Raw genomic sequence first — 72089 nt, forward strand, 5'->3', positions numbered from 1 at the left:
TGCTAATGCTATCATGCTAACATGCTAATGCTAACATGCTAATGTTAACATGCTAACATGCTAACATGCTAATGCTAACATGCTAATGTTAACATGCTATCATGCTAACATGCTATCATGCTAGCATGCTATCATGCTAACATGCTAATGCTAACATGCTAATGCTATCATGCTAATGCTATCATGCTAATGCTATCATGCTAACATGCTAATGCTAACATGCTAATGCTAACATGCTAGCATGCTAATATGCTAATGCTAACATGCTAATGCTATCATGCTATCATGCTAATGCTATCATGCTATCATGCTAACATGCTAATGCTAACATGCTAATGCTAATATGCTAACATGCTAATATGCTAACATGCTAACATGCTAATGCTAACATGCTAATCTTAACATGCTAATACTATCATGCTAACATGCTAATGCTAACATGCTAATGCTAACATGCTAATGTTATCATGCTAACATGCTAATGCTATCATGCTAACATGCTAACATGCTAATGCTAACATGCTAACATGCTAATGCTATCATGCTATCATGCTAACATGATAAAGCTAACATGCTAATGTTATCATGCTAACATGCTAATGCTAACATGCTAATGCTAACATGCTAATGCTAACATGATAATGCTAACATGATAATGCTATCATGCTAACATGCTAATGCTAACATGCTAATGCTAACATGCTAACATGCTAATGCTAACATGCTAATGCTAACATGCTGCTAACATGCTAACATGCTAATGCTATCATGCTAACATGCTAATGCTAACATGCTAACATGCTAATGCTAACATGCTAACATGTTAATGCTAACATGCTAATGCTATCATGCTAATCCTAACATGCTAATACTATCATGCTAACATGCTAATGCTAACATGCTGTTAACATGCTAACATGCTAATGCTAACATGCTATCATGCTAACATGCTAATGCTAACATGCTAATGCTAACATGCTAATGCTAACATGCTAATGCTAACATGATAATGCTAACATGCTAATGCTATCATGCTAACATGCTAATGCTAACATGCTAACATGCTAACATGCTAACATGCTATCATGCTAACATGCTAATGCTAACATATTCAAAGCTCACCGCGCTCGTATAGCGCATTGACTGTCTGTCTGTCTGTCTGTCTGTCGGCATCTGATCTACAAGCTCACGCATCGCAGCGGACAGCGGTTGATTATATCCCCTAATGTATCAGCGAATGAAAGCAAACGTGTGTGTGTGTGTGTGTGTGTGTGTGTGTGTGTGTGTGTGTCGCGTGTGCGTGCGTGCGAACTTCATGACAGTGGTGCAGCATTACATTGTATTTTGATTTGAAATAAATAATGATGAATAGATGTCTATACTGTTGCTTGTGTGTGTGTTATGCTATAGGGTTAGCTGGAATGTGTGCACATGTGTGCTTGTAATAAAAGTGGGTTGTTTGCTATAAATTGTAGCTATGTCAGAACCTGGACGGACCACAGACAAGGGATTTAAATATATAACAGAGCAATCTTTATTAAAGGTAATACTCAGGGGTTAAAGCCAAAAAAAATCCCAAGACTGAAAATTTTCAGACCACTTTTCAAACCATGTGGCGAACCCCCCACATTTGCACCGATCTACCCCTGTCCTAGACAGCGATAAAATAAATAAATACAAATGAATCATAAATTAATACCATGGCGCGTGCAGCGCACACCAAATTTTGGGGTTGTAAAATGATGTTTTCCCAAAGTTGCCTTTACCGAATGTGTGTCAATCCATGCTTCATTTTATAGAAGCAGCTTTTGAAGTTATGTTGTATTATATTGCTAGTCCGGCCAATCAATAAATACTCTGAAATGACTGTAGGGCTTGCCTTTACAGCCACATGGTGCATAGCAACAGTGTGTTAAAGTTAAAAAAAAAAACCCAGAGGAAGACACTTATAGGCATGTAGCCTTCAGTAGTCCATTATGCACCTGCATTATAAGGTTGCAAGTGAGAACAAAAGTCAATTACAAGAGAACCCATTGGTTTTGGCAACTAAAATGGGACAGTGGGATAGGTGGGCAGTGGGCACTATATGCAGCTCCATCTCACTGAATTAGAATATTTTGTATAAGTACATTTTCTTCTGTAATAAAATTCAAAAAGTGAAACTTTCATATATTCTCATTTCATTGTGCATAAAGTGTACTTCAAGTACTTCAAACATTTGTTTTAATCTTGATGATTCAGGTCAGGCCAGTTGGCTGGTCAGTTAAGCACAGTAATACCATGGTCAGTACACCAGTTACTAGTAGTTTTGGCTCTGTAGGCAGGTGCCAAATCTAGCTGGAATTTTGGAAAGGAAAATTAGCATCTCCATGAAGCTTGTCAACATACTGAAGCTAAAAAGATGTGTTGAAACCATTGTTAAGTTTTCACTATCAGTGGACCAACACCATGCAGATACCATGGCCTAAATCAGCACTGTGTTTTGTCATGTCCAGAGTCTCAACACAACCATCTATTATGATATTTTACAGCACTGTGTACCTCTGTACATTGACAAGCTTTATGTTGATGCTGATTTTCCTTTTCCAGCAGCACTTGGCACCTGCCCACAGTGCCAAAACTACTAGTAACTGGTGTAATGACCATGGTATTACTGTGCTTAACTGACCAGCCAACTGGCCTGACCTGAACCCCACATTGAATCTAGGTTGTATTGTCAAGAGGAAGGTGTGAGACATGAGACTGAACAATCCAAATTAATTTACGGCTGTTATCAAAGCAAACCTGGGCTTCCATAACACCTCAACAGTGCTACTGGCTGATCACCTCCATGCCACGCCCCATTGATGAAATAATTTGTTCAAAAGTAGCCCAGACCAAGTATTAACTGTATACTTTTCGACATTTCTCGTAAAATATTCTAATTCATTGAGATATTTTTATTATTTTTATGAGCTGTATGCCATAATCATCAAGATTAAAACAAAAAAAGGTTTTAAATACTTCACTTTATGCACAATGAATTGAGAATAATTATATGAAAGTTTCACTTTTTTAATTATATTACAGAAGAAAATCAACTTTTACAAAATATTCTAATTCAGTGAGATGGAGCTGTAGTTCCCAGCAACATCTGGGCACTTTGGCTATTTAGTAATAGTATATAGTAATTATATTTGAAAACGAATGTGCATGGTACATTTATGTCTACATTCATTAGCCTCTGTGTAGTTTATCACTGTCTTCCCTGTGAGTTCCATTCAATATTATAAAATCAGTATTCATATTCAGTAGAGTTGAGCAGGAGAATGTAGAGGCTGGCAGACAAGAGGACAAGGACCGATGCACGCAGCTAACGGCTACTAGGCTAGTAGCCACTAGCCAGCTAGAGAGTTCTGCTTGTTATACCAACAACGAGGCAAGCAATACACATTTGCGTTGAAAATAAATCCTCCACAGTATCACTGCACTAAGCTAATTTAAAGGAAACCCTCTGACTGTTCTGGCCTGGGTAGAGGGAAATATGAACGCATTTAGCCTCTCTCTGTCAGCAGCGCAGGAGCAGTCAGCAGTGGAGCACTGTGCTCTCTCTCTGAGCGCAGAGAGTGGGGAGTGGGAGGGGCGAGCGCGCACACTACTACACTAGCTTCTTAAAGAGACAGGCTGCATTTTCACGGATTTGGCCATCATATCGCTACACTATACACATACTCCCGTCTCCCCCTTAAATATTTTTTTTTGCAAATCTGCGCTGATCTCATAAAAGACCTATGAAATCCTCAGGACGGAAATCCGTCCCCAGGACGGAGAACTTTAAGCCCTGAATACTCAGTGGGTTATAGCACAACAATAATAGAATGAGGCAAAAAGGTAATAAACTATAACAGGACAGCACTTAATGATAAAACCACTCTATAAAATACCAGCCTATTTACAGGTACACATAGTGACATAATACAACAGTGTTTGGTCATGTACTTAACTAGCCGCCAGGGCGGGACCCCCCAGGGTCTGAGCTGTGACGCCGTCCAACTCCCCAGGGGATGCTTAGCTGGCCGGTGTGCCGCGCTGACAATACAGTCTTTTTAAACTTGGTCAGCTGTCATCGTAGGTCGCGGAGCGAGGCGGCCGATCACCCTGCTACTTGCCCAGCCCTGTCTATCTACAGGAGACCGTAAGTGTAGTCTCCCCTCCTGCTTCATTCAAAGCTAACTCCCCCTCGCTGTCTGTCTTCGCTGTCGGCTGGACTAAAACCAGCGAACGGCCCCTCCCGTCCCCAGAGTGCCGTGCCGCAAGACGTATGCTCCGACCTGTACAAACACCCAAGTGTCCCTTTTATACTGGCGTCCACCACCTGAATTCACTGCCGTCAATCAGTGCGTCTCTGCTCATCAATCACTGAGCTCCTCCTCTGCTGCACACATCACAATATGTTATAGCTCTAGAGACGCAGAGACAGAGACATATTTATTTAAAATAATCCTGTCTCGCACGGCCTATATAGAGCCAATGAACGGAGCACCCCCCCCCCCTCTCTCTCTCTCTCTCTCTCTCTCTCTCTCTCTCTCTCTCTCTCAGCACACGCTGTGCTGTGATATAAATCAGTCGGCAAATGATCATTGAGTAACGTTAGCTCTGCCTCTGACTCGCACATTATGTGAGATCACATATAAAAGGCCTTTAATATAGCCACAGATCATATAGGAATAGGCTTGGGCACTACCCTACCATCTCTCTATAGTGGGGCACCGACTATCTGCAAGCTCACAACGCTGCATGTGCATGGACGCAACACTTGGAGCTTGTAGATGCGCACCACAGATCATACAGGGCGTGTGTTCCAGCTAACCCTATAGCATAACACACACACAAGCAACAGTATAGACATCTATTCATCATTATTTATTTCAAATCAAAATACAATGTAATGCTGCACCACTGTCATGAAGTTCGCACGCACGCACGCACGCGTGCGACACACACACACACACACACACACACACACACACACACACACACACACACACACACACACACACACACACACACACACGAGATTCTGACAGAATGCGACGGCATGCTTAAAATAAACAGATATACAAGCTTATAGTGTACCATAGCGTATACATTAGAGCTGGGACTCGATTAAAAAAAATAATCTAATTAATCAGAGGCTTTGCGATTAATTAATCTAGATTAATCGCATTTTAATCGCATATCATTATTTTACCCGAGAACAGTGAGAAAGCAATTTTTTCAAATGGATTTTGGTATACTAGTGAATCAATGAATAGTGAATACATACGTTTAAGCAATAAAACATTGTTTTTGTAGTAATAGGGGTAATAATTCTTTATTGAATAATTGCACACAACTGTGCTGTAATCCACGCTATCATCAGATAGCCTTTTAAATCCTATTTCCAATCCACGGGGACAAGCAAAGTGATCTCAGCGGCTTCCCCCAGTCTGGTGAACTGTCTGCGGTTTCTGGTGGTGTTATTGTCTGAAGAGGACACGGACACTTGGTGCGCAGGTCTGAAAACTGTCCAGTGACAACGTTCCGCGGTGAAAAAAATAGTGCGATTAAAATGCGTTAATTTTTTTAATGCATAAATTTTTCTGTAGTTAATTAATCGTAATTAATCGCAATTAGTCCCGGCCCTAGTATACATACCAGCGTACTTACCGTTCAATAATAATTAGCATGCATTATTATTAACGAAAAACATAAATACTAGCCTACTATTTTATTGGTCTAGTTCAGTTGATTGAAACAAAAGTAATGGAATTAAATTGCCTACATTCATCTAGAGAAATATGTGTAAATTGATTTGGTACAATAATCCAACATTAATGGTCGATTTTTTTCCAGGCGAGACGAAGAAGTGGAAGAAGAGGTACAGTTATCTTTTACTATTCATGAACATATGAAAATAACAAACATGCTTGTGAGAATGTACAACGATTTAAGTAATGTAATTTATTTTGTTTATTCCACAGACTGACAGTGAGGACTAAAGGAAAAATAAATCTGTTTTTAGGCGGTGATTCCGGAGGAAAATCTGTGGGATTCTGCGGAGTGTATTATAATTTTTTCTTTTGATCCATGCATCAATGTGTTTAGAGAGCAAAAATAACTCTAAATATGCTAAATAAACATTAAAGTACAAACCTTTAAAAAAATTAAAAACATCTCCTTAATCCTTGGGAAGTACAAATATCTTACTGCCTTGACAACATCACTTTAAGGTATAAAATAACAGCAAATATAGCACATCTCGGGGAATTTAATGTTGTAATAACATATCCAACAGGCTGTGTACTGATAACAGGTACTTGTACGTGAATATGCAATGTACTTATATATGTGGAGCCGCGTCACGTTCCTATAACGGCGGTGGGTGCCAAAAAAATAATAATAAAAAAAGCCCAAACTGGTACACCCGATACTATTTAATATTTCCCTTATTTTTGATACATTTTCTTATCACATCTATGGTATGAAAACAATGCTAAGGAGTTGCTTCAATGAAATATAATTGCTTTAAGCTGAAAACGATATGTTTAATGATGTTTTTTAGCGTTGTTACATTTATCATGCATGCATGCCAATTAATCCGACATGCGCAGCAATTGTAACTGTCACAGTGCAGGGCAGAGAAGGTGTAGGACCCAAGTGCAGACAGACAGGCGGAGGCAGAGGATGTCAAATGCAACAGAGTTTATTGATAACTAGGAACTAGGAACAAAGGTACTAGGAACTTGGAACACGAGGAGAAAAACTAGGACGTACACTCATGACATACATTGAGGATCTGACAAAGGACTGAAACACACTGGGGCATATATATACACAAAGACTGACTAGACACAGGTGAACAACTAACAAAATCAACACAGGGATTGGCTGAGAGACAAACAAGACACAGGTGGAGAAAACTAAATAATCACAGGTGGTGAGACAACACAGGTAACAAAAGCAACAGAGGAAACCAAGGGACCAAAAATACTACAAAACAAAAGCACAACAGAAAACGTCACGGATCGTGACAGTGCCTCCCCCTCAAGGGATGGCTTCCAGACATCCCTCATCTATTGTCCATAACATTGTCCAAAACACTGAGCAGGGTGGGTGGTGGGGGTCCGGAGGAGGGAGACAGTCATGGGGCCAAGAAAAGGAAAAAAAAAGTCTGGGAACCTGGACCCCACATGGGCATGGTTGTCGTAGTGGGGTGACACCTGCAGGCAGAGGCACCAGGGGAATGGACTAGGGCTGAGCAGGTAATGTCTGGTGGGCGACCTGGAGGATGGGAGGGGGAAGAACAGGCGACCTCGGGGGCAGAGGCAGGGATGACCTCAGGGGGACGGCCGGGAGGCGGAGACGAAGCTGTGGTGTTGTCGTCTGGCGGGCGACCAGGGGGCCGCGACGAGGCACAGGAGGTGTCTGGAGGTCGGCCTGGGGGCCGCGACGAGGCAACAGAGGCGTTGTCTAGCGGAGCTGGAGTTGCAGACGGGACTGCAGGTGGAGAGCCGGGCAGCAGAGGGCCAGGCAGCGGAGGGCCGGGCAGAGGAGTGCCGGGCAGCGGAGTGCCAGGCAGCGGAGTGCCGGGCAGCGGAGTGCCGGGCAGCGGAGTGCCGGGCAGAGGAGTGCCGGGCAGCGGAGTGCCGGGCAGCGGAGTGCCGGGCAGCGGAGTGCCGGGCAGCGGAGTGCCGGGCAGCGGAGGGCCGGGCAGCGGAGTGCCGGGCAGCGGAGTGCCGGGCAGAGGAGTGCCGGGCAGCGGAGGGCCGGGCAGCGGAGGGCCGGGCAGCGGAGTGCCGGGCAGCGGAGGGCCGGGCAGCGGAGTGCCGGGCAGCGGAGTGCCGGGCAGCGGAGTGCCGGGCAGCGGAGGGCCGGGCAGCGGAGTGCCGGGCAGCGGAGTGCCGGGCAGCGGAGGGCCGGGCAGCGGAGGGCCGGGCAGAGGAGTGCCGGGCAGAGGAGTGCCGGGCAGAGGGGTGCCGGGCAGCGGAGGGCCGGGTAGCGGAGTGCCGGGCAGCGGAGTGCCAGGCAGCGGAGGGCCGGGCAGCGGAGTGCCGGGCAGCGGAGTGCCGGGCAGCGGAGTGCCGGGCAGCGGAGTGCCGGGCAGCGGAGGGCCGGGCAGCGGAGGGCCGGGCAGCGGAGTGCCGGGCAGCGGAGTGCCAGGCAGCGGAGTGCCAGACAGCGGAGGGCCAGGCAGGCTGGGTGGCGGAGAGCTGGGCTGGAGAACAGGCTGGAGAACTGGAGGGGTAGTGGGCTGAAGAGCAGGGGAGGCCGGTGGGACTACCTCTTGAGGCAGCTGGGGAAAAATGGCTCCCTGCCTCTCCCATTTGAAAAACCCCATATACTGGGCAAACACTGGATCCCGCCTCCAATAAATAGCCAGTTGGTGAAGGAACTGAGGATCTTCATTAAAGGTGTCCTTAGCAATACCAAAGTCCTTGGCAGAAAAAGGCAGCTCAGCCATGGTGGACAGCCAAAGCAGCTTGGCAAAAATCAAAAAAACAAACCTCTGTCCGCTGGGTCCAATATGGTCAGATCCTTCTGTCACAGTGCAGGGCAGAGAAGGTGTAGGACCCAAGTGCAGACAGACAGGCGGAGGCAGAGGATGTCAAATGCAACAGAGTTTATTGATAACTAGGAACTAGGAACAAAGGTACTAGGAACTTGGAACACGAGGAGAAAAACTAGGACGTACACTCATGACATACATTGAGGATCTGACAAAGGACTGAAACACACTGGGGCATATATATACACAAAGACTGACTAGACACAGGTGAACAACTAACAAAATCAACACAGGGATTGGCTGAGAGACAAACAAGACACAGGTGGAGAAAACTAAATAATCACAGGTGGTGAGACAACACAGGTAACAAAAGCAACAGAGGAAACCAAGGGACCAAAAATACTACAAAACAAAAGCACAACAGAAAACGTCACGGATCGTGACAGTAACACTGGAACAGCGTCCACGTTCGGTTTAATAACTCCCGACCTGTTTTATAAAAAAAATAACTTGAAGTGGTTTATGGTAGCTGACATGTGTAGGTCCGTTGCCTGAAAATATTACATGTGTAGATAAACGGATCTCTGAGTAAAAAAATGAAACGTGCAAAGTGTTACATCGTTGGCGGCTGTCCGAACCATGGAAATGTCAACCGGGTCGTCACACACCAGAACCAGACGAGGGTCCGAGTACTTAGATAAGAATCATAAAGTGTTTATCATAACATTTAATACAACAGTAAATTGAATGAAAGAATGAATGAATGCATTGATGAATGAACGAATAGTTTATTTCGGTGCTAAGACAATGTAAGTGAATGTTAGTCAATAAAATGAGAAAGACAGGCTGTTATAGAAGTAAGAAAACAATCACTATATATTTAGCGTGCTCTGCGCTGGCTGGCTGGCTGGCTGGCTGGCTGACTGACTGACTGACTGACTGACTGACTGACTGACTGACTGACTGACAGAAATGACGCTATGAGCGTGGTGAGCTTTGATGATCGGCTAAAGTATAGGCTAATATAGCCTTGTATAGAAATGCATATGACCCCCCCCCCCCCCGGCCCCCTCAAAGGGTCCACATGGGGTGGGGGGGGGGCACGGATAGGAGCACAAGCGCTCAAACTATAGGTGCATGCGAGAATAGGCCCTATAGTATTTGCACATGGCTATGTGCACAAGCCACGCATTATCACAGTTTCTCTGTAAAGGTTGCTCACACACACACACACACCCTCACACACCCACACCCCCACACCACACACACACACACACACACACACACACACACACACACACACACACACACACACACGTTTGCTTTCATTCGCTGATACATTAGGGGATATAATCAACCGCTGTCCGCTGCGATGCGTGAGCTTGTAGATCAGATGCCGACAGACAGACAGACAGACAGACAGACTAGATCAAATGGAGCATAAGTTCTATAGTGAAATATAAATATTTGAAATGGTTTCTGACATATAGAAACGGCGTTGCGCACACACACACACACACACACACACACACACACACACACACACACACACACACACACACACACACACACGTTTGCTTTCATTCGCTGATACATTAGGGGATATAATCAACCGCTGTCCGCTGCGATGCGTGAGCTTGTAGATCAGATGCCGACAGACAGACAGACAGACAGACAGACAGACAGACAGACAGACAGACAGACAGTCAATGCGCTATACGAGCGCGGTGAGCTTTGAATATAGCCGTTGCGCTGTGCGTAAAATACTATTTTTTTCCAGTATGAGGCTATATACGCAGCAAGTGCAAAGGACACACACACACACACACACACACACACACACACACACACACACACACACACACACACACACACACACACACACACACACACACACACACACACACGGACCCCCGTGGACTACCGTGATCCCCAGGGGTCCACAGACGCGGGTCGGGCCATCCCGTATAGGAGCTGGTAGATCTGCTATTTTCGGTGGGCAAAAAAAGGTGACAGCTCTGGAACGCAGGGTCGCCTGGGGACGGAGAAGGGCTCCATGGACAAGGTGCACGCGCAGGCCCAGCGCATGGGCCGTTCCCCGGGAACGATGCGCGCGGAAAAAGGCCTGCTGGAACCCCAGAGAACCACTCAGGCTCGCTTGGAGACGGCGGAGAGAGAGCCGGGCACCGGGCATATAACAAAGTCAACCTTTTACGTCGAGAAGGGTAGATATAGCCGCGACGAGTTCCGTTCTGTTGCGACGTAAAAGAATAGTCAACCTACTACGTCGCAAACGGGTAGATATAGCCGCGACGAGTCCGTTCTGACGGGACGAATTGATATTATACGTTGCGACTGAAAATAATAGGTCGCGACGCAAAATAAATCAGTCACAACGTCCGTCGTACGTCGGGTCGGGATTTCGCTCCACCTGGGCAAATGACAGAAAACAGAACAAATACAAAAATCATTAATTGTGTCCCAATTAGGGAACAGAAAACAAATAAATAATGAACCTTATCTTAGAAGAAAGGCTTTATATCAAATTCCTCATTTAGACAATCAGGAGACATGGTATTGAGGAAATGTATATCCAATGGCTTGGAAAAGTAACCTTTCAAGATCGCCACCTCTGGGTGGTTTTTCAACCTGATATTTTCAACCTCAATACCAACATTATGACAAAACAAATCACGGAACGTAGTGAATCAAGCTGGAAACCAGGCTAATCTACCAGAGTAATGTGCGGTTGATGCGGTGCACAAAATCATCAAAACTACATTGTTTTCGCACAACCTTGCCAGGCTATATGATGTAGCCTACATAAATGTAGACCTGCCAAATATATGTCGCACACCTGGATTTTGGTAGACTCGGTGCGATTGAGGGGTGAAGTTGCGTCATTGCTGCATTTTATAATTTTCTATGTTTATCATAGAGGAGCGCTACAACTTTACCAACTTGTTTTGTAAAGTAGCGTCTAGCCTATACGTACATACATAAACCTGGTAGGTCAATGGGAGTAGTCTACAAACAAACCTACCACTTTTATCATTGTGCAAAAGTGTGATGGAATCCAATCGCCTCACCCACCACCAACCCTGCTACCACCTGTTGTTTATATGGGGGAGTCCCTATGGTTGGGACTGATGCCCTTGATCAGAGTATACTAAAAGGTTTTTTGGTAGGTAGGTTTAGAATTGGATCTGCTTTTTAGTGAAAAGCAGATCCAATTCATTGCCAAACCATAATACTTATATTGCTCATTTTATATTCAATAAATATATATTCCATCCATTGATGAACGGAATTACGAGCGGATCCCATATAGTCCTCACCCTTTTCCCCCTCGCCTTGGGGTCATCCCGGAGGGTTAAGACCGAGCCGCAGACCGAGATCTCCCTCCACGGGCCGGGGGTGAAGCCAGGGAGCGGTTGCATCACCAGCACGCCGTTGGTGGTCAGTCCGTCCATCTGTCCATTCGACTCCCATTTTACTGCATCCGGCTACAGGGAGAGGAAGGGAGAGGTGAAATAATCCTAATATTATAGCAGCAATCCCACAAAATACTCTGTTACAAGTACATGCCCCATATTAAAAGTTATACTTAAGTTGGTACTGGCATCAAAATATGTATAATGTAATGACAATGTACCAAATCTTTACAAAAGTAGCAGATCTAAAAGCTCACACATCACATCACACTGTGACATGCTGAGAACGCCGGATGCATGCTTTTGGTTAGACATACCATTGGTCCGATATCTCAAACCCTAACCCTAACCTCCCATGGCGCAGCACACCTAAACCTAACCCTCCCAACCCTTAACGCACCCCTCACCAACCTTAATCCAGTCGGACCAATGCCATGTCTAACCAATGCTATGTTATGCCTCCCGAGAACGCCAACCCCTGTGCGGGGTGCATACTTAGTTTAGACTAGTCATTGGTTAGACATGGGTTAAGGTTAGGTTTAGGTGTGCTGCCCCGGGGGAGGTTAGGTTTAGGGTGAGGGTTTGAGATAGGTTGTAGTTTTAGGACTAATGACTGGACTAACCAATGACTAGTCTAAACCAAAAACTGTCTAAACTAAGTACTGCACCCCCACTGTGCTGCACTAAATGGAACAGAGCCTTCATTAGAATCAATGGTGATTTTCATTTTTTCTTTTTCTTTTACTCTTGACTCTTTTGAAACACTATCGCCTGCCGCGGGTGTTCCATGGCTGGTGCCGCTGCCGGAAAATGCACTCACTCTCCCTTGTCGCTTCTCGCCCTCAGGGCGTCTTACTGGTAGTTAAAGACACACTTTAATTTCACATTTCATAACTTACACCCAGGAAGATGTTCTTGTCGGAGTCGAAGCCGGCAGCGTAGATGTGTGCCGTGTAAGGCGGGCTCCTCTGGCAGATGATGCGGCAGGCGAACCGTGAGACCGTATCGGACACCGCGTCAGCCTGAGCCAACACATAGTCAATTTCTCTCCCCGCGGACCTCCCTATCTGTTATAGACAAACGACACAATGCATTTCACTGTATAATATAAACCACTTTCACCCTAATGTTCCTCAGAATATAGCATTTTTTGCATTTTCACATCAGAGTATGTATATTTTAATGATCAATCAATCAATTGTGTTCCACCTTGGATCAACTATGTATTATGCTTTATTTATTGGCATATGTATTGGTACATTTATGTTCATTCATTGGTTATAATTATTATCAATAATATCTTAGCATTTTGGTAATTATTTGGGGAACCCAGTTGCAATACAGTCACGAATTGCTGATGTTATGCATAATGGATTGTACCGACCTGAAACATGTCCGTATTGCTGTCCTCTGCGTATTCCACTATGACCGTGGTGACTGGGGTGACGAAAGTCATGCTGCTCTGGCCTGACGGGCCACAATTGTTGACGGACTATATGAAACACAGAGAGGTTCACTGTTAGAAAAAAAGTGAAATAAGTCCCAAATCTGAGTACTTATTCCTCCACCCCTGATTGTACCTTATTGCTGCCCTTGTGTACAGTGCTTGCTTTCACACCGTTGGCTTTGGGTCTCTTGTACAAAGTGAAGTGGCTTTTGGTGCTGAAGTCACTGTGCCTGTGAAGAGAAGAGGGAAGTGATGGAAGTGCTGTTTTGGTTCAGATCTTTGGAACAGCAAGTATTCATGCATGGGCACCATGGAGTCGTTCTTATGTGCAATGGTGTATTAACTTTGTATTTAGGGTTTCTTCCTGGAGGCTGAACATTCAAACGGGCCAATGAAATACACAGTAATATAGTGACAACACACTATCACCCCCTCCCCTAACCCCTTATCATACAACTACAGCTATGGATGCGGCTTCAGTTCAGGTGGATCACCACCCATCACCACCCACCAGGCAAACCAGGCATACTTCATGAACTGGTGGGCGTGTCCACATAAAAGCATGATTTTAACAAATAATGTACACTTTTTGGAAAAACGTTCTTCCTCCGTATATTATTATAATATGATCATGTTTTAGGGTGGAAAAGAATCGTGGCACTCCATCTTTAAGTATCTTCACCAAATAAATGATCTGATCTACAAACTTTTAGCAGAATCACAAAGAGCTAGCAGGAGCTATTTTGCACACCAGAGCTGGCAGTAAACACAAGCAGAGCTCACTGTTGTTTTACCCACCATGATGGCTGGTAAACCACTCTTTCAAAATAGCGAAAACAACCGATCAACAAGTTCACAATGCGTCACATAGTGACACCTTGTGAGCTTGCGGATCGGCAATTTTCTCTACATTTGTTATGACAACATGACCCATCGGACTGAGGCCGATGTTTGCTATATACTGTAACAACAAGAACCCCAAAAATGTAAAACCAACACAACTTGGGTCGTAATACTTGGGGTGACCTAATGATGAGTGACATGGTTGCAGTGGGAACATGGTCAATAGACTCTATGCACAGCAGCCATATTGGAAATAAATAGGGCTGCTTCCTTACTTCCTGTATAGGTGTTACCAATGATTCTAATGAAGACTCCCTTCCATTTAGTGCCGCACAGTGTTTGCCAACCTTTATTAATTTCAAACCCACTTAATTGTCTGAGTTACACACCTGTAAGAGGCCATTTGGAACCAGCACCCTGACTTTGTTTGACCAGAATGGAACAGAGTGGTACGACTAAGACCTAACTTGGGGAGAGCAACCGATTGACCTCATGCTTACTTCAAGTAGACCAAGGCAGCCTGGATCAGATCTGTGCCACATCCAGATTGGAATCAGATTTGTTTAAATAAGTCTAAACTCAAACAAGTCACGTGGAATCTGATTCTTACAAATGTGACTTGTGTTACATGCAGAGGTGGTTTCAAATGTGAAATCTGTCTCAGTCTGAACGCAGTAACCTGATCTAAATCAGATTCCATGTGACAAGTTGTATGTGACTTGTTTGTGTTTACACTTATTTAAATAGTGCTCGGGCCCTAATAAGAATCATTGTGATTTCAATAGGGCTTTGCACTACTGTGCAGTTCTTGGGCCCTAAGAATAATAATAATACTAAACTACACCTCAATCATTATGAAAGCTCACCACTTTGAGATTTATTCGAGCTGCTCGCAGTATTCTGTGAACTCTTCGCAGGATCCCGTGTATTCTTTGAGGATCGGGACGTCATTGTTCACTGCAGGGAGAAAGAGAGAGAGGGGAGGGGGGGGGGGGGGTGCGGTGTTGTTAATTTCAGCTCATTCATCCAACCATAAATGGTACATTTATATAGCGCTTTTATCCAAAGCACTTTACATAGATTGTACATTACATTCACCCATACCACATACACAGATGTCGGAGCAAACCAACCTGCACATTGGGAGCAATTTGGGGTTCAGTCTTGTTCAAGGACACTTCAACGCTACATGTTTATAATATAACAACTTATAACAAGGACACTTTGTAGCTAAGTTGTGTGTTTTGAGTGCATTTTAAATTAAGTTAATAGGAGACAAGAACAAAACCTTATTTAAAACATTGTCATCATTGATTACATTGTCATCAGTGATTACATTGTGAGAGTTGTTTTGTATTATTGATTTGATTGATTGATTGAATACTGAAAGTCAGAAATGTAAACAGCATGTGGTAGAGTAAGCCATTAAAGCTAAAAGTAAAATAATGTTTTCTTCTTCTTTTTTTTACCTCTTCCACCTCGTACAGTTGTATTGTGCTATACGTACATTGCTATACGTACATTGCACAATCACTGGTTTCCTTTAAAAAGGGTCTGAAAACTCACCTGTCACTGTCATCAGGTCAAAGGGAGAGAAGGTGATTGGCTCTCCCCCCCCCCCCCTTTATGTGCACGAGTGCCTGTGTACGAGTGAAACTGGTCCCTGATATTCAGGTTTTCTGGAGGCAGCAAATGAAAACAAGACAGACATTCATTTTGGAGGAAAATATACGGTAAGTCATTTTTATTTTTTTATCACTTAAATAAAAAGGCAGGCCTGCATAAAACAAAAGGTTGTGTAGCTATTTACAAAATAACAAATTAAAGACAGAAGTATTTGGAATTTAATTATTCTATTTTCAAATATTCTAATGGCACTTCTTAGACAAGAATAGCACCTCTCATACCACATTTATTGTAATACCAGTTGTAACATTATTTCCTCAACCAGTATTCCTTTTAACCCATTCTGACCTGAGATCAGATTAAAAAAATGTCTTCTACATCCTGACAGTTTTCTGAAAAAGCTATGTTTCTATGTCAGTCGTTCTTCGATTTAAAAATAATAGCAGACCTACAAGCTCGTAGTGTGCCACTCGGTGGCGCGCTATGAGCTTGTAGATCTGCTATTTTTCAATAGCTAAAGCATAACGTAATGCTAACACCAAAAGGGGTTCCCGCCCAAAATGGGTTTTAAAGTAATCGGATGACGCCTCATTTGTTACATAGGTTTATGTATGATCAATAATGCAGAAAATGCCCACGTGTACAATATTCCATGGATACGCATTTGGGATCTGGTTTGACTTTTCACAACAATATGGCTTGAGAAAAAACATACAGAAAAAGGAAACCTGGCCCTAGATGTGTATGTGGAGGCATTAAAAACACCAGTTTACCTAGATGTGTACTTGGAGTCATTAAAAACATTGTGCCTATTAGATTAGTGCAGTGAGTCTCAAACAAGGTTGTTTCTTATAACAATAAGTTTCAGTGAAATTACATCATTTAAAACCTTTGGTTTGTATTTTTTCTGTGTTTTGGATTTCCTGCCCAATTCAATTCACCTTACCTGTCACAACTTCACAAGTCCTGATGAGTCCAATGTCCTCGTCTGTAGAAATGTAATTGCAATGGATGGAATTACATTCAAATGTAATTGTTGAATGTGTTGTGGTTGCAGTCAATCAAAGTGTCAGGCAGGCTTGATAGTAAAATGTGTACTACCTGCTTTTATACAGAGCAATGAGATACAAACCAACCAACACAGCTCCTCCCGCTCTCTGTCTTGGAGGCAAAGCCCTTCGGGAGGGACTAGCCAGAAAACCTCAAGCATGCTAATTTCCCTAAATGTCTAACATTTTGTTGTACAGAAAGAATACAAAAGGCATATTATTATATTCCTTGATCAATTTCCTTTGACCATTTGAGATAGAGGGCCAGGCAATGGCATATTTAATCTATCTATGCACCATGTCTCTGTCTGTACAGACAGCGTTACATTCACAGAAAACCGGCCAGTGATAGAACCGCAGTGTTATTGATTAATTGTTAACCCTCCCCTATTTTCTCTATTTACACTTTTTCAAAATCGACCTTAATATTTGACGTGGTGAAACTCACAAAGCGTTTTCCATGAAATATTTTGTTAGATTTTTCATATAAAAAGCAAAGGCTAGCCTCAGTCTTTGATTTCTTCACCTGGTTGGCAGTACAGTATGTAGAACAGCAGAAGTAATATTACTAAAACATCATAATGTTACATTTTGGTTCTTTTGGTTTTGGTTAAGTACCACCCAATTGATAAAATAAATAAATAATGCTTTATTGCTTAAGCTTATGTGGTCACTACTCACTATTCATTGAGTGTGTGTGTGTGTGTGTGTGTGTGTGTGTGTGTGTGTGTGTGTGTGTGTGTGTGTGTGTGTGCACGCATGCATGCATGCATGCATTCAATAGTTGCACTGGGATTGTTTCGTGGGGTTTGGAGGGCAGGTAGAGTTCAGCACAGTGCTACTCAACCCGTGGGCCGTTTGCGGCCCCTGCTTAATGTATCTGCGGCCCGTCATGGTCATACCAATGAAGATAAAATGTGTTATTTTCATTGTTTTGAATACGATTTGTAGGTATAGTTTTGTTTGTTCCAAGATAAAGTGATATATATTTAGCCTCTAGCCTGATGTCAGCTCATCAGGCTCACCTGTGATAAACTGTTCATTACTATTACTATGTTCACTTCACATTTAGTGAATGAAGCCACATTTTTGTTCATTGAGGTTTGGCCTTATAGATGGAAATGTGGCTCTTTACTGTGTGTTTCCTTAATTTTTACTTTTTTGACTAGTCGTGTTATTATTTATTTTTTTTGTAAAAGTTTCAAAATAATACTGACATTTTTAGCTTGCGGACCTTTTGGAATTTTGGAATTTTGCTGAGTGGCCCTTGAGCCATCTTAAGTTGAGTAGCCTGGGTTTAGCAGGTCAAGGTTGTGAGCCCTCAGGCAGGTTAGAGAGAGGGATGGCTGGTGCACTGCAGGGTGCAGAGGAATGAAGTAGCACCAGATATCTGTACGTATGTCTGCTTGGTGTAAAGGAATTAAGTAGCACCAGATATATCTGCTTGGTGTGCAGAGGAATTAACAGACTGCAGGCGGAGCTTTGCTAGTTTGTTTGTATCTCATGGTCTTTGTATATAAGCAGGTAATAGAAACACATTTTAGTATCGGGCCTGCCTGACACAGTGACTGCAACTGCGACTGCAACCACAACACATTCAACAGTTACATGTACATTTGAATGTCATTTCATCCATTGCAATTACATCTCTCTACAGACGAGGACGTTGGATTCATCAGGACTTGTGACAGGTAAGGGCTCTAGTAGATAGACACGATCACATTGAATTGGCAGAAAATCCAAACACAGAAAGACAAACCAAAGGTTTTAAATGATTTCACTGAAAATATTGTTATTTATTAACTTACATAAAATGCCATCTGAAACAATAAGAACAGAAATAAACATATTAGCGTTAGCATGAACTCAAGCATTAACTTAAATATCCACTAACATGCATGATGCAATCACTAGCATGTACTAAATCCCAAATAATTTTGGGATGGGGGCCACATTGGTCAAAATGTGACTTGATGTGGGCCACCACCAGCTGCTGATGCTGTGCACGTGCAAACGTGCACATTTAAGCCAATGGGGAGAGTCCTCTAAGACACTAGTGGTCTCAGCTGTGACTCCTGTGAGCTGCTTGAATGGAATGTTAAAGGGAAACTTCACCCTTTTTGCAAAAAATAAATAAATGCTAATGATGTTTAGATGACTTAGAATATACTTTCGTGGGTCTTTATGTGTGAAATATGTGGTCTTTAGATATTTTAGATTTTAGCAGTGAGTGAGTGTCTCTGATGTCATCGACACTGGGCTCACTTACTTACTGGACTATACGTGTTGTCTCAGTAAGACTCTCCCCCCTATCCACAAGGAGGAGCAGTGCACTAAAGCATTATGGGAATTGTAGTCCAGGATGGAAGTGAGCCCAGTGTCAATGACATCAGAGACACTGGGCTCACTGCTAAAATCAAAAATATCTAAAACCACATATTACTCACAGAAAGACACCCAGAAAAGTGTTCTAAATCATCTAAACATCATTAACACATATATACATATAGGCTATATATATATATATATATATACATATATATAATGCACCATAAATGGTCACTTTTGGGGGCGATTCCGTCCTAAAATTATTAGTCAGATGTTGGATGTATGAGCTGTAATTAACAATCTCTCTCTCTCTCTCTCTCTCTCTCTCTCTCTCTCTCTCTCTCTCTCTCTCTCTCTCTCTCTCTCTCTCTCTCTCTCTCTCTCTCTCTCTCTCTCTCTCTCTCTCTCTCTAGTGAACAATGGCACATTCCCGGTCCTCCCGGTCCTCAATGTCCCGTGTAGTGATTAGTGAAGACTGCAGTTTGACCTCCTGGAAGAAACTTGGTGCAGGTGGATTTGGTACAGTCTACGGGGCCAAACACGATGTGTGGGGACCAGTGGCCATTAAAGTTATTAACGATTCTCGTGCCGGGTGAGTGGAAAAGTGCTGCTGATTTCACTGCATTTGTTCTTGAACACTTCTGTCACACACACAAACTTTGTTTTGTATAAAAACTCACTAGAATATAACTGAAATGTAGCTATTTTGCGTGGAACAGCTATCTTTTTTTCCTCTTCACTGAACATTGCAATCAAACTTTCATAAAGATATTTTGATACTTTCAACGTGTTGAATGCTTAATCGGAACACCACTATCCAATAGATTATGAACCAGATTGAGCGGGGTCTCCTCATTTCTCATCAATCATGTGTCATCTTCAGATCGATGTCGGATCAGGCTTTGAAAAGTGAGGCTGAAATGATGCAACGTGCATCTAGCCTTCATGTCAGGAAGGTACTGGGGGCCTTCCGGGGCAGTTTACCCGAAGGCGCTGGCGAAGGTGTTGGTATGATCATGGAGCTGATGGAGAGAGGATCCCTCCAATCCTTGCTGGTCAGCTTTTTTACTCTTTACCAATTCAATGATTTATATAATAATGTAATAATACAATAAATGCACAGTACTGTACACATCGGTAATTCATGTATCTTGAGAACTGTTCAACCAATCGACTTCAAACTTGACACGAATGTCGCAGATGACCTGAAGGAGTTGAGTCTAGAGGACAGCGTCAAGTTGGTTTGATAGGCAGCTGTAACACCAGAAAAGGCTCTGGCTGTGGCCCAAATGAGCCAATTGATTGCCATGGCAACCCCAGCCTAAGCTTGATTTGACAGATTCCCTACTAACTAACCTACTAACTAACTGTCAAAATCCCAACACCTGCTATTTGATTAGTTCCTTATTCCTCCTTTGATTAGTCAGTGCACTTTTCACACTTCAGTGTGCAAACATCAGACTGCAGTCTGAAACAGTGCGACCATCAGTCTAACGGTTCTTGAGATACGTGAACTACAGACATATATGTATAGTGATTCTGTGCATTTATTGTCAGATGAAGATGAGTTTTAAAATGCGTTATAAGTACTCTATTGAAGGATTATAACTTTAACTAAGCCTGTATTTGTATATTTGTGGCTGTGATTGTGAATTCAATGTTTGTGTTCAAAGACCAACGTGCCGCCCTGGCCTCTGCTCTTTCGCCTGGCTCACCAAGTGGCTCTGGGCATGAACCACCTTCACAGAATCAAACCTGAAGCTCTCATACACAAGGACCTGAAGCCTGACAACGTACTGCTGGACACAGACCTGAATGTCAAGGTGAGTCGACTCCCAGCCACTTCTTTGGGGTGATTAGAAAAGGGTCAAGACATGTCCCTCCTCTGGCACTGTTCAAACGAATCTCTGTTCTGTCCTGCTTTTTGTTTTATTTTTGAGTGGTGCAACCACTCCAAGGAACAGCAATGTCCGTGTTCACCTACAGTATGTGTCCGTGTGACGTTAATGAGCACGAGTATGACTATTAGTACCAGTAGGGGCGCTGTTGTGCAAGAAACAGTGAGAGAGAGAGTGCTGCACTGTTGCCTGCTAATGAGAGAGAGAGAGAGGGGGGGGGGGGGGGGGGGGGGGGGGGGTTGCACCACTCAGTTCACACAGGTGTGTTTTTTTTTTAAAGATGGAGTGCCATAGTTTTGGGTGTGGTTATAGGTGTGTTTATAATATTCAAAAAGGTCTTCCCTGTGTTTTTTTGGTTTCTTCCTGGCTGAAAGCCCAATAATACACCAATTTAGTGACACACTAAAATCATCCTCTCCCCGAGAGGGGTCGGAGACTGTGGAGTGTTGGTTATTGTGGCTTGAGCTACAGAAAACTGTCAAATTAATAGACACAACACAATCGACAGTTGGAGTTAATCTCTACTAATTCTCTGGATGGTAAAATGTGCCTACATTATCTATCTCTCTATCTATAAATGCAAAAATAGCCTTCTAGGGGGTGCGTGACTCCATGACATGTAAAGGGCGATGGCGGTTTTATGGTGTTATTTAGCACGGCAAAATCCAGTAAAACACTGTTGTAAGGAGATGTATAGAGCAGCATATAGAGAGCAGTGACATCATGTGATTATTTGCCATAATCATATTAATGAAAAGCAAGGCTTTTGCACACCTTCAAGCGACAGGTGCGTAGCAATGAGGTAAACAGCTGTTTCCCTATGAAGGTTTTTCACTGCATTTGAAGACAGTGTGCAGGTGTTTTTTGTTTTCCATAATCATGTTAAAAATATAAAAATGTTGGCCAAATACAATGAGACTTAGCGTTGGGGTCAGGAGGTAACAGGGGGTGCACGTGTTCAATTTAATTTTTTTGTGTGGCTATTGTCATTACAAATACTGTCCAATGGACCATTTGGACAGTATTTGTGTCAAGTTTGGCGTGGATCAGCGGCATAACATCATGTTGATAGGCCCCGGTGCAAATATTAGAACGCACACTCAATGAAACGCACTCGAGCGCGCAAATAGCCTACATGTATCGTGGGATAGATATATAGATTGGCTACTTTCACCGCTTAATTTGTTCTAACGTTGGTGCTAAATAACACTAAAACTCACTGCCAGACCGGGCAGATCCACAAGCATGGGCACGCATGCAACTCGAGGACGAACGTAGGCCTTGGCCTTTTTAGTTTTTCGTCTTTCTTGATGGGCTCCATGGCGTCTGCCCATGCACTGGTTGCACCGTCGATATTTACGCCACTGGTGTGGATTGTAGCCTTGAGAATGTGTGGCCGCTGGGGGGGGATCTGACAAAGTAAGCTGGGTACACGTACTGTACGTACAACTCTGCATTGTCCTCTCTCATTCATCTAGATCTCTGACTTTGGCCTTGCCAAGTATGCCGACAATCAAACGGTCAAACAACTAAAGGGTGCGAGAACAGTCTTCTACGCACCTCCAGAGTATAAGGACGGTGCGTCGGCCACCCGAGCCTTTGATGTCTACAGGTATTCATCATTCCTTTTTCTGCCATTTTCTGTGTGACTGGAAGTCAACAGGTCAGCTGTGTGTCACTGCAAAGTCCTGGGAATATCCAACAATGCATTTGACTTCTGCTGCTTAGCTGTAGACTCATGTAGCTGTAGTAGTCATGTTGATATTTCTGTTTCATTAGATGTTTTGTTTTACAGACAGTAGATTTCACGTGCAAACTAAACACAAATGCCCCAAAACAACCACATGCAGTAGGCCTATAGGCCTAGTAGGCGGTTTTATCCGTGCAGTTGCTACTTTGTTAATTCTAAGTGTTCTTAGTTGGCAAACTACAACACTGATTAATTAGTTGTCCTTTGTGGATAGGTGGATATGTATGTGTTAATTGCTGATCAATGTCTCTTTTTATTTCAGCTATGCGATGCTGGTGTTCGTCATGTTAAGTGAGTTTCTCTCTCGTTTTCATTATTTGTCCTTGCTATCTTCATTTTCTGTTCTCTGTGTCCACCAACACATTCCCCACCCCCCGCAAGTTGATAATATAACATTATCTGGAATGCATAGCAACTCACTACGCTGCTGGTGTGCTCCTATCATGAACAAATCAAAACATACAGCTGCTCAGGGATAAATAGATAAATACAAAATGTCTTGGTGGTGGTCCGGGCGGCTGGCGTAGCCGTCTGGGCACCTTGGCTGGTAATCCAGTCTAGCATTGTGCCGCAGATTCGACTCCCGATCCTGTCAGCCTATACTGTATACCTATCCCTCTATAACAAATATAATAAAGGGAAAAGCCACAAAAAATACAAACAAAAAAATGTCTTGGTGGATACTTTCTTGGTAGAATAATTAGAAACACATGTACTGTAAGTACCCCTTCTCCTATATGTATTACAATTCCTATCTTTTATACAATCATCCATCTTCCCCTCCACTTTCTCAGATGCTGGCCAGAACATAGAAGGTTTTGATAAAGACGAGGGAGAAAGGCCGTCCCTAAAGGTAATTAATGGACTGCAGGCCCCAGGGCTGAAGGAGCTGGTACAACTCATGGAGAGGTGCTGGGACCACACTCCAGAAAACAGACCCACTTTTGCAGGTGAGGAGCTAGAGTATCATGCAACAACAATCACTTGGGAATTGGGATTACCAATGGGAGACAAATGTTATGGCGTTGAACATCTCTAACCGTGTGCTCACTGAAAGTAATATAGAAAATATGTACAGTAGCAGAGGAGTAATTACAGGAAGAAATAGGCGTGGAGAAAAAAAACAAGTTACCACTTAAGCCCCACCTCTAAAATAGCAAAGATTGTTGATCTACAAGATGTCAACGCATCGCGTGGCTGTAAGGCATAAATGACCATGCTACCCATAGTTCACCCTGCAGCAACAGCATCACATTGTAGATGACAGCAATGACACTACTGGCATCTAGTCTATCTACTTTGTTATAGCAAATGCTCCACAACAACACAGTGAACTCCAGTGAACGTTGTTCGTATGTCCGTATATACAGTTTATGTATTTAATATTTACAATTTTAAATATATAGTGTCAAGATGACATGCTCATGAATATGTTGCTGGAGATTTGTGGTATTGTATGCGATATCGGTACCACATTTGTCGTGGTATGTGTGAGTCAAGTCAACTGTATGACCACAGTGGAAAAGAACATGGCATGACATAATTGTTAAAGAGGGCAGAACTGGACAAGTAATATATTTTTTGTCAGTTGAGAGAAAGTGTTTCAAAGTGTCAAATTACAATAACTAAATCATAATAACACTCAACAAGCATAATTCATGGAAACCCTTGATCCACAGACCTCCTCCTCAGCTCTGATCAAGTCAAAGTCAAAGTCGTACGATTTGTCACACACGTTACCGCAGTGAAATTTGTTCTCCGCATTTGACCCTTCCCTTGGAGCGGTGAGCCGCCGCCAAGGAGCGGTGAGCCGCCGCCAAGGAGCGGTGAGCAGCAGCCGTGCCGCGCTCGGGAATCATTTGATTAGTTGATTTAACCCCCCAATCCAACCCATTGATGAGTGTCAAGCAGGGAGGCATTGGGTCCCATTTTTACAGTCTTTCGATCCCAGCCGGGGATCGAACCCCGACCTCCCAGTTTCCTAACCACAAGGCCACTGAGCTGGTTGGGCAAGGTTGGGCACCCTAATCAAACTACTGTTGTGACACTGCATTCCTTTAAATCCTGACAACAATCCTTCATTAATCTATCACTGTACCCATTATCTGTTTTGAATCTCAGGCCGCAGTCACACCTATCAGACAACGTGTGTTGTGTGATAAAACAATGTTTTCTGTCTTGTCGTTTGTCGCATCAATTTACCACAATGCTTTGCGGAATCTGGGCGGTGCGTGGGCGGTGCGAGGACATGCGGAAACACATCCACGTGTTGCCTGTTGTCCTTACGCTGTTAGCTGCGGGACACAGTAGCTATAGTAGCTTGCTGGTTATTGCAACTCGTTTGTGGTGACAAAATGGTTTTTTGGAGGAGAAAGAGGGCTCTTGTGCTGGCGATCTTGGTGGCGAGGAGAAAGAGGGAAAGCGAGACGCGCCAGAGAGAGCTTGTCGCCAGGAGATTGAGGCTGGAGGAGGAGGAGAGAATGCGAGCGAGGGAGATTCAAATGGCCCCTCCGGTCCGTAGGAGGCGGCGAGTGTGGGTCGATCCGATCTTTCAAGTTCGGAAACGGCTCGGTGACGGTCACCAGCTTTATTGGGAGCTACGTCGGGATGAAACCCGTTTCCACCAGGAATTTAGAATGTCTATCCAACAGTTCGATTTCCTGCTGGCGAGGGTGACTCCAGACATTCAGAAGCAAGACACTTTCTACAGGGAAGCGATACCTCCCGCTGAACGTCTTGCTATCTGTTTACGGTACAGTAACTATGTTACGTTCATTTTGTTGATTACCCACCTAGTAAATGCATCGTTAGCTCGAAAACTCGCCAATCAGCTAACGTGTGCACTGTGCAGCAAGGAATGACAGGTAGACTTAAATATGTTACTGTAAGCTGGAAATCATAACAGCACCAGGAATGTAAATGGATGTGAGGATGAAAGATAATATTATATAGGCTATATGCTTAGTGGATAGTTGTCTACTAAAGGCTGCTGGTGTTTGACCATGATACTGACATGACACTGACATGATGTCAGTATCATGGTCAGTATAATGTCAGTATCATGACAGTGTCATGGTCAGCATCATGTCCGTATCATGGTCAGTATCATGTCAGTATCATGTCAGTGTCATGTCAGTATCATGGTCAGTATCATGGTCAGCATCATGGTCAGTATCATGGTCAGTATCATGGTGAGTATCATGTCAGTGTCATGTCAGTATCATGGTCAGTATCATGGTCAGTATCATGTCAGTGTCATGGTCAGTATCATGTCAGTATAATGGTCAGTTTAATGTAAATATGTCAGTATCATGGTCAGTGTCATGGTCAGTATATAGTCAGTATCATGTCAGTGACATGGTCAGTATATAGTCAGTATCATGTCAGTGTCATGGTCAGTATCATGGTCAGTGTCATATATTACATCAATCAATTATTATTATTATTATTATTAATCAATAAACCAAAAAGGCAATAAACATAACTGAAAAAAGCTGCTTATACTTTCAAATCTAAACCAAATAGTTGTGAAAGTGATCTGTCGGAATGGTGGGACTTTTTCTGCCGCGGGTCCCTGTCGGAATGGTGGGACTTTTTTCTGTCGGAATGGTGGGATGTTTACAAATATGGAGCATACCACCATTTCGACAATTATAAGTCAATGTCGGAGTGGCAGCATGTCGGAATGGAGAGTGAACACCGTTTGGGGGTCATGCAAGGTGGAGAGAGCACCAAATACTTCCCAGCTCTGTTCAACTGGCTTTTTATAGATTATATAGTTACCTACTGTAAATCAGCGGGTCTTACACTTTAACATGTCAAACTCCATATTAATATGATTTTCTGCCGAGGATCCCCATGTGAAAAGATGTGTTGGGAACCCCCTGGTCCAGTGCGTCATGACGCACTGGACTCGTAGCGTTTTTTCCCCCCGATTCGGACGATATCACAATCATTATATATATATATATATATATATATATATATTAACACATTTTGCAACACACTTCTCACTTTGAGAACCACCACTGTAAAAGCAATCATACAGATCATAATCCAATTTCAATTCAAAGGAGATTCATTGGCATGAGAAAACAAACGTTTACATTGCCAAAGCAAGTGTCACAATACACTAAAAAAAGTAGAAAATGGGGGAAGTATATGCAGTTGGAGGAGGTGCAGCATTTTGCAAACAGAGCTATGTCACTTTGCATCGTTATGTTAGAACATGGTATAAAGCTTTTTGAAACAAACTGTCACTTTGGGACAAATGACATTTATTCTCAGGACTATTGAAATAGTATGCAGACTCTGATATAAGATCTGTTTAAATCCAAAGTTAAACATTTGAATAGGAAGGAAGACACTGGAGCATCACAGACAGTTCAAGCCCTTTTTAATGCACACACAGGGTGAAGGTAAAAAATGACAACAAGTATAGGGCACATCTTTGTCAGGTCATGACGAAGATGTTACCTATACATAATTATTATGATCAAAATGTTCTCAAACTGTTTGATGCTCCACTGTCTAACCCATTTTGGGCGGGAACCCCTTTTGGTGTTTTAAACATTATGTTATAATTTAGCTATTGAAAAATAGCAGATCTACAAGCTCATAGCGTGCTACGAGCTTGTAGGTCTGCTATTTTTGAAAAATCGTAAAAATGTGGCGCAAATCTTTGAATATATATTAGGTCTAAATGGGTTAAACATTTGAATGTCGTGGGAAGAATTTAACTGTCATATTATAGATGCATTATGTATAAACTGTTTTTTTTTATATATATAACTTTTTTAATTCAGAAATGTCGACCATCTGAAAAGGATGTTAATTTGTGCACTCAATAGTTGCTGTGGGCTACTTTTGAACAAATTATTTCATCATTCAGCCATGCCATTGTTCTCCAGAGCCACTATTAAAGCAATGCCATTATGATTATAGATCCGGTATATATGGATGCTGAGGTTCTGTAATATTAATAATGCAGAGCTAACATTATCTTATCAACATCACTTGAACTTGAACATGTCAGTTCAGATTGTGTGTTAACGTTGTGATTATTGTCTCTACCTATTTTACAGGTATCTTACCACTGGTCACAATTACCTGGCCATCTCCAGCAGTTTCCGTGTTGGCCGCTCCACTGTGGTTGGCATTGTGCCCACTGTGGCAGCTGCCATCTGGAACACCATGGCTGAGGACTTCATGCCTGTGCCAAAGAAGGATGATTGGAAGGCTATATCCGATGTATTTGGTGAGAAGTGGCACTTTCCTCACTGTGTGGGTGCCATAGATGGCAAACACATTGCCATCAAGGCACCCGACAGATCAGGATCGCTCTTCCACAACTACAAAGGGCACTTTTCAATTGTCCTGCTGGCTGTGGTGGATGCTCTTGGCTTGTTCCGTGTGGTCGACGTAGGTGCGTATGGGGGTGGCAGTGACGGTGGAGTACTTGCAGTGTCTCATTTTGGGCGGGCTCTGACGAGGGGTACACTGGACCTTCCCGATGATGCCCCGCTCCAAAATGCTGAGCACCTGGGGCCACTTCCGTACGCGTTTGTGGCGGATTTGGCTTTCCCTCTGCGCCAGAACCTGCTTCGCCCATACACGCGTCAGTCGCTCCGCACGGACACCCACCGTGTTTACAATTACCGGCTGTCCCGCGCACGGCATGTTGTGGAGAGTGCCTTTGGTGTGCTGGTGACAAAGTTCCGAGTGTTCCACGGAGTCATCGAGCTCAACCCTGACCACGCTGAGAAGGTTGTGAAGGCTACCACCGTCCTCCACAACTTCATCAAATGGGGCCAGCAGGACGCAGCCCACATGCCTCCAGTGGAGCCTTCACATGCTGCAGGGGCAGCAGTCAGGAGGAACTTTGATGGTCTCCAAGTGCAAAACACTTTCAGGGAGTACTTTAACTCTCCAGCCGGTGCGGTGCCGTGGCAAGAGCGCCATTTGTAATCCCCTGTGTCTTTATTATTCTTTTTTTAGTTTGAAGATTATGGCCTGTATTTTGCGTGTCTTACCAGTGTAGTACCAGGTCTTATTCCCTAACTCGAGTAAACTAAAGACCTGGAGGCGTGATCAATGCCATTTGGCTATTCCGAGTGGCCAGAGAGCATTGATCACGCCTCCAGGTCTTTAGTTTACTCAAGTTAGGGAATAAGACCTGGTACTTAAGACACGCAAAATACAGCCCTGTGAGTTCCAATGAACCTGAGAGCGATGCCGTCCAGGGTCACCCATGGCGGTAAGGTCAAAGGGGAGGTTCCATTTTCTTCTTTTTTGTCCTTTTTAGTTAGAAGATTGTGAGTTCCAATGAACCTGAGAGCGATGCCGTCCAGGGTCACCCATGGCGGTAAGGTCAAAGGGGAGGTTCCATTTTCTTCTTTTTTGTCCTTTTTAGTTTGAAGATTGTGAGTTCCAATGAACCTGAGAGCGATGCCGTCCAGGGTCACCCATGGCGGTAAGGTCAAAGGGGAGGTTCCATTTTCTTCTCCATTTAATTTGTCTTCTCCTTGGATCGTCACCTTGTAGTGGTGGAGAAGCTTGTGAGTTCCAATGAACCCGAGAGCTATGCCGTCGGGAGCTTTGCTCCTGGTAGGGTCACCCATGGCGGACAGCTCAAGGGGGAGGTTCCAGACGAAGTGCGATCCAACACCTCTACGGAGGACCAGACACATGCTGACATTCCAGGAGCATCACAACAGCTGGGAATGAGGATCTGAAGGCTGCAGCAGCATTGAGCCCCTACTATTCTTGGACTCTATGCGACTGGATCCTGACCCAAATCTGTTAATGACTGCTTAATGGCTGTCTGTGTGCCCGTCTCCCCATGTGATGCAAACGCAAAGGTATCCTCCCGAAAGTGAATGTACACATGACATCCCTTATTTCACCTGACAGTGGATGACCACCACAAATGAGCTGGACATCCTGCAGTCAAAATAGACCAAAATGACCAAAATCTCCATCCGGCCCGGTCAGAAGCTAACAGCACTGTTACAAGCAACTGTCTACAAGCTACAGGTCCACAGTGTCATGGAGTACGCCTCACTCCATGACTCCATGATGAGTGCTCCACCTACAAATCTCAGTCTACTTGAAAATATTCAGAGGAAGGCTCTCAAAATAATTTGAGTTGACCAGGAGGACACTGCCAGTACAACACTCTCCATCGACAGCCACAGAAGACACATTGCTGCTGTTACAGTCCTTTACAAAATGCCTTGTATGGCACAGCTCCAACCCCCCCCCCCCTAGGCTCCAATACACGCACATTGGACAGAACCTTTCTCCACACCTTTCTCCACACAGCTGTCTGTGGGTGGAACAGCCTACCAGAGCATGTAGTTGACTCCATCACAGCCAGTGGCCTTCAAGCCTTTAAACGTGGAGTTCATAGACACCTCCTGACCAGTGTGACCACCCCCTCACACTGACTGTTGTGCTGCAGTGAACTGTAGGATTGGCCAATGGAAATATATATGCAGTGACAGATGACACTATGATCCCAGGTAAATGTCCCTGTGAAGCAGTAGTAACATGCATTATCAATCTCCCCACTGACATTATTGAACACACTGAGCTTGGACATATACTGTCTTATCACTGAAATCAGTATACACATGCTTTTTAAGTTTATATATACCTGAACTAAGTTGTTACATGTCATTTCTGATTGTGTGTTAACATTGCGATTGATTTTTCTCTTCCTCTTATCCAGACACCATGCCACTGGTAAATAATATCACTACATTTGCAAAAGCGTCCTCATAACAAAGTCCCTCATCACAGCTGAGTTGACACGAGAAGTTGATGATCAGTCTACAGTGAGCAGTGTCCCCATGAGCAAGTAACACATGTACAGTAGGAGCTCCACACTATTCCTCCTACTTCCACAGCTGACCTACGTCACGCTGACAAACCAAAGGATTCCTAGTGCAGCTACAAAAGAAACTATCATCCGAGGTAACGTCCCTATTAAAGCATTAGTAACATGTAATAATCTGTATTCTCCGATTCCCCACTGTCATTGCTCAGTGCAAACATGTACATCTGCTGTCTTTGATTCATGTCCACCTATCTCTGCAGAATGTTGAAGGAGTCAGTGGAGGAGTACCTGTCCCTGCAGGAAGTGCTGTGCCAAGTGGATAAGATGTAGGCCAAGCTGCTCAAAGAGGAGGCCTTCCTGGAAGGACCAGACCACCTGATCTCTAGAGCAAAGGTCAGGAAATTATATGTCTGCCTGTGTAACTCTGTTAGTAAGATTGGATATAGACCGATTCCGTAACAGTATCATGGTCGCAGCCTACGTATTTCCTGTAGGCGGAGCCGACATTATTTTGACATTCCGTTTTCTTTTTCTTTTTTATGTTGCCACTACTGTTGGAGCAGCCATAAACTACACAGGTTCATCACAATGTTCTGGGCATATTTGTAATATTAGTGTTAGTAAAAAGGAGGTAAAAGAGTAACGTTTGAGGCAGACTAAACATCAGTCACTCTGCCGTTCACTGTAGTGGAAGAGGTGCGCCTGGTGAGGATTTAAACCCTGCAGCTATGTCGAGTCCGCCTACAGGAAATACGTAAGCTGCGACCATGAGACCCACTACGGAATCGGTCTATACTGCTGTGGTTGGATACCACCTCCCCAGCCACTGCAGATATGCTACTGTATGTCCAGAGATTATAAAAATACGTGTGAACATGTGTGCAGGTAGTAGGTACTCTGACCTGGACCAGTGGATCTCCCAGTACCAGACAGCCTTCTCCAGCCTGCAGGCCATAAAGCTGGCCATGCCTCGGTGAGATACAGTGACACTATGCTGTCATATGTGCACTCCTTGCAAATGAACCCATTAAGACTTCAGCTCGATTCTACAAAAGGTTTTCTAAATCATGAAAAACCTATGTTTCTATGTCAGTGGTCCTGAAACTATTTCATATCAACGACCCCTAGAATTATATGTATTTGGCCTCCGACCCCCATCTCAAAATATGTTGTTCCAGGGACCCCACAGAAGCAAACATTTGAGTTAAAAACGTTTGTTTTGAAAGAATATATGTTCCAAATTTGAGCCACATTTTCACAAATTTTCAAAAACAGCAAATCAACAAGCTTGTAGCACAGCACCAAGTGCCTCGTTATCAGCTTGTAGATCTGCTATTTTTCAATAGCTAAAGTATAACAATGCTTAAAACACCAAAAGGGCTTTCCGTCCTGAATTTGTTAACAATATCAACCTGGTATGGCACTCCTACTATGCTTGACACAGTAGGTGGATTGAACTATTGGTGCACAGGCCTTTGTCTGGCTGGCAGAATGTAGAACAGCATACTATTTAGGATACTAAAACATCATCATTGTGAATATTGTTCATTGTGTAGGAAACGCCACTAGCATATGGGACGCTCCTTTCAACACTATTTCACTGACATTATATTTTTGCTCTAATCCATCCATGTACACCTGAACTATAATTATCAACCATGCTTGTTAACATTGATGATTGTGTACCTCTCTTACAGATATCTTTGCACTGGAATTGTCTATCACTCCATTTCCAAAAGCTTCCTCATACCATAGCCCCTCACCGCTGCTGTCACGTAGTGAGTACGTTCATCAGAGAAACGTGACACAACAGCCAGCAAGAGGATGGAACGGGGAACCTTCCAATTCCAAGACGGCCACTCCACCTCCTGAGTCACTTGGTAATCATGATATTGTAACACTTGGTGCAAATGGTCTCCCATAGTGAAGTACGTAGACAATGCTCACTTTCATGTAACCCAACAACATTAACAAATAGCCATTGAAAAAGTCATTTAGGACGAATGGATCAGCAATGGCTATAGAAAATGCTCGATTTTCAGTCGTCTGCTGTGTAACCCTTTAAAAGTTTGCGACACATTTGGAATTACTTAACTGCAGTGTATCCTGCAACCTACTCCGCATGACTTATTTAGTTATTAATTTGTTTCAAAGTGTGACTTTAATATAGTGTAAGCTGAGCTTAGGTTGCTACCAACCAAATTTACGTTTAGACATGGTTCAAACAAAATTTGCTGAGAGGGACCAAATGCTTAATTGTTGCTTATTTCTTTTGGTCCGGATAGCGTTCCCCACAGGACATTGTAAACGTAACCAAATATGCAAATGAGACATGGTCAGGCCATGGATCTATTGACAGAATAGGCTATTCCTGTGGAAGATTATTTCACTGACAAACTACAACAGAAGGTTGTTTTGTTTTTGGATATTATCAAATATCTGTGAAGAAAAACAGTGAGTACATTTAATAGTCACTTATAGGCTCATTAAAAAAAGGAAAAGGCATGCATTTCAGGCTACGGACAGAGGGCGTAACCCCACACACACACACACACACACACACACACACACACACACACACACACACACTTGTAAGTCATTCCAGTCATTCTAGCCACCCCTCTGCCGCTTTTTATTTTATGACGAAAAAAATTGAAAACCAAAAAAAAAACGTCATAAGGGTTTCATCACAGCTGAGTTGACACAAGAATTTCAAATAATATTTCATAGCAAACACAAAAAATAATTGTCATAAAAAATAATAACTCATGCCTGGGCCGTGGATCAGTGATCCAGGCACCTTTGCTGGTAATCCAGTCTGGCAGTGTGCCGCGGGCTCGACTCCTGATCCTGACGGCCTTTACTGTGTGTCTTCCCCCCCATCTCTCTCCCCATTTCCTGCAATAGAATTGCATGGCGTTGGCTGGCGTTGGTCGCCATTTTGTGCGTCCACCAATGCCTGGTGAATTGCCAGGCGGAGTTTATTTTTGGCCAATGGAGTCAGTTTGTCCATTTCATGGCCAATAAAGTGAATAAAATGGTGCGTGTCGGGTTGCAGGTCCCGTCCATCCTTGAGCTGGTGCAGGACATCCCTCTCAAAGGCGCTGGGCTGCTGCTCTGACCCTGCAGGGCCTGCACCCTGCCCAGACCCAGAGGCCGTCTGCTGCTGCTGACTGGATCCTATTCAACAAAGGTTCAACCATTTATTACATTGACTTTGTATTGTATTACACAACGTCAAATGTCAAATCTGACTATAGTCACACAAAGTATAAATCAAATATTACATTGGGGTTGAGTTGTTTTTGTCTTTGCTTTGTACACATGTTCATGACTTTTCTGTATCTTACCACTTTCACCATGTGATGGCTGCAACAGAGGCTGACCAACAGAGGCTGGTGGTCTGGCCTGATGGCTCCTGGTAGCAGGGTTCCAGTGCCTGTAGGTGTGGCCTGATATGAAGTAAGATTTAATAGCATTATATAGAGCTTGTATTTTTTGGTGTTTGACTTGCAAATCCCAATGAGTTGTCTAAAGATCTTACCATTTCCACTAGCCGATGGCAGCACAGGCCTCTGCTCAACCACAGCAGAGGCCTGTGGTCCAGTCATCTGACTGGTGACCAGTCCGGTCATCTGACTGGCTGACCCTGCAGAAGCCTGTGGTCCAGTCATCTGACTGGCTGACCCTGCAGAAGCCTGTGGTCCAGTCATCTGACTGGCTGACCCTGCAGAAGCCTGTGGTCCAGTCAGATGACTGGACCACTGCTGGTTGGCCGACCCTCCTCTGCCTCTGCCTCTGCCTCTACCTCTACCTCTACCTCTGCCTCTGGCTGTTGCACAGCTGGTGGCAGTGTGGCTGGTGTGACTGACTTCTATGAAGTAAGTTTTAATCACAATATGATATAGACCTTGAATTGCTTTTGGGTTAGATTCTTAAATGGAAATGGTTTCATTTGGAATGTCTTACCACTTTCAGCAGCTGTGTCCATCACGGGCTGGTGACCTGCCTGGTACCCAGGTACCGTGGTTGGCAGTCTGTGGCCTGGTGATCGACTGGACCCCCTCCCTCGTCGTCTTGTGTAACAGGCTGGTATGAAGTAAAGTTTAATCATAATATGATATTGTGCTTGAATTGTTTTTGTTGCATTTGTAAATGTCAATGACTGTCTTTTACACCTTACCACTTTCACCAGCTGGGGACTGCATATACCCGGGTCCAGGGGTTGTGGGTCTGTGGTCTGCTGCTGACCAACTCGGCCCTGCTGCTTGGCTGGTGCGACCGGTTGTGCTGTGACTGGCAACTATGAAGAAGTTTAATCATATGATATTGAGCTTGATTTTCTTTTCTTTCATTTCTAATTGTCAATGTCTTGTCTGTACATCTTACCATGTTCAGCACGCTGTGGACCTCGCTCCCTGGCTGGCACTGCCAGCAGAGACTGGGACTGGCTGCCGTCCTCTATTAGGTAATGTTGCAAACAGTCAGTAGAACTTTCTATTGGAATTGTAAGCCCTAAAACTCTAGCAAAGTGTAATTTAGTTTGGATAACTATCACAACATGTTACCTGGTACATTCAGGAACACCAAGTCAATGGTGAACTCCGGGTCATCCTCCACGGCCGCTGGTGACCATGTGTCAGCTCCACGTTGAGTTGGCTCTGAAATTGTATAAAGTCTAAAGTAAGGTCTCATGTCTTAACATTTAGAGCAACGGAGGAATAAGAAAGCTTCTGCTGGCTCCCTTCTATGAAGTAAGGTTCAAACATTTATTTAATTTGTTGTTCTTGTAAACATTTGTTCTGATTAATATGCATGTCTTATTTTTACCCCTTTCAACAGCAAACATGTCCTGCCTGGAAATCTGAGTGGCATCTGTAAAGTAAGGGTTAACATGTTATTGAATACAGCTTTATGGCTTGATGTCGAATTTGAAATTAGTTGTCTTATTACTAATATACATAATTCTCTTACCACTGTCATCAATGTAGGGGTGGAGGACGTGGTGAAGCTGCACACTTCTTTCTATGAAGTTAGATTGAAACATATATTGTGTACACCTGTATGGTTTGGATTTGTGTTGTTTGTAAACTGTTATGATTAACATGCATATATTACCTCTTTCAGCAGGAAACGGCGAGCTGGGCACCTGATATGGTGGCAGACTTCTGTCTATTAACAAATGGGAAAGAAAATGGAGGTTCAGAATTCCCAAAATTCAAAAGAAAAACAAATACATGAACTACAACACATTTCCAGAAATGTCATCATAGATAAGGTAAAATCAGCACTATTAAAAGTGTACAGATGCTTAGAACTAGAATCATCCTAGGATTCTCTCATGACTTTACAAAGGTCTTCTGGAAATGCAAGTTCACAATACATTGCATGTTAACGAAAGGTGTGCGACAAATTTGATAAACATCTTGGGAGACAATCTTTAAATTCTCCAGCTCAGAAAAGAAAAACCAAGGCTCTGGATGTTAGAGATGAGGGGATGCTAATCTTTTTGATAGAACTGTGTTCAGTCAAATTCACAACCACATGGTGAATGTCTGTGTAGAGCAACGGTGCCCACACTTTTTGGATTTTACTTCAAAATGACCTGCTCAACGATATCTACCCACCTCAAAATAATTATCTATATTATATATACTTAGTTATACATATTTATATTGTATAAATATTATCCCCACAATAGTATGTAACTATATACTATATAACTAATTTAGTTTTAACATTTTTCATGAGGGGTTTCTGGAATAGCGATGCTGGCATTACATGTAGACCAGGGGTGCACAGTAGATCACAAGGGCTGTGCAGGTAGATCACATGACATGCCCCTAAAAAGTATTAAAAAAAGTTCGAAAATATTTTTGGAATCTGCCACTTGAATTAAGGGGACTTGATTGATTGGCATCAAAAAGGGCCTGTCAGCTCAAACCCACTATTTGGTTTTCAAGAGTTTTGCTGTGCACAAATGTCAGTAGCATTACAGATTAAATACAACAAACCCTACATATTTCTCCATATTTAAATTATATATTTTTAGGGGCATGCCATGTCGTCTACCTGAACAGCCTTTGTGATCTGCTGGGAGATTGCAATCTACCTTTTTTGCAGCCCTGGTGTAGTGTTATTTCATTTTATTTTTTGGCAGTGCATTTGGTGTGTTTGTGCACACACAAAAATGAAGGGACCATTGAAAAACATGCAGATACTTTATCGTATGTACAAGGACAAATAATGTAGCAGAGGCTCTTCGGGCACAAAGACTGACTGAATAGATAGAAAAGCAAAACACTGTAATGTGACAAGCATTTATCTGTTCTTTTCCCAAATAAAAGTAAATTACAAAAAGGAAAAAAGGCTCTAAATGTGTGTTAAGTCTTGCATTTGTTAACAGTCATGAGTAATATGCGTCTCACCACTGTCAGGGAAGAGGTGGCGGCTGTGACCTGCTGGGTGCTGCTGATGCTGCATTCCATCTGAGAAAAGTTCCAAACTTATTTATTGTGTACAATTCTTTAAGGTGTTGAATGTGGAAACGGTCATGAGTCATGTGTATTATTTATTACCTGCATTTCCAGCATAGAAGGGCTCCTGGGAGTCCTGGCTGACCTGCTGCTGATTGCTGTCTATAAAGGTTGAAAGATATATTGTAAAACGTAGGCCTGTTGTGTGCTGCCTCAAAACGGTCATAACAAATATTTCTCTTACCATTTGGAGATGGGAAATTGGAGGACGTTTCTCTCTCCGTCACATGGGGCTCCAAAAATGACATTATGTCAAACAGTGGCCATTTGTGGGTGACCCTCCCTTCACTGCCACTTTTGGGGTTTCTTAACTCCCTCCTCGTCCTGGTGTATTGGCTCCGGAGGCCTGCCCACCTATCAAAGCACTTTTGTGCTGAGTATGCAAGACACGGAAATGAAGCATGGCACAAATCCAAAGGGACACCCAGGAAGAAAAAAAGAAAATGTCCATTTGGGGTAGATATGTACTATAGGCCTATCAAAACGTTAAAGAATGATTCACTCAATCAACATGGTTTGTATTCTGTCCTATTCAAATTGTTGCCCAAGGCAATACACTGCAGAGGTCTGGGTTTACTCTACTCTACTCATCATACAGTTACAGTGGAGTCTACTGTATGATGCCTGATCCCTATACAACAAGCATCTCTCCTTCATATTTGTTTTACATCAAGTAGGCTTATACCATTTCTTGATTCCAAGCAGTGTATAATCACAGTATGATACACGTAGTGACAGGAATACAAGCAGAGTGGGCACCTCGATCATAAATAGGCTATTTTGTCCAAAATGTAGAAGTATTTGGAAAATGACCTTAAGTAATATACGTCCATGATTTGGACATATTATGGGCCTGATTCATTAACGCGTTTCCGCTGATATATTGCCGTGACGCTGGCGGAAAGGCATTTACGTGGATTTCCCACATTAATTTGGAATTCATGGAAATGGCCGTGAACTTGACGCTGTCTTTGGTTGGTCGGAAATTCCGCTAAATGCTACGGGAGCTCTTTAGGTGGCGGAGAAATTTGCGGAAGCATACACTAGCGTATAGATTTATTCAGAAGGCTTTAGTCTTCATGCTGAATCAATAAATTGTTCCCAAATCTCAGATAAAATATGTAGGCATGTGTCCCCAACATATTGGTCGATCAGCACATAAAAAAACGATATATATATATATATATATATATATATATATATATATATATATAAAAGCCGAGTGCACTTGTATGCCTAAATGCATGCATTCTAGAGGCAAGTTAGCCTATAGAGTCCCATAAGGAAACTGCCCCTGCAAGCCCCGACACCTTTTTTTTATTTTTTATTAGGATATTTCTATAGCATGCCATGCGCGATTGCGCTGCTCACTTGACAGCCTTCTCTAGGCTACTCGCAGTGCAACGCGTTGTGAGCTTGTAGATCGGCTCTCGCGGACTGCATGTTAAAAAACAAACTCACAATTATAATAAGAACATAGGCCTACACTTATCTGCATTTTGCACTGTACGAATCTAACGTTGTTTCGGTGTGTGTGTGTGGGGGGGGGGGGGGGGGGGGGGCAGACAGCATTCACATTCACATTGGAAAATGAATAGGGCTAAATGAATAGGGCTAATTAGCCCTATATAAAAAATAGAAGACCACATTTATAGCCTAATGAATGCAGCGTGTTTGAAAGTCGGCCAGTCATATCAGTTTTAAACCAGCTCACCTCCACTCGTGAACATGACGGACAGACAGACAGACAGAATTTATAATAATGTATATTGATATTGATCACATGGATGCCACACACAGAATAGTTTAACTCACTGGATAAACTCACTGGATTATAATTTCTTCAGACAAGAGGATCCCAGGCCTATAATATATTTACTTATGAATGTATGGGGCCTATGGGCTACTGTTCTTTATCGCGCAACAGTGTCGAGGGCCCATGCAGCCCCCCTCCCTCTCTCGTCTCTCTCTCTCTCGCTCTCTCTGAAAAGACGACTTTTGCATTGACATATCCGATATTTTAAATATCGGATATGTTTTACCTCTGCAAAGGTGTGAGTGAGCACCCGCCTTGGTCCCGAACTTAATTAAATAAATTATAATTATATTGCTTCAGCGGAGCACGCAACGTTGCAAGCTTGGATAGCAGTGACCGCGGCTGTGATCTCAGACAAACTGCTGTCTGCTGAGTCATGCTTGAAGCCTTTTATGGTATGAAATTGGGCGTGGATCAATGCAGATGAGGTTGTCGGGTGCTTTTCCGATCACTTTGCACCCGCTGCATTCAGTATGACATACACCTGCGATACACCTGCGCACCTGTGGTACACACCACTCTCTGAATAACACGTCATCTCAACGTAGCTTGATCGGACGGATAAATACGATATCTGTTTCCGCCACCGTTACACTCTGGCGCATTTCGTTTTTGAAGAATCAGGACCATAGCCTCAATGCTGCATCATTATTATCTTACATCCTTCAAGGTATTGTTTATTGGGAAAATTAATTTATATAGAGGATTTGTAGCAATTACGCCAGAACTTTACACAGAGTAGACGCGTGACTCACGTACCTGGTGTAGCCGCTATCATTGCGGCCGAGCTACACCAGGCTTTTCAGCGCGCGTTTGCGCGCACACGCGAGACCCGCATACGCGCACAACTGGATGCGTGGGGCACGTGTACGCGCGTGTGCTTTGAAAAGCCGTGTGTGGCTCGACCGTATAGGGAATGCACTTGAATACGGTTTTCCTTCTGAATATATTTGATATTTGTGCACAGTTACACGCATTCAGAAATGCGCACCGGGAGCGCACTCGCTATTAGGCTAGTTTGCTAGCGCGCTCCCGGTGCGCATTTCCGAAGCACACATGTAGCAAAATGTTAGAATTACTAGACCTTATTGTCTTATTTAAGCATGTTCAAATCACTTAAACACATTTTTATGTCCTTTTTTACATTTTGGAACAAATTGCCTATATTTAATAGAGGTGCGCACAGACCCAATCCTTGCATGGTGCCAACCTATGCTGTTACCCATCCCATGCCATCTTATCCTACGTTAGGCTATATCTCGCCTACTTACCATCTACGTCTATCTCACGACCAATAGACACAAATGCTGCCCATCGCATGTCCTTGCGCATATAATATGGATGCTGCTTATTATAAATAATGGGGTGGTTGCAGACACCAACGACCAGTCTTTCGTCAAATGATGCCATCGCCATGATGATCTCCTCTCGTCTGCGTCCCTGGGGGGTTACTAGCCTGTATATCTGCACACAATCAGTGCCAGATAGAATCTACAAATCTGGTACTGATTGTCGAACGAACTTTCCAGAACGTACCAGACTGGATCGGGACAGTTGCGCGTAACTTGGAGACTCCAAGTTGCGTCCGGGCGCACGGCTGTGTCTCCACGTTATCAGTACCACTACCACAGTAGGTGCCAAGTCTGGCACTGATTCCGTGTGTATGTATAGTAGCCTCCAGGTACGCAGACTAGCAGAGAGCATGGCATCATTGTGGAAAATTAATATTTTCTGTTAGCAACGACTCCATTATGTTTAATAAAGCGCATCCATTTTACCACAACACACGACTTGCTGCATTACAGGCTGTTAGCCATGATGCAGACGTCGATGGTAGGCTATAGGCGAAATATAGGATAAGAGATGACATGCGTCTCCAAGTTGGAGCCTCCAGGTTGCGCCTGGGCGCACGGCTCTCTCCTATCTGCAGTCAGACCGTTCACCGTTACTTCAGGAGAGGAGACGACAGATTGAAGAGTGCATGCCACTGGACACCTCGATGTTAATGTTATTAAAAAGAGAGAAAAAAAATCATATTTGAACCATAATCTGAAGTAGGCCTAATGTACAGTAGGCCCATTGGGCATAGCCAACACGGCACATCATTATCACATCTACATTTATCCTTCAACATTTCATGCCCAAAATGATTGTTTGGGAGCAGTAGCATTTTCAGAAATATAAATCATGGCTACGACTCTTTCATAATCTCCAGTCCAATGCGCACTGCCCATGCGAACTGAAAACATGTTCATTCATATTAACAGTTTTATTTTATTTTAACAACCAAGTCCGTGCAGTCAGGCGGATAACTATTGATTATGGGTCGGGTGGAATAACAAACTGATGCGAGGTGGAACGAGAGATCTGAAACTTCACGGAGTCGACGTGACACCTGAATTATTTGATAGCTTGCATGCAATCTCTTTTGATATGCTACTGTACTATTTCTGCAGGTTAGGACTCGGAGTAGCTCCGGTCCATTCTGCCAATGCATATAACAAATGCAAATAACGGGACACTCAGACAGTATGTCGCCAAGGGTTCACAATTTATTATACACATACAGAATTATATATATAGCTGAGTACATTTGTATATTCACGTACAGTCGTACAAGTAGGCTACACAGCATAGGCACTCAGATCATAACAGGGCAGAATCATATAAGCATTAGGCTATATGGACCAGAGGCTGCTAGGTTAGGATCGTGAATGATAAAATGCATGCACCTTGAATTATAACGTTTGTTTTAATTTTCTGTTCGGCCACGACGGGCAGGGATTATTTTTTCCTGTTGAATTGCTTACTGGAACAGACCAAACTACTTTACTTAACAATAACAACATTTTAGTTCCGAAAATGCATTTCCTCCTCCGCGTCTGCAGTCTGCACTCTGCTGAATAAAAACAACAACAGAGTGTGAAAAGACCGCCCAGTGAAGCGTAACAAACGGACCTTCTCTCCTATTGGTTGGGGGGTAAACCCAACCCTTTTTGTCTTGTCTGAAGTCCCACCCTGTTCTTCAGTCTTTCGACTACAAAATGTTTTCTGTCGCGTGTCTTGCCCCCCCCCCCCACATAAAACAAGTTTGTCTGATTACACCACGTGACTCCCATTGGAAATGAATTGGGAGCTGTCTTGTCTGATGCGTTTCATCAGACAAGACAAAGATCTTTGTCTGATAGGTGTGACTGGGGCCTCAGGTATGTTTCCATTGTCATCTGACACCACAACTATTTAAGCTACGTTGACAAACACAAAACTAGTTTAGCTTGTAGAACTTCCTGTCTCCTCATGTCCCCAAGTAACACTGTCCTCTGAAAGGCCATCTGCAATAACCTAATATGAAGTATACTGCGCAGTGCGCACCCATTCACCTTTGCAGCTACGTGTCCCTTTCTCGGACTGCAACTATACTTACTGTATAAGACCCATTTATTGAAATCCCAAACATGGAATATACTTGGACCATGCATTATGCCACATATAATGCCTGTGGACAGCCACCTGCCAGTATACAGTGGATAAATTCCCAGTCTTGCTGGGTAAGTTGGGTAACTATATAGCTAACTACTTTAACCCTGACATCCCACTTTTGGCCTTTTGAGCATGTCATTATAGGCTAAGAGGAAAGGACAATTGCTGATCTACAAGGTCACAACATGCCGTAATGTGTTGTGAGCTTGTAGATCGGCTTTCCCCCAGAAATACGTTTTGATAAGTAACTTATTTTAAAATGTGTAGCGCAATGGAATAAAGTACTATAACGTCAAGAGTCTATTAGTACTGTAGGCTATACATTTGTGTTCTGGTAATATCATTGATCACTTGTTTTGCATGACCGTGGCAAAAATAAAACATGGATGGAAATGTCCATCACATTCACAAGCTGGCATAGTGATGCCCCCGGGTGCAGATAGCTGCTGTACCTGTGTTGAGGATCACACAAGAATAGCATGCACTTTATGAACAAAATAAAACCCAAACCAGACAATTAATTAAAAGGTTTCATAATTACAGTCTGCTTGAGGTGTAATGCAGCTTTAAACAAAATAGCAGACAGTGGCCCTGGTACATATCTGAACTAATCTTCTCCTACAGTGCGTGTCAACCACATTAATCCCCCATAGCCGACTCTGGAATGGCCCTTCTCAGCTTCAATGATGTTTTTCATATACCAATCGTTGCATAGAAGCATTGTGGTTTTGTTATGCGTACACACCCATGGTACTGTGCCAAGATAACTCACAAAACAAAACAAACGCACTCACACGCAGTCAAGTTGTCTACCAATGTTAACCATCTCAAACCCTCACCCTAATTTACCTTCCACGGGGCAGCCTAAACCTAACCTTAACCCTCTCCCAACCCTTAACGCACCCCTCACCAACCTTAATCCGGTGTCTCTGCTCCAAAAAGCAAGAATTTCAAACCCACAATATGTATATTTGTCTCTTTCCTTTTGTTATTTTAATCCATTGGATGATATGCCCCAATCTCTTAATTACATTATTTCGTCCACGGACATGGAGAAAACGGATTAGAAAGTAAATAATAAACTTCATTAATTAATTTAAAATGCATCTGTTATTGGTCAAAAGACAGCCCTCTGGCACCTCACAGGGCCAGAGGGCTGAGCAGAGCCTTCTATACTATAGGCTCTAGGGCTGACAAATATTAGCCCCAATGTTGAGTAAATCAACAGAGGTGTGGCACCCCCAGGAGAGTGTGATCCAACTTAATGTGTTTTAAGAGTCTGTTTAATTATTTAATTATTTCGTTTTATGGTTTACATTAATTACTGTGAATTAATTGCACTTCAGTCAGACAACTCTTTGAATTTAGAATATATATTTATTGAGCATAATTGAGCATAGATATATGAAGCATAGATTGGCGTCAGGGCTCTGTCCCTATTCATTCCCTGTAACATTAACATTTTAGTTAAATTATAAGCCAAGTAGAATTACAGGGAATGATTAAGACATGTCATGGTCATGTCAGGTCATGTTAATCAATGTATTGTAATAATCTATTCTAAGATGATGGAATGAACCTTCCCTATTTCAGTGGAACTACGTTTCACACGATTAACATGGAATGAACCTTCCCTATTTCAGTGGAACTATGTTTCACACGATCAACATGGAATGAACCTTCCCTATTTCAGTGGAACTACTGTAGGGTTAGGCCAAAGAACTGGTTCCTGTGGCATGTGCATGGCCTGTTTACTACATCCTGGGTTCCAGCCTGATTCGCTGCGTTCCGCAGATCTGAAAATATCACTGTGCTACTCAGTCTGGACAGTCTCCTATTCTCCACAGGTAGGCGGGATATATGAAGGTTGAAATGGAACCGTGGCTTCTGATTGGTCTGTGGTGCGGCCCGGGTTGAGGAAAAACACCAGTTTGACGTTGTATCAATGCGCACTGCGCAGCTACTGCTGTTGTCCTGCAACGTCCCCTTATCATTCACTATACTCACCCCACACGGCCGCCATTGTCTCCACCAGGCCGAAGGCATGGGGGGAGAGTATGTTTTGCACTCCGTCCGTCCGTGTGTCCGTCTGTGTGTCCGTCCGTGTGTGTGTCCGTCCGTGTGTGTGTGTGTGTCCGTGAGCAGCTAATCTCGGCCACCGTTAACCCGGTCGATGCCAAATTTTGCACACACACTCCCTGGATGCCAACGATGAACCTCTGCCCCAAACTTTCCAGAACGGCCTGTTATAGCGCCACCAGGAGGCCGCTTTGTGCAAAACAAGTTTTTGCACAGTACACCTACAGATTTTGTCCAAACATCACACAAATTGGTACACAGTCTCTCTAGAGCCATTCAATGAAACGGGTCTTTCAGATTTCTCAGACTCCATCCTGATTGGTTAAGATTGGCTTCCAAAGTTCACAGGAGTGCTCAATTTCAAACAAAATGCTGCAAATCATGAACACATCGCGTGATTTCCGTGAAATTGTGCACCCACATTCCCACTAGGCAGAGGACGAAATGCCACATGAACAATTTCAACTCAGCCTCAAGGTGGCGCTATAACTGGCCGAAAAGTGTTTTTACCTCTAACTGCACGGATCTGGATAACTTTGTATGCCAACTCCCTAGAGGCCAAGGAAAAACCTTTGCCTGGAATTTTTCACGTCTGCTCTTTATAGCGCCACCAGGAGGCCCACATATGTAAAACACATTTTCTATTATTACTCCTTCAGATTTTATCCAAATTTCACGCAAATCGGTACACATGATCTCCATAGTCATGTGATCAAGACAGGTTTGTTTGATTTCTCATATTCCATCCTGATTGGCCACGATTGGCTCCTACAGTTTTCAGGAGTAGCCCGCTTTGTACAAATCGCCACAACTCCTCAACGCAGCGTCCGATTGCGATGAAACTGTGCACGCATATTCCCACTAGGCTGAGGAAGAAATCCTGGTGGAGACCTGTGCCCAGAAGGGCACTTTTTCTAGTTTTTTTTGTACTACTGAAATGGAAGTGGACTACTTAATTGTTTACTTTTTACCGTATACTGAAGGTTTTTACTCCCAAGTCTCGAATGGCGCCATGTTTTTCAACAGTGAGAAGCATGGACAGAGTGGTGCCGGCTGATGACGTATCAGCAACAACGTGGCTATACGTAACAGTTGACGTTATGAAATGCGAGCCAAGCGGCCTCTGTCCAGACTGAGTATAGCGCAGTGACATTTTCATATCCGCAGAACGCAGCGGCTTGAACCCAGGCAATATGTTTACACTGGTATCGGCCCTTATTTGTCATATCGGGTCATATCGGTATCTGTGAAATTGCCAGTCTAACCACAGATCCGACACAGGGGTAAGGGGTTGACATTATGGCAGGTAAATAAAATGTTGGGACATGTGGAGTTTGCTTTGGAGTTGCCCAAACTGCAAGTGCACATTTGAGTGAGGAGTCTGCTATAAACACAACACGAGATATATAGCTAGATAGCTATAAAACACAACATGAGATATATAGCTAGATAGCTATAAAACACATGAGATATATAGCTAGATAGCTATAAACACAACACCAGATATATAGCTAGATAGCTATAAACACAACACAAGATATATAGCTAGATAGCTATAAACACAACACGGTACACCAGATATATAGCTAGATAGCTATAAACACAACACGAGATATATAGCTAGATAGCTATAAACACAACACGATATATATAGCTAGATAGCTATAAACACAACATGAAATCACAACACCAGTATCGGTATTCTGTATCGGTATCTGCTAATACAGAAATGTAGGTACCGGGATCGGATCGGAAGCGAAAAAAGTGTATTGGGACATCCCTATTATATATGTACATGTAGCATAAAACCAGCAGGTACAGTATGTGGGGGCATGATCGAGGTAAAACATAAGGTGTAAAAGTGGTAACACATTGGTAGCTCCACAGCAGGTAAGTATACCTCAGGATAGACTGGTAGGTCCACATACAGTAGCAGCAGGCATGTACATGAGGATAGACATATAGGTCCACATAGCGCCGTGTACTACATGTACATTAGACGTACTGTAAGGTGAAAAAACTAATACTATCACGTGTAGCCACGGGTCTAATAATAATAATAATCTTTATTGTCCCGAAGGATATTTGTCTTCACAATCTGTTCAACAGTTCAACACCCACATCAAAAACAACACAGAGCACATAGCAAGACAAAAAAAAAAAAAAAAAATAAAAAAATAACTGCAATCTGTTTGCGTTGTTCCCAGAATGCGTTTGTGAGACTGCACGCCTGTATGAGATGCACAAGAGTGGGATTCAAGATGCCGTCCGCCGAATGAAAAGGGCGCTGGTAAAGAAGTCGTAATGCATTCTAAACTCATTCACTCATTTTACTGTGTCGAAACTCTATTATGAGAAAGATGTTTCTTGTTTCACGACACTCTGTCTGTCTGTCTGTCTGTCTGTTCTTTCTTTCTTTCTTCCTCTGATCTCATTTCCCAGATATAATGTTGTTCAATAGAGGGTATGCGCATGACATCATTATCATACCCAGAAGTTATGCAGGAATGCCTACTGGCCTTGACAGCCCATACATCCAAAGAGATTACATTAAACAACATTGAACAACGTCAAACTCACTTTGCAACTCACTTTGCCATTCACTTTATGCATGCGCATACCCTGTATAGAGCTCATACTGTACACAGCACCATACTGTACATAATGCTGTTGATAAGAAATAACATGTCTGTGTTCAACAGGATGGTGGGAGCAGCTTGAGGAATTCACTGGGTGCTGCGAGCAGCTCGGCGAATTCAGGATATAGCAGTAGGTAGAGGTGCTAAACTCTAAACTCTATCCTTGATGGGAGTTGGAGTTAGTCCATCCTTATGATAATCATCGGTCTTGAAGTTAACACGCTTGAAGTTAATAGTTTTGAAGAACTGCGAAGAGTGAAATCATATAGTTGTCCAAGAACACCACGCATACTTGTTTGCAGATTAACCCATTTTGACCTGAGATCAGATTCTAAAAATGTCTTCTACATCCTGACAGTTTTCTGAAAAAGCTATGTTTCTATGTCAGTCGTTCTTCGATTTTCAAAAATAGCAGACCCACAAGCTCGTAGCGCACCACTCGGTGGCGCACTATGAGCTTGTAGATCTGCTATTTTACAATAGCTAAAGCATAGCATAATGCTAACACCAAAAGGTATTCCCGCCAAAATGGGTTAAAATGTAATACTTCACGGTGGCCCACAGTCGGTAGCACTGTCGCCTCACGGCTAGATCGAAGGTCCTAGGTTCGATTCCCGCGGTTCTAGTTACACTCACCATGGGTTATGCAGTCCTAGTTACACTGACTCACCATGGGTTATGCAGTCCTAGTGTTCTAGTTACACTGACTCACCATGGGTTATGCAGTCCTAGCTCATTCCACCACACATGCCATGCTTGTTCTATCATGCTTCTGATCCGGTCATTTGAAGAATTAATCCAGGGGTTGAGAACGGAGAATGCACAGAAGGCCAAATCATAACTGTTTGTCTGAAGATCGGTTGAAATTTTAGTGAGTGACGTTTGTGTAACTGGCATGTAGGCTAATTACTATAATTGGGAGCATCTGTTTTACGGTTGATTCATACTCCTATTTTACCGCTGTTTCGGCGCTGTAGTGCCGAAATGATTTCGGCTCGTCAGACATTTTCAGTATTTTAGGACGATACCCGCCATTAAAATAATGTTTTAACTACTCACCAATACAAAGGCGGGTTGTGTTATTAGAAAGCCTACTTTGGATGTACTCTGAGGCCCCCACCACACTATATGTACAGTATGTATGAATGTATGTATGAACTAGAAACAAAATTTCAAGAAATTTTACTGGGTGCCTGAAGCTCGCCAAGACTGTGCAGCATTTGAGCCACGGACCACCATTTGATGACATTTAGCCTCTCAGAAGGGTCCATATGGTTACATGTGAGCCAGGTCTCCCCATTGACTTTCAATTTATTTATTGCGCATTACGTTGCCACCAACATTCTAATGCTAACATGCTAACATGCTAATGCTAACATGCTAATGCTATCATGCTAATGCTATCATGCTAACATGCTAATGCTAACATGCTAATGCTAACATGCTAATGCTAACATGCTAATGCTATCATGCTAACATGCTAATGCTAACATGCTAACATGCTAATGCTAACATGCTAACATGCTAATGCTAACATGATATCATGCTAATGCTAACATGCTAATGCTATCATGCTAACATGCTAATGTTAACATGCTAATGCTAACATGCTAATGCTATCATGCTAACATGCTAATGCTATCATGCTAACATGCTAATGCTAACATGCTAATGCTATCATGCTAACATGCTAATGCTAACATGCTAATGCTAACATGATATCATGCTAACGCTAACATGCTAATGCTATCATGCTAACATGCTAATGCTAACATGCTAATGATATCATGCTAACATGCTAATGCTAACATGCTAATGCTATCATGCTAACATGCTAATGCTAACATGCTAACATGCTAATGATATCATGCTAACATGCTAATGCTAACATGCTAATGCTATCATGCTAACATGCTAATGCTAACATGCTAACATGCTAATGCTAACATGATATCATGCTAATGCTAACATGCTAATGCTATCATGCTAACATGCTAATGTTAACATGCTAATGCTAACATGCTAATGCTATCATGCTAACATGCTAATGCTATCATGCTAACATGCTAATGCTAACATGCTAATGCTATCATGCTAACATGCTAATGCTAACATGCTAATGCTAACATGATATCATGCTAACGCTAACATGCTAATGCTATCATGCTAACATGCTAATGCTAACATGCTAATGATATCATGCTAACATGCTAATGCTAACATGCTAATGCTATCATGCTAACATGCTAATGCTAACATGCTAACATGCTAATGCTAACATGCTAATGATATCATGCTAACATGCTAATGCTATCATGCTAACATGCTAATGCTAACATGCTAATGCTAACATGCTAACATGCTAATGCTAACATGATATCATGCTAACGCTAACATGCTAATGCTATCATGCTAACATGCTAATGCTAACATGCTAATGCTATCATGCTAACATGCTAATGCTAACATGCTAACATGCTAATGCTAACATGCTAACATGCTAATGCTAACATGCTAATGATATCATGCTAACATGCTAATGCTAAGATGTCTGAGCTGTAAGGGTCCATTTGGTTTCGTTCAGGGGGGCGGCCCGGTTCCGGCGAGCCGCCCTGCTTCTGAAACGGTCGAGAAATGACAGTTACGTGTTTCCCCGATTTTCTCCATTGACTTTCAATGTGTGTGTGTGCGAGTGGTGGTCAACTTGGTCTAAGTGCATGGAGCAAGTTTCAAGACTGTAGCATGTTGCAAACAAAAGTTATAGCTGTGTAAAGGCCAGCCAATAGGAATACAGAGGGGCGGAGCTTAAGCAATTAAGCCATTACAGCTTGTTCCTCTTGATGGTCTACGTCCATGTACCAAAGTTTGAGGCTGTAGCATGTTGTAAGCAATAGTTGGAGCTGTGTAAAGGCCAGCCAATAGGAAGACAGGGTTTGTGTGTGTGTGCGTGCGCGTGCGTGTGTGTGTGCGCTCAGGGGGGAAACCCGGTTCTGGCGAGCCACCCCGCGTCTGAAACGGTCGAGAAATGACAGAGTTACGTGTTTCCCCGATTTTCTCCATTGACTTTCAATGTGTGTGTGTGCGTGCACATGTGTGCATGTGCGTGCATGTGCGTTCGTGTGTGCGCGTGTTTGAGAGGTGGTCAACTTGACCTTGAATCATTAACAAAGTATCAATTTCACTTGGGCTAGGGCTAGTCTATGCAAATGCAAACACTATTGAAAGTTAAAACCACACTGATTCAGTGAGAGAACGTATGTCCGAACAAATTGCTCTATCGCAAAAAGTAAACGTCAAATGCGATTTTTGTTTTCGCCGTGAGTGACCCGAGACATTGAGGTACGCCGTGTGCGATCGTGGTATTGGTACGATAAAAAACGTGGTTATGAGAGCGAGTTAAGAAATTGTGTTTGTGATGAAAAAATTGCTGACTCATTCATGCATTTAACATGAGTTGTATGACACATTATGATGGTACACCTGTCGCTTTCAGGGCTGTAGTTCACGTACCGTATGAATCTGGGCTGTGGTTGTGACATTGGGTGAAAGAGGACGAGTGTGGCTACAAAATTACCGAAACCCATGCGTGTAAAGTGAATATTTTGGCCGTGAGGACGATTTGTTCGGAGAATTTCGCTACAGTTTTCACATTGGCTTCTCCCTCTGACCCGCTCTCTCTCTGGCCGTGCGACACTCTAAATCGAGATTTTTGCTCAGACCACACACACTTTGAACTGAGATAGCGGGCAAACCGTGCAACGTATTCGAATTCCGTCTGAACCACAACAAAGTCGATGGCCTCGTGTGCTGTTTGAGGTTAAATCGTGTTTCTACGTAACAGTATGCCAGAGCAATGTGGCTCCAAAGTAACGTGTCGTTTTCTGTTTTTACCCGCGTTTCCCCATTGACTTTGCATGGGGCATTTTTCGCGTCGTTTATTGCGAATTACGTCGGCACGGTAACCCGAAACGGAAAGAAAAGCACAAGCACACCATTCCCGGCCGAGCCGCACGTTTCGATGTATATATTGTGGGGCTTTGGTAAACCGTGCGGCCGGCCGTAGACGTCAAAGTTTCGCGTCTTGATTATTACGATTACGATTATTAAGTATGTGTTGCGGATTTCAACCTGTGTTTCTGCCATTGCATGGCAGGCACCCAGAATGAATGAAAAAATCCCTTTCTGGCCAAAAAGTTACTTTTTTTTCTTCCATTCATTCAAAAAGTGACAATCGACACTGGGTTAAAATAAATGTGTTACAAAAATCGTGGGCTAAAATTTTGGAAATAATGAATAAAATAAGGTTCTTCAGTCATTATGTTAATGATTTCTTGTGTCTACAGTGACGTTCGAAGGAGGAAATAGCTCTTCCTCCTCATGGGCATCAAGCTCCTCCCCACGGTCCTCCAGCGGTCGCGTCAAATATGGGGAGCTCAGTGTCCTGGGGTATTTAACACTCATGTATTAATATCCATTGAAGAGCAGCCATATTGGAAATACATTGGGTCTCCTCCTTACTTATTCATTCTGGTCAAACAAAGTCAGCGTGCTTAGTTGGCTCACTGGAAACACTCCTCACCAGTGGGTCTCAACTCACATTGTTCCTCCAGGTGGTTCCAAATGGCCTCTTACAGGTGTATAACTGAACATTATGGGGGGTGGTTTGAAATGAAAAAAAGGTTGGCAACCACTGGAACGGAGCCTTCATTAGATTCATTGTCTTGCTCAAGGACACTTCGACACTAACTCTGGGGGAGCCCCGGTTCGAACTGGCAACCTTGGGGTTGCCATCCAGCCACTCTACTACCCTTGAGCCACCGCCGCCCCTGAGCCATACGTCCATTTTGTCTTTTTCTGAAAGACAAAAGGCTCATTTGCAGCATCGAGTAAAAGTTATGATCTGCTATTGGTTGCAGAAGCACTGTGTCTTTTACTACAGTTCAGTTTATTCAAAACGTTGAATTGTTGCTTTGATCCAATTATTACAACCCACGTTGTGTTTACAACCGTTGCTGTCAGGACATTTTTTGTGTGTAAATTAATGCCATACTTTGTCATACAAGAAAATAGCCGGTCTGCAAGCTCACAAGGTGTCACTATGTAACACATTGTGAGCTTGTTGATCAGCTGGTTTCACTATTTTGAGAGCCATTACAAGCCATCATGGTGGGTAAAACAACAGCCAGCTCTGCTGTGCAAAAATGTACAAGAAATAGCTCCTGCTGTCTCTTTGATTCTGCTTATAACGTTTGTAGATCAGGTATTTATTTGGTGAAGATACTTAAGGGAAATACAGTAGGCCTAACCTGGAGCCCTGGGGGACCTTGGTTAGCTTAGGGTTAAAGTGGATAAAAGTGTGCAATCACATGAAAGAACAATTTCATTGTCAGTGAAAATAAACAAACAGGGACTGATGATTTACATCATATAATCTGGCCAGTTTGATCCTATATGACCCTTTACCATGACATTCTGCCCGCGCATAGTTGCTGTTCCAAAGATCTGAACCAGAACAGCGCTTCCATCACTGTTCCCTCTTCTCTTCACAGGCACAGTGACTTCAGCACCAAAAGCCACTTCACTTTGTACCAGAGACCCGAAGCCAACGGTGTGAAAGCAAGCACTGTACACAAGGGCAACGATAAGGTACAACCAGGGGTGGAGGTATAAGTACTCAGATTTGGGACTTAAAGGGGAATACCACTCATTTTCAACATTTTACTATGTCATTAATATACCTTGATTGACGTGATTCACAATGTTACTGATTTTTTTCAGACCTCTAGTTCTAGGAAACACAGAATGGGGGGGACTTTTTTAATTATTTCCACACAACAGCTCTAAGGTATATTAATGACAAAATTATAAAATGTTGAAAATGAGTGGTATTCCCCTTTAAGTAAAAGTAAACAATACCACAGAGTAAAATAAATGTATTAGCAGCAAAACAATAAACTAATAATGACACCATGCACACTGAATGAATATAGATATTTCACAGAGAAGTTTGAATTATAACAATCACTTGAGAATTGGCCCATTATGGCTTAGTTCAACCGGACTTGTAAAATAGCGATGGTGCAAACAATGGTGGCGTGATTATTTAATTTCTGCCTAAGACATGTAAAAATAGTAGGGTTAATTTGGCTTATTTGGTTCCTAACGATCATTTACCTGGGGACTCCCTGGAATAGCATAGGTTTCTGTGGGAGCAGTACCAAAGCACGTTGGCTATAATACTGTACATTTTTTGTGTACTTTTCACAAGTATTTCTTTGTATTTTGTATTCTTGACTCCACTACAAGACCAATATTGTACTTTCACTCAACTCCACTATTACTATAAATTAACCAGATAGCCCTACAATACATTGTGTCAAGATGTGAGCTTGCAGAAATTCTATTTTAACTATTATCAACTTTTAAATTTCTTAAAAATATTTCAATTGTTTGGGAAATGTCTAAATTGCAATACAGCAATGCCTTGATATTAATGTTCTGCAACATGTTCTGTTATTAACTTGAGTACAAAAGACAGAATTAACTGTTGAGTAATATTTGAGGGGAATCTATGCTTGAGTCCTTTGTCCAGAACTGGTGGTTTTTAACAGTGAACTTCTCTGTGTTTCAGTCTACCAACATATGTGGCCCGTCAGGCCAGAGCAGCATGACTTTCATCACCCCAGTCAACACGGTCATAGTGGAATTCGAATATGATAGAAATACGGACATGTTTCAGGTCGGTACGAACCATTATGCATAAATCAGCAATTCACAGCGTGTTGGCCGTGACAATTTTGCAACTGAGTTCCCCAAATAATCTCCCTCCACGGGCCGTAAGCATCTTGCTAGGAATCAAATCGGGGCCTTCTGTTTCCCACGCGGCCTCTCTACCCTTGCTGTCGCCAGTCGCCAACCTCTAATACGTAACTATGACGGACCATTAGGGTGAAGCTGGTTAATTCTGTGAAATGCATTGTGTGTTTGTCTATAACAGATAGGGAGGGCCACGGATAGCCAAATTGACTTCAGGGTGACGGACACAGTGTCCAAATCCTCGTCCGATATCTCGCGGTACGCCTGCCGCATCGTCTGCCAGAGGAGCCCGCCGTACACAGCACACATCTACGCTGCCGGCTTCAACTCCGACAACAACATCTTCCTGGGTGTAAGTTATGACATGTGAAATTAAATTGTGTCTGTGTTCAGCGAAAAAAAAAAAAGTAGCACTCATCCTCAGCATAAATAATGGTGTAAAAAAACAAAACATGGATTCAACTTGTTTGAATACCTCAAACATAGGCATTCTCAGCATGTCACATTGTGATGTGTGAGCTTTTAGATTGGCTACTTTTGAAAACATTTGGTATTTTTACTTTGTTAATATATATATATATATATTTATATAATTATACATATTCTGATGCGAAAACTAACTCAAGTATCATTTTTATGGGATTGCTGCTCAAATATTAGGATTCTTTCACACCACTCCCTTCCTCTCCCTGTAGCCGGATGCAGTAAAATGGGAGTCGCATGGACAGATGGACGGACTGACCACCAACGGCGTGCTGGTGATGCAGCCGCTCCAAGGCTTCAGTCCCGGCCCGTGGAGGGAGATCTCGGTCTGCGGCAACGCCTTCACCCCCCGGGATTCCCCCGGCTCTAGACAACGCGGGAAGAGGGTGAGGACTATCTGTAATTCCGACGCCGCATTAGTCCGACAACATGGCTTTGCGTGCTGTTATGGTTAGGGACATGGTTAGCCTTGGGACGAGTCGGACCAACCCAAAAACGAAATATAGACTACTGTATTTGGTAGGTTTTCATTTATGTAGGCTACATCATATAATCTGGCATTAAGGTTGTACGAAAACAAAGACGTTTTGACAATTTAGTGCACCACATTTGATTTCATACATAAACGCAACGGTAGAAGATCACATACTAGAAATGTTGCTCTACTCGCTGATGAAAATACATGAGAGATATTCCTTAAAAATAAATAAATTAAAAATGATTTGGGAACATTTCTTTGGTCCACCCATTCCTGGGACATGTGCGTATGGTCCAGTAAAAGAGAAGAAGAAAAATAAAAAGCCAATTGTGTGTGTGTACACCTGCCAGTAGAAAAAAAACAGGGATGTGGGCAGGGAAACAAACCTACCTTCAATGATATCACTGAGCATCATGAAGGTACCCACCCACCTCAGACATCAGCAACATTGTGGAAATTACAAAAATATAATTGTCCGGGTGAAAATCACCCAATTTTAGTGTTCTATCTATTGGTTAATGTATATCTCCGCTACCCTCGTCGCCCAAACACATGGCACTCAATTTAAACTCATGCACTCAACAAAGGACCACAACATGGAAATAAACTCTCAAGCTTTCTTTTATCCTTTTGACAAAATGTCCATCATGTACATACATTCTTGTCAACAATAAAAATAAAAATAAATCATATAATGTTTCCATCCAGGTGAGCAGCGAGCCTCAGGGACTGGTGGACGGCTCGCTTATAGACCTGTGTGGCGTGACCCTCCTGTGGCGCACAACCAAGAGCCCCATCGAAAACCTGAATGCCCTGCTCAGGGATCTGCCCCGGTACTAAGGCTTTTCCCCCTGAATGCCCTGCTCAGGGATCTGCCCCGATAAAAAGGCTTTTCCCCCTGAATGCCCTGCTCAGGGATCTGCCCTGATAAAAAGGCTTTTCTCCCTGAATGCCCTGCTCAGGGATCTGCCCCGATAAAAAGGCTTTTCCCCCTGAATGCCCTGCTCAGGGATCTGCCCCGGTAAAAAGGCTTTTCCCCCTGTATGAGTCCTCATGTGTGTCTTCAGATCAATTTGAGCAAAACCGCCACAAACTGTACAAGTAAAAGTATTTCCACTTCACTCCAGTATTCATGTGTGAATGGTGTCATGTGTCAATTGGAACTGAGGAACTCTAGATACACTGCTTCTGCTGTGCATGTTCAAATAAACTAAGTTCATATTCAAGTGAGTGTGGATATTATTTTCTCTGATTATCTCCAAGAATCTGCAGTTTATAAAAAAGAGACTATTCCTCAAGAATTAATATTTCTCCCCATTTCCATTGTTCATTATTTTCTATAGCACTGGTGAAGGCACCTATTGCAGAATGTGTATTGGTTGAAGGTCAAAGTTCAGCGAATGGAGAGTATATATTATGCTATAATGGGCTATTTTGACCTGATATGGTGAATTTGTCTCATGGGGACATTGCATACATGTGGCATGGCAAGCTCATTGTCTATATACCCTCCTGCCCACAAGCAGTCCACGCAGGGTGGCTTTGTTTTTATTTTATTTTCTGTCTTCACAATACTGTCATAAATGTCAAAATTATTTGAAGTGTTCTTTCACTGTCTGTAGGTCTGTCCCATTTCACCAAAAACGCACGCCCGTAAATAAGTCAAATATTAATAAGTTGGCATGACTGCATTATGATGTTTGCTTATCATGAAACATGTGATGTCTGGGACAGACCATCAGGTGTCTGGGACCGACATCTGATGTCTGGGACCGACATCTGATGTCTGGGACAGACCATCTGATGTCTGGGACAGACCATCTCAAGGTAACTTCAACCACCTTGTTTTTAACCCTTTTGGAAAAAGTCCACGCAACTATTTTAGTGTACTCAGTTGGCCGTACAATGGCGTCCGAGAATACAACATAAATAAAATATTTCAAGAGTAAAAAGCTAAAACTGTTCATTAAAAACGAAACTATTAACACAACAAAGACGCTCAGTCAGTGTCTCGGCGTGCTGCTGCTCACCATGCCAGTTAGACAGGTCCATGTTGTCAAGCTATGTACATCTACTATAATTATTCCCTAAACAATCTCAGCTCTCTCTTGAAATATAGCTGCTGCTTGCTAGTCATCGACTACTGTAGTTCAGTCAGACAACTCACGAATAGATTAAACAATATTTATTTGCAGAATGAGTAACAAGTGTGCATATGATATTTGACTTGGCGTTCGGCTCTGCTGGATTTCTCCCTGCTCGGCATGATTAAGCAACATCATAAAACATAAGAGCAGGGAGATAGATATACAATAACCCCCCCATGGGGAGCATAGATAGCAGAGCCCACCGGTGATGCTGGGGTGGTGGTGGGAGAAAACATCACATACAACCGGGAACCATGAGCAGAGGAAGGCAGGAAGAGCATGGAGTCTAGTGAGCTTAAGTAGCCTGCCCAATTGGTCAGCTGACTGCCGCATCGGCGAATGATGTGTGAGACTTGCACACACTTATACGCCCACATAGTAATGCAGCATGTTAACCCCTTGAGTATAGAATGAGCCTTTGAGCATGGCAAGAACCCCCCTTGAGGTTGACTGACTGAACTGACTCCGCGAGCTGCGTTTGATTTGTGACTGCATTCCTTTCAATCAGGTCATGCATGTCAAGCTTGACTATTAATTATATTTTCATGATGAGTGATTTCAGGTTTGACAAACAGATCAGGTGTCAAAACCAGTTTTATGTATCTTCGGCATTTTAAACCAGAGCTGCTAACTCTCACGCAATGAGTGTGTGACACACGCACTCACGGCACACATGCTATTTCTCACGCTGTCAAATCAACCCAAGCGTAAAACTGTGTTTGTATGAACTGCATACATACATACATAACAAAGGGGATCAAATCCCTGAACTGAGATTCAATTGAATCAGGTTGTAGCCATTGGAATGAATGATCTGTTCGTTTATTTGAACACACAGACTATAGTGACTGAAATGAAACTAATTGCAATGCTTTAATCTTAAACTTTAGCAATAGCAGTCTGTCTAACTGGTAATTTCATCTAAATGGTTGGCTGGAAGTTGAAACTGGAAATGTAACGTTGCTTAACTTGCTTTGTTTAAGCGGTGGTACTATTAAATATAAATGATTATGTTTAGAGCGTGTATTTGCCTGGGGGAGGACAACGGGACCAGCATCTAGTGGCGTTAAACTGTAATTGCAGTCTCTGGTTGCGGTTTAACAGCTGTGAGCTGTCATCTCAGTCTCAGACCGCATGATGCGGTAGCTGGCCCACGTTAAAAAAATAATAACGTTAAAACCGAAAAACAGGGAATAGTAAATAGTAAACCGGGGTTTTAAAATGTCCCAAACCGTCCAACCTTAGTTGACGTGTTGTTGTGGATTGTTTAATGTTGCTGTAGTGTAGAACTATGGACTTTGTTTGATCACCTGTTTACAATGTGTAAGGACTCACTCAAAAACTGAACAAAATGTCATTGTTTCCTTATTATAGTTTGCCTATTTGGTGTGCTCAGCTGGGCCAGACACTCTTAAGTCCCACCACCAGTGTCTACTGGAGGCAGGTTTAACCGGAAACATGCTGATATTGTTCATAGATGTGAATACACCCCCAGTGTAAATGAGATGGTGGTCAAGTGGTAATATAAAAATCACCGCTCTCGTTATAACATTCACAGCAAAGGTTTCAGCCAACAATTCGCTGCTCTACTGTATCCTGAGGACCGCAGCACACGGTAGGAGAAAGACTTTCCACTGAGAAACACATTACATTCACAACATTATAGTAACCTCTATAAAGAGACCTTGGCTTGGCAGTGGCCTGTTGTTTCTATATTTAAATAAAATACATTACATTTGAGCGTATATTTGACTCTTGTGTTATATTCTTGTGAAATATTCAGTAACATTCCATTGAACCTGTACAGCTACGCTACTTACTGACTGAATTACATCTGAATAGCAAACGCCGAATAACACCCCCCCCCAACAACGATGACGATGATGGCTACTGCTAATGACATATTAGCATGTGAGAACTCCTACTACAATCCTTCTAATTAAACAAATTAGGCAATCAATATTAACATATCTATGACCAAGTTGGCAAACATAGCAAGTTTGTACATTTAACAGCAAGTACAACATTCCTGAGGCACAGGAAATAAACTGATGTTAATTCGGATCATCTCATATGTGTCTGACTGCACAAAGCAAGTTTGTACATTTTTACATCACTGTTCTATATCAGTAAAAAGATAATATACATACTGGACTAAGTCAACAGTACGGCTTTGACCGTTATAGAGTCTATAAAGAGACCTTGGCTTGGCAGTGGCCTGTTGTTTCTATATTTAAATAAAATACATTACATTTGACCGTATATTTGTCTCTTGTGTTATATTTTTGTGAAATATTCAGTAAAGTATTCTGTTGATAAGATATGCATTGCAGCCAATATAATACCCAGTTTGAAATGCATTCATTTTGGTTGTTTTCCGAGTGGGTGTTTTTCAACTTGCGAACCATGTGTAGTGAGTTGAGCTTTCCTAGACATGTGATGTGACTCCTCAATCACCCATATTCAGGACAGCTGTGACACCTGGCTGCTGACTGAATAAAGGGGAGCCACACCCGGCCATCAGAGTAGCTGGCTGGCTTGTTGTGGTTGCCTGGTGGTGTGTTGGGTCTAGGTGCAACAAGAGACACATTGATGGTATGCAGTATGCACGGTTTCATGTGTTTTGATAAATGTATGTTTTGAGCAAAATATGAATGTTCCTTAACTCTTGCAGGGCAGGCATGGACAGTGGGAATCCCAGCTTCCCTGGAATAGGCTGCTTCTTCCCCCCACATGTCGTAGGCTCAAGGCCTTGTCTGCCCATCAACTGCTGATGGTTCAGTGGCATGGCGCCTCGAGTCATGGCCTCGTATGCCGACTGCATGCGGCGCACTTCGGCTCCGGTTCGGTGTCATGCGGCGTTTATGGACCAGAGCATGACTTCATGGCCTAGTGTGGCCCTCTTAATTTGAGGTAAAGAGCTGCCTATTGTATTTGTATGTTTTAAATTGTAAAGTATTGGTTATTAATATTGTCCTTTTGTTTTATTAGGAGGAGCTCTTTACCACTGCTGTTTTTGTCCTCTTTAATTTGTTTATGATTTCGTTTTGTTTTGTTTTACTTAGTTTATCGTTTGGTGCAAACCTACTGTTCAACGTGTCTCAGCCTTAATGCCCCCTTTCTTTGGATAAATGCTTGATTGAACATAACGTAGTATTATATATAGTGTATATATATCAGTCTATACTCTATAGTATTGCCAGTAGCTATAAGGGTGCTGTAGTTGTAGTCCCGACAGGTGGTGGGTCACGTTGTCTTGGGGTTTAGTTATAGTGCATGCTATTTGTTTAATGTGGGACTAGTGCTGTGTATAATTGTTTTCTCTTCTTTTGCAGTGTTTGATGTGAAGTGTGCGCTCTTTGGTGGCGGTGACCTTTCCCCTCCTTCCCCTCACTCCCTGCCTTCCTCCTGTCAGTAAGGACACCTGGGCACCCCCTGGCTACTGGTATACGGGTTTTAATATAGGCTATTGCATTTTTAGATCATTTTAGAGATTGACCCTTTGATTAAAGTCACTTTTAATGAACATTTTGTATTAAACATAATTCAATAAAACAATATATACTTCAACTGGAACTGCATGTCTCTGCTCCCCTTATCTTTGCCCAGTGGGCTTGCAACTTGTATTGTACATATATTCTCTGGGTGAAATTCCCAGAGTGGCGTAGTCTGGTGGTTCTGTTTCCGGGCCTTAGTGCCCAGGTTACACATGTAATTTTATTGAGTCATCTAAAGGGAAAAGACGCCAAAGTAATTTTCTCTACCTTGCAATTCAAGTCGGCAGATTCGTCACTGTGTGTCAAATCTGCTGGGAATGCATTGGAGTAAATAGAGCCGAGTGGACAAGCACATAAACAAACTCTATTTCTGAACGATTGAGACCCTTGTAAAATAATCACTTCTGGAAACGAAAAGAAGACCTATAACACATTGTTGTCTGCTGTGTTGCTTTTCGATGTGTACACTGTGTAATTTTACCACCCAGTGGTCTAGGTTTACTGGTGCCCACCTTCCGCCTATTTTCACACCGTGTAAAGTACCGTGCCGAATTCAAATAGCCACTACTTTGCATAACAACAGGCGCAGCCCCGGCGTCCAGTCACGTGACACCATGACATGGCGTCTTTTCCTATAAGCTTTCTTGCTTTCTCTCTCTCTCATACCATAAAGATAGACCTAAGCTACAGGTTGTCTTGTTTGTCGTTACCCTCCTCAATTTACTGTTTAGTTCATACAATCTTTACTCGTCGACGTCTTCTCTTCTTGACCTTTCCACGGTCCCAAGGCTAAAAGGTACGTTTTGACAATCTAGGTTTTTATCCTGTTTTGCAATTGTAAGAAATTGTCTGTATACTCTTAAGGAAATAGCTCTTAGCTAACGTTGTAACCCTAAGGTATATAGGGGGATTGTTACTTTAACTGTGTTGACGAGTATTGAGAGGAAGAGAGATAGTACTTTGAGATAGTAGTGTTGTTTACTACGGAGGTTGGATACAGAATTAGCAAGAAAACATAAGGATTATTCCGGAGAGTAGAGACACAGTGGTTATAACGTGGTATCAGCGCTTATAACTGCGTCTGCATGGTGAATTAATTACTGCTTTGTTGTTCTCCACATGGGTACCGGAATTCACATGTTTTATATTTGCGAGTGTGGCAAACTGGTTGTATTAAGGCACAATTAACTTGCTGAACTCTCTCGAAAGTTATTGCTAATGCTAGCATAGCTATCTCCATACCATAACAAAAATACAACATCAACCACAAGTCGCCAATACTTTAACTTCACAATTACATTCCTTTTTTTGGTGGTTTTCGTTTTTAGCAATATTAACAACAGTCGGAATGTTAAAGAATGATTTTATTCCATCAGAAAGACGTTTTAGTGTCATGAAGTCGTTGCAATTGCTTAAACATGTCACTATATGTGTAATGTTTTAATGATTGGATTAACCAATGCTAACAAATGTTAACCAGAAAATAGAGTTTTCCTCTTAACACTAGGAAGGCTGAGCAGCCGTTCTGACCGAATTTGAGATTTCAATGTTTATTTTCTCAGCCCATGGAGTCCAGAGAAAGTTCCCCTTGCATGACTTTGTCTAAATATTCGATTGAAATCATCTCTGTTTTTTTCCCCATTTGAAACTTTTTCTAAATATGATTTTAGGCATATATCTCTTACTCAGTCTGACTATATCGGCCCATTCGACCGCTCTCCCCCTTTATCCCCCCACCCCCGCACCACTCGTTCACACCTCTTCAGCTGGAGACGTCATTGTTGCCTACACGCACTCACTTTTATTTTTTATTTTCTTCCCTCTCTTATGAATACATTATTATACACCCAATGAAAATGTACACTTCACGGATTATATAGGCCATTTGGAATTAGAACAATCGGTAGAACATTGGCCGAGAATAGCACAATAGCACATTAATTATTGCCTAAATGTACGGACTTTTCTGAAAATGGTTAATCTGCAAGCTGCCCGACATTTCAACTTGATATGTTTCGTAGAGAGGGCATACACAAGCCAGAATTCCGTAGTTTACATGGTATTTTGTAATACTGTTGGTCAAAGTAACTAGTTGGGCAGGCTAAATATAATAGTAGGCTATAAGCCCGTTTTCAGCTAAATGCGGAAATGTCCAGGCTAAAAAACTTATCGAACGGGAGTCATGTTAATATTTATTTACTCGTCATTGTCATGTTCACTCCAAATAAGCAAGTATTATGTAATAAATAAATTAATTTCGTGGCTTTTTGTTCTCTTTTCTCCAGGCGCATACCCGCATCGAGATGAGCTCTGCGACAGCCGTGCTGTGCTGTTTTCAATTAAATTACTTGCAGTATAATATTAATAAATACTACATCCTATATACATTGCTTGTCTGTCTAATCATTCAAATGTTTTTCTATATGCATATTGCATAGTTTATGTAAGCCTGAATTAAAGTCTGATTACTGAGGCTTTTTCCCCGTCTCTCTCACAAACAACGAAGCCTATAAATATTGTCACCTTTATGCCTCAAAAGAACCCCCGGACATGCAAGTTCGTTTGATATTGTTTAATTCGATAACGATAGCGAATGAAAGCAAGATTCCTAAGGAATATGAAGATTTTTACATTTAATGAAACGGTTGAGAAATGAGAGAACCATGAGTGTTTATAGGCTAGATAGAAATATAGCCTATAGTGCATGCATGTATATGCACTGTTGCACTTGCACACATGTAGTAGCCTACACACGCTCTTTATTTGTTTCTATTGAAAAACACCAGTAAAATAAAGTTTATTATATTTTATTTCATTCAAGTTGAGTTGAGTTGAATGCGTGCTGCGTAATGCTGTGGCCCCGATGGTATGGTCTTCGCTGAGTTCGCTCGTAGCATTTTATTGAAGAAGACTTGAATCGGGTGTGATACAGCATATGAAAGCAAATTTCCCACGGATTATGGAGATGTTTTTATTTATTTTTAAGGTTGAGAAATGAAAGAATTATGGCCGTTTCTAATCTCAAGATTTTAACAAAGAAAAGGCAAAACTAGGCTGCCATGTCTCATGCACATACATTCCTGCTGTTGTCACCACGCGGTAAATAATGAATACTTTGTGTTAATTCAACCATGTTTATTTTTTCTTATTGTTCACAATATCAGAAAGCATGAAAGAAAGTAAATATAAAGCGAAATAAAATCAGGGAAAACACAAATCCTACGCATTAGTTTCTGTTGCTATACTTAGAGACACTTGACACATGTCATTGTAATTGTTCCCGTACATGTGCCACATGCCCGTTTGCCACATTTGTGGCAGCTGGATAGCGTCTTGTTTCCACATCTGTCAAGCTGACACTGTCTTCGCTTCTTGGGCGTGTCTGGTGTCTGTGGACCATCCTGTCTCCTCTTGGCAGCTCTGGGTGTTGTTTGCTGGTTCTGGTTCTGTGGTGTAGTAGGCAGCGGCTGCAGTGCGCTGCGCTGCTGGCGCCGAGGGGTGCGTGGTGGCATGACTGAGTCCTTTTCACCCATGTGTTCCTCGCGGAGCTGTAGTGCCAAGTCCTGTAGGAACTCTCTCCTGCTGAGCTGCGGTTTGTTCAAGCACTGTTTGTACAACACATAGGCATTGATGGCAGCCAGGTCCAGAATGTTGTAAAAGACAGCCATTGGCCAACGCCTGGTGCCAAGTCTGACGCTGTAGTTTCGTGCCATCTGATCCAAAATGTCCACTCCCCATTTCGTGTCATTATAGTCCGTTACAGACTCTGGTTTCGCTTTGGGGTCTTTACCAATCACGATCGAACGGTGCATAGTGCTTAGAATGCAAACGTTTTTGTTTGCTTTGCTTTGGTAAATCGTCAGTGTGGCACCATCACTTGTCATCAGTTGTGTGTGGAACAGCTGTTCTTTTCCACGTGCGGATGGAGGCAACTCTCGCCTCTGTCTGTTCACAGTTCCAAGTATCGTTGTGTTGTTTGCTAGGAGAGACTGCCCCAACTTCATCGAAGTGAAAAAGTTATCCATTGTGATGTTTCGGCCTCTGTCGAGGAATGGTGCCACCAGCCTCTGGACCACGTCTTGAGAGAGCGGCACGCCATCACTATATATACAAATGACAGGGAGAAGGTGTAGCCTAATGGTTATTACAACGCAAAAATATATACATAATAGGCTTTGATGTAAAGACATTTTAAATGATTATTGATTATTAGAAAAGGAAAATAAATCACCTGCTGCGGTACTGGCCCTTTCCAAGGTATGGGGGGGGTTGGGCAGGCGCACACTGACACACGGATAGCTGCAATTCGAAACTGTCGAGAGAACCATGAGTGTTTATAGGCTAATATCAACGTTTTTTTATGAAAGACAAACGGACTGTGAACTTGAAGAGCTCGATCACCATCCCGACACGGAATAAATACTATAAGAAATATAGCCTAGTGCACAGCAAAAATTGGAGAGTTAAAATTCCAGGGTTAAACATTGCAGAGTTGATTTCAACTCCCAAAGTGTCATTTTAACACCTTCAGATTTAAACTCCTGGGAATGCGATTATTTGGGTTGTTTTTCTCTGCTGCTGCTTGCCGAGTAGAGACGGGCAATTAGAGGTGTCTTCTGGCCCTTGTGAGATTTCCCAGTCACTGAGGCCGTGCCCACGTATACATTGGCAGGTCTGAAAGGTTTCATTTCTGAAATGCTTTGGTTTAGTAGTTCCCTTTCAGCCCAGGTCCGTTTCAGCGTAGAATGTACGGATGGAAAGGGAAGTGTTAATGTTAAGTTATGTTCTGTAAAATATAGGCAAATATTGAGAAGTTGAGAATTATGCATCCTGCATGCTGTTGTCACCACGCCCTCTCTGTCAATGCATTGGCATCATCTCATCACCCAGCCCCCCACATTGTCACACATATGGCACTGCCTCTGTGTCAACTGCACTCTATGGAGCTTCTCGTAATTAACTAGATGAGTGACAAATGAAATGACAACCACGAGGTGGATTTCGTCGCATCTGTCTTCTTTTCCCAGGCTTCCTCTATGAGTTTTATTTCATTTTATTTTTAGTCTGTATGTGTGACATGTTCATAGCCGTGAGTGCGGGGGAAACATGTGTAACTTGTAGCATCTACCCTTATTTAATTCCTATATCCATATTTGTAACTGGTGAATATGCACTGCGCATACAGGAGAACATAATGGATATGACCCAGGTTCCCTGTGCACGGCGAGGGAGAATACACGCAAATGGAAGGAATTTGCCTTCGCTCTGCCAAAGACACTTCCCTTTCCATCCGTACATTCTACGCTGAAACGGACCTGGGCTGAAAGGGAACTACTAAACCAAAGCATTTCAGAAATGAAACCTTTCAGACCTGCCAATGTATACGTGGGCACGGCCTCAGTGACTGGGAAATCTCACAAGGGCCAGAAGACACCTCTAATTGCCCGTCTCTACTCGGCAAGCAGCAGCAGAGAAAAACAACCCAAATAATCGCATTCCCAGGAGTTTAAATCTGAAGGTGTTAAAATGACACTTTGGGAGTTGAAATCAACTCTGCAATGTTTAACCCTGGAATTTTAACTCTCCAATTTTTGCTGTGCACTAGGCTATATTTCTTATAGTATTTATTCCGTGTCGGGATGGTGATCGAGCTCTTCAAGTTCACAGTCCGTTTGTCTTTCATAAAAAAACGTTGATATTAGCCTATAAACACTCATGGTTCTCTCGACAGTTATCCGTGTGTCAGTGTGCGCCTGCCGAACCCCCCCAACCCCTGATGTGTGGCACCTACGGATGGCTGCAATTCGTAAAAAACCTGTAAAACCTGAATCCCCCCCCCCACCCCATTTCCCCTCACATCTTTTCCCTTTTTGCTATTCATTATTTACCGCGTGGTGACAACAGCAGGAATGTATGTGCATGAGACATGGCAGCCTAGTTTTGCCTTTTCTTTGTTAAAATCTTGAGATTAGAAACGGCCATAATTCTTTCATTTCTCAACCTTAAAAATAAATAAAAACATCTCCATAATCCGTGGGAAATTTGCTTTCATATGCTGTATCACACCCGATTCAAGTCTTCTTCAATAAAATGCTACGAGCGAACTCAGCGAAGACCATACCATCGGGGCCACAGCATTACGCAGCACGCATTCAACTCAACTCAACTTGAATGAAATAAAATATAATAAACGTTATTTTACTGGTGTTTTTCAATAGAAACAAATAAAGAGCGTGTGTAGGCTACTACATGTGTGCAAGTGCAACAGTGCATATACATGCATGCACTATAGGCTATATTTCTATCTAGCCTATAAACACTCATGGTTCTCTCATTTCTCAACCGTTTCATTAAATGTAAAAATCTCCATATTCCTTAGGAATCTTGCTTTCATTCGCTATCGTTATCGAATTAAACAATATCAAACGAACTTGCATGTCCGGGGGTTCTTTTGAGGCATAAAGGTGACAATATTTATAGGCTTCGTTGTTTGTGAGAGAGACGGGGAAAAAGCCTCAGTAATCAGACTTTAATTCAGGCTTACATAAACTATGCAATATGCATATAGAAAAACATTTGAATGATTAGACAGACAAGCAATGTATATAGGATGTAGTATTTATTAATATTATACTGCAAGTAATTTAATTGAAAACAGCACAGCACGGCTGTCGCAGAGCTCATCTCGATGCGGGTATGCGCCTGGAGAAAAGAGAACAAAAAGCCACGAAATTAATTAATTTATTACATAATACTTGCTTATTTGGAGTGAACATGACAATGACGAGTAAATAAATATTAACATGACTCCCGTTCGATAAGTTTTTTAGCCTGGACATTTCCGCATTTAGCTGAAAACGGGCTTATAGCCTACTATTATATTTAGCCTGCCCAACTAGTTACTTTGACCAACAGTATTACAAAATACCATGTAAACTACGGAATTCTGGCTTGTGTATGCCCTCTCTACGAAACATATCAAGTTGAAATGTCGGGCAGCTTGCAGATTAACCATTTTCAGAAAAGTCCGTACATTTAGGCAATAATTAACCCATTCTGACCTGAGATCAGATTCATACGAGGTTTCCGCCGGACACACACTGGTCTGATGAACCCATTCTGACCTGAGATCAGATTCTAAAAATGTCAGTCGCTCTTCGATTTTTCAAAAATAGCAGACCTACAAGCTCGTATCGCGCCACTCGGTGGCGCGATATGAGCTTGTAGATCTGCTATTTTTCAATAGCTAAAGCATAACATGATGCCAACACCAAAATGGGTGCCCGGTCAGAATGGGTTAATGTGCTATTGTGCTATTCTCGGCCAATGTTCTACCGATTGTTCTAATTCCAAATGGCCTATATAATCCGTGAAGTGTACATTTTCATTGGGTGTATAATAATGTATTCATAAGAGAGGGAAGAAAATAAAAAATAAAAGTGAGTGCGTGTAGGCAACAATGACGTCTCCAGCTGAAGAGGTGTGAACGAGTGGTGCGGGGGTGGGGGGATAAAGGGGGAGAGCGGTCGAATGGGCCGATATAGTCAGACTGAGTAGGAGTGATTTTTTTTCAGCCTTGCTAGTGTTAAAGTATGCAAATTCCGCTAAAATTCCGCTTTTTGTACACAATCGTTTTTGAAGATAATACTACTCTTTTACTAATTGGCTAACATAAATAGCAGAGAAAGAAGTATTAACAGTCGTATTTTGTAAAAAGTGTGTTTATTTTCGTTCCTCCTAAAGCTAATTCATGCTAATGTTTTAGCTAGGGGCACTGGTCATCACAACAAAGGAACATGGCTTCTTAATTCCAATAGCAGAAGAAAAAGACTCTAGAATTTATTGTAAACATTGTAACATTGCCACCATAACGTGGTTATTATTAGTTGCTTTGGAATGTACCTGCCATGGAAATTAAGGTCATAATACTGCAGATCACATCGATATGTAATATAGCGCGATAATGTACTTGTTTTAGCTTGACGATTGATATAAAAAACGGCTATTTTGGCGGGGTTGCCAGGTTCTGCGAGAGAAACAAGCAACCCGTCTCATTATGGCGTTTTTTCATACTATATAATGCCAAATAAATACAGTAGCCTATTTAAAAAAGGAGAGATAACAGGCGAACTATGAAGATAACAACATTCTGTAATTGTGTAGACTTATTGGTACAGTAGACCTATGCATTATTTTTCTTTAGAAACAAGGCCAACTAATTAGAATAAGCAGACATGGCAACACTGCTGGTTGACTAATGGAGGAATTAAGTGACTACAGCCACGTAGAGGGCTTTTCCCCTGTGTGAGTCATGTGTTTTTGTAGAATACCAAACTGACTAAAGCCCTTGCCACAAACTGTACACAAAAAAGGTTTTTCCCCTGTGTGAATCCTCATGTGTACTGTTAGATGACCCTTTAGACTAAAGCCTGTGCCACAAACTGTAATTTTCAACTGCTTCTGGTACACACTTTTAATCACAATACTTTCTGGTACACACTTTTAATCACAATACTTTCTGCTACAGCTATCTACCAGTTTCATCTGAGCGTGTCTACCAGTTTCATCTGAGCGTGTCTACCAGTTTCATCGGAGGCTGTTTTCTACGTAGGTGAGTCTATATGGAAACATTATTCTGGTAGTGTTGGGCATGCTAAATAACATACCAAAATGTATACATAATTTGTCTTACGTCACCATTTAGAGCTAGTCATACGTATACTATATACATAATCAGTAAAATAAAATAGCAAATTGTGCCTGATCTGCTGGGACCAGAGTATGTGGTGTATATATGTATGACTAGCTCTCAATGATGACGTAATAAATATGGTCATTTGTGTAGTCTGGTCCTAGCCCTAGAACGGCTCTTGTTGTTACATACAGTATGTACAGTATTTCACATACAGAGCCATAGAACACGCTCCTTGATTTGTGGTAGAACTTTAACATCTGCGGCATAAATGTGATAAATGCTCCGTTTGTACTCACCCATTAAATTATTCCAAAGACGTGGAGTGAAAAATGGTCCTCTAGTTTTATATCCATGTGAAAGTTCTGGCACAAAACGCGTATTTAGTGAATTATCTCCACTTTTTCAAGAGATGCACACGGACGCCTTTCTCTCCGGCGAGGGGGGGCACAGGAATATCGATGAACCGATTTTAGATACTTCCTGTTGTTTACCAAAGACATTGCTTGCGGAACTCGACTACGTCTCGTTCCACACGTCGAGAGGGCGCATGCTCATGCAGCGACCAGCAGCAGTTTGTAACCGGCAGAGTTTGTCACGTTTTTCGTTGTTCGTTTTTGTGTGTGTTTACGGGAACAGTTTACGTTTGAGTGTTTCAAAGTAGTTCATTAACCGACTGTGCACACCTTAAATCTGTTAAACGAGCAGAAACTTTTTCGTGGCTTTAGCTCGTCACTCTCTGTGACGGTCTGCTGTCACTGACAGCTGTCACTGGAGACCCAGTGACAGCTAGCTGTGCTAGCGACTCTGCTGCACTAGCGATCCGGGAATCAAACTCACAGTGCTCGGTGACTGTGACACCCGCCGTGGGGAAAAATGGACTTCCACGCCATGATACTAGCATGGCTAGTATTTCACCTAGCCTGGAATCTTGGCAACACGCTTAAGTCTCCCGATCGGGCTCCTCGACTTCAATACGGCAGAGAGCTGCTCCTCCGGTGGAACACCGGTATACACTCTCCAGCCGACTTGACGCTGTCAAACCTTGTTGGAATTCAAGCGACTAGGGACTCTCAGGACCTCCCTAGAGGACGTCTTCGCGGGATTAGGAAGCGGGGAAGAAGAGGCGGCGCTCGTCTGAGGCTGAAAACTCAGCCGCTCTCTCGTATCCCGCTACCATCTATAATCCTCTCCAACGCTCAATCACTGAGAAACAAGACCGACGAGCTCCAAGCACAAGCCCGCTACAGCCATGACTTCAGAGACGCCTGCATCCTAGCTTTCACAGAGACCTGGCTGTCTGAGAAGGACTCTGACGGGGACCTACAGATGGATGGTTTCGGCGCGCCTATCCGGTTAGATAGAGACGCCGCCGCAACAGGCAAGTCAACTGGCGGGGGGGTATGCTTGTACATTAATGAACGGTGGTGCAAATCTGTCATCGTCCGGGAGAAACTTTGTACTGCTGACATTGAGCTGCTATCTGTCTCATTACGCCCCCCATATCTGCCTCAGGAATTCCCCCAGATTTTCGTGACTCTTGTGTACATACACCCGAGGGCTAATGAAGCTAAAGCATGCGAGCTCATCTACCAAGTCACACAGAGGCTACGTTCTATTTCCCCGGACTCACCTAACTTTATCCTAGGGGACATGAACCACTGTACCCTTAAAAGCACTCTGAGAGACTTTTATCAATACGTGAAATGCCCTACCAGGAATAACAAAATCATAGATTTATGTTATGGAAATATTAAAGGTGCTTATAAATCGATCCCACTTCCACCCCTAGGCTCGTCTGACCATAATTGTGTTCATCTTATCCCTGTCTACCGCACTGTACTGAAACAAGGTAAAGTGCAGACCTTTCAGGTTAAAGACTGGAATGAAAATGCATGCCTCACTTTACAGGGTTGCCTCGAGGCGACCGACTGGGACATGTTCAAGGAATCTACTAATGATATTAATGAGTTAACAGACGTTGTGAGCAGTTGGGTGTCCTATTGTGAAAATATTGTTATTCCTGAAAAAACTGTGAAAGTGTATCCGAATAGCAAACCGTGGGTCTCTAAGACACTCAAAAAGCTTCTGTACAGTAAGAAAAAAGCCTTCAGTGATGGGAACAGAGTTGCTTTGTGTGACATTCAGAAGGAAATTAAACGTGAAATCAGGGCATGTAAAAGTAGGTATAAAGATAAAATTGAGTCTCAGCTCAAAATGAACAACTTAGGATCTGCTTGGAACAGCATGAAAATAATTACAGGGATGAAGGACTGTGGCAGGAGTATAGTTCAGCTCAATGGATACACCTCAGATGTAGAGCTGGCGCAGGATCTGAATACATTCTATGGCAGATTCGATGCTCACGATTACAAGCCCAAACACAATGAAATTAGGAACTCATGTCTCATGTCGGCCCCTCCTACGAATCCCTTCTTTAACGAGAAGGATGTAACCAAATGTTTTAGGAGGTGTAAACCCAGGAAAAGTCCTGGCCCTGATAAAATCAGTGGGCGCCTACTAAAAACATGTGCTGATCAGCTAGGCCCCATCTTTAATTACATTTTTAATTTGTCCCTCTCCTTGCAGAAGGTTCCATCTCTTTGGAAACAGTCCATAGTGGTGCCCGTGGCCAAAATAAAGAACCCTACGGTGCTGAACGATTTCCGACCTGTTGCCCTGAC

General features: G+C 42.7%; 2 protein-coding genes and 1 long non-coding RNA gene across 3 annotated transcripts; 2 read left to right on the forward strand and 1 right to left on the reverse strand.

Moving 5' to 3' along the window:
- Nucleotides 1-10913: 10913 nt before the first annotated feature.
- On the reverse strand, nucleotides 10914-13779 carry LOC310873328 (E3 ubiquitin-protein ligase pellino homolog 1-like; the record flags this gene model as incomplete). Its single annotated transcript, XM_083785684.1, has 5 exons — nucleotides 13542-13779; nucleotides 13346-13453; nucleotides 12861-13028; nucleotides 11866-12033; nucleotides 10914-10958 (listed from the first exon to the last, which is right to left on the reverse strand). Exons 2-5 carry the CDS (start codon nucleotides 13415-13417, stop codon nucleotides 10914-10916), a joined length of 453 nt encoding a protein of 150 aa, XP_083641810.1. The 5' UTR covers nucleotides 13418-13453; nucleotides 13542-13779.
- A 4736-nt stretch (nucleotides 13780-18515) lies between these two features.
- Nucleotides 18516-56109, forward strand: LOC310873331 (receptor-interacting serine/threonine-protein kinase 4-like). Its single transcript, XM_083785689.1, has 15 exons — nucleotides 18516-18617; nucleotides 19668-19846; nucleotides 20138-20309; nucleotides 20928-21077; nucleotides 22631-22764; nucleotides 23165-23193; nucleotides 23697-23852; nucleotides 46861-46943; nucleotides 47356-47422; nucleotides 51636-51738; nucleotides 52842-52938; nucleotides 53924-54031; nucleotides 54290-54460; nucleotides 54804-54977; nucleotides 55778-56109. Exons 2-15 carry the CDS (start codon nucleotides 19674-19676, stop codon nucleotides 55907-55909), a joined length of 1749 nt encoding a protein of 582 aa, XP_083641815.1. The 5' UTR covers nucleotides 18516-18617; nucleotides 19668-19673; the 3' UTR covers nucleotides 55910-56109.
- On the forward strand, nucleotides 25422-35984 carry LOC310873963. The gene is made up of 3 exons (XR_014570526.1): nucleotides 25422-25654; nucleotides 35585-35624; nucleotides 35870-35984. It is a non-coding gene; the product is annotated as an uncharacterized lncRNA (long non-coding RNA).
- Nucleotides 56110-72089: the final 15980 nt, after the last annotated feature.

This window comes from Protomyctophum parallelum (assembly GCF_964188405.1).
Source record: "Protomyctophum parallelum genome assembly, chromosome: 16".
Classification (NCBI taxonomy): domain Eukaryota; kingdom Metazoa; phylum Chordata; class Actinopteri; order Myctophiformes; family Myctophidae; genus Protomyctophum; species Protomyctophum parallelum.

Excerpts from the sequence above, each read along its gene's own strand:
- LOC310873331 (XM_083785689.1), top strand. The coding sequence starts at position 19,674 with ATGGCACATTCCCGGTCCTCCCGGTCCTCAATGTCCCGTGTAGTGATT. Across the intron at positions 20,310-20,927 it reads GATCCCTCCAATCCTTGCTG|ACCAACGTGCCGCCCTGGCC; the intron begins GTCAGCTTTTTT and ends TTGTGTTCAAAG. Across the intron at positions 52,939-53,923 it reads TACACAAGGGCAACGATAAG|TCTACCAACATATGTGGCCC; the intron begins GTACAACCAGGG and ends TCTGTGTTTCAG.